Below are 72089 nucleotides of genomic sequence, written 5' to 3'. Positions count from 1 at the left end.
AGAAGGAGGAGATCCGGGAGAAGGGGAAGAACCGAGGCGGGGAATGGATAGGGAAAGCTCTGGGGAGCTTATCCCCATCGTCGCCAGCGCGAACCGGCGGCCAGGCAGGCACGCAGGTACGTGGCCGCGCCGGAGGAGGCGGTGGCCACCTCCTGGTGCCTACTGGCGCGAGGGAGGGGACGAGCGGCGAGATGGGCCGGGCCTGGCTTGGGCGATAGGTAAGACTTTTTTCCATTTTCTCTTTTTTTTGTTTTTCTATTTTTCTATTTATTGCTTTGCTAATTATTTCAGCTCCAAAACAAAAAGTAAAAACTATTTTTGACCTCCTGAAATATTTGTTATAATATCCCCACTCATTTCCAAGACTTTCAACATTTTTGGAAAATTATAGTTTCTGATTTCAAATTTTTAAATTTGAAACCAGTGGATTTTGCAATTATTTAAAATGCTTAAAGTGTCAAGAAATAGTTTTCTCCAATGTTCATTTACTTTCATGATTTATCAGAAAGTTTGAACATTTCTTGAGGCCATTTTGGGTTCATTGATTTTGAACTAGTTGAAATTTCCTTTAATTGAAATGGTGGCTAGGGTTTTGAGTTTTTCCTTTGCCACTTTGTTGTTTTTGTTGAAACTTCTTAGATGCAAATGCAAACTTCTTACATGGGCACAATGCTATCTTCTTTAAGGGTTAGGGATGTGACAACTATCCTATGCTTCTTGTTCATCGTGATCGGAATTTTATCTATAACTTTTCGCCTCGTGGAGGTGAAAGTATCGCTCTAGCTTAGGGGAGGCTTAAGTCAATGTTATATTCATGCTGCAATCATGAGCTAGCGAGAGAAATTATTATTCAAAAAATTTATGCTCGGCTTTCTTGTAATGATCAAACCATGCTCGATACTTCTTGTGCTGGTTCTTTTATGAAGAAGTCTATTGAATTCAGGTGGGATCTTTTGGAAGGAATTAAATGCAAGTCTGAAGATTTGGAACTCGTTGAAGGTAAAGAGTTAGGTATAAAACTTGAGTTTAATTGTGTTAAATCTGCTATGAATATCGATGCTTTCAATGATTTTAGCAATAAATATGGACTTGACTGTGAGATAGTAGCCTCATTTTGTGAAACCTTTTCTACTCATGTTGATCTACCTAAAGAGAAATGGTTTAAATATCATCCACCTATTAACGAAAAGTTAAACAACCAATTAAATTCGAGGATTAAACATCATTTATATTGTTGGCCCAGTTGTTCCCACTACTTATACTGAGAAACCACCTTTCCCTGTTAGGATAAAGGAACATGCTAAAGCTTCAACCATGGTTAACAAAAGTTATGTTAGAACAACCAAATCCTTTGAGAAATCAAGGTAGAGTCTAATATTACATGGTTAAGGATCTGTTGGTCGGTAATATTGATGGGCATGTTATTTATTTCTGTGATGAAGCTTCTAGAATTGCCAAACTTCATACTAAAGATTAAAATAGACCCGTTGTTGGCATGCCTATCATCTCAGTCAAAATAGGGGATCATTGTTATCATGGTTTATGTGAGATGGGTGCTAGTGTTAATGCTATTCCTTTTACCTTATATCAAGAAATTATGCATGAGATAGCACCCACTGAAATAGAAGACATAAATGTTACTATTAAACTTGCTAATAGAGGCACCATCACACCACTTGGGATTGTTAGAGATGTTGAAGTCTTGTGAGGAAAACTAAGATAACGTACATATTTTCTAGTACTTGGCCCACCACAAGATGATTTTTGTCCCATAATATTTGGTAGACCCTTCTTGAGTGCTGTCAATGCTCAAATAGATTGCAAAAAGGGAACTGTCAGTGGTAATTTTGATGGAATGTCTGATGAGTTTATTTCTCTATGTTCAGTAAGCAACCCCGTGATAAAGAATTGCCTAGTAAAGATGAACTAATTAGTCTTGCTTCTATTTCCTTTCCTCCTACTGATCCATTACAACAATATTTTGTTAGACCATGAAAATGATGTGCATATGAGTGAAATAAATGAATTAGATAAAATGTTCTTTGAACAAAAGCCTATCCTTAAACACAACATGCCTATTGAAACTCTAGGGAGTCCTCCTCCACCCAAGGGTGACCCTATGTTTGAATTAAAGCAATTACTCAACACTTTGAAATATGCTTATCTTGATGAAGGGAAGATATATCTTATTATTATCAATGCTAACCTTACAGAGCATGAAGAAGAAAGATTGTTAAAAACTTTAAGGAAGCACCGAATTGCTATTGGATATACTCTTGATGATCTTAAGGGCATTAGTCCCACTATTCTTCAACACAAGATTAATATGGAACCATATGCTAAACCCGTTATGGATCACCAATCGAGAGTGAATCCAAAACTGAAAGATGTGGTAATAATTGAAATATTAATGCTTCTGGAAGCATGTATAATTTATACCATAGCTGATAGTAGATGGGTATGTCTTGTTCATTGTGTTCATAAGAAAGGGGGTATTACTGTTGTTCCTAATGATAAAAACAAACACATTCCACGATGAATTATGACTGGCTATATAATGGTAATTAATTTAAGAAAATTAACCAAATCCACTAGGAAATATCATTATCCTTTAACATTCATAGACCAAATGCTAGAAATTTTATTGAAGCACACTCATTTTTTTCTTTCTAGATGGTTTCTCTCAAATACCCGTGTCACAACCTGATCAAGAGAAAACCACCTTTACTTGCTGTTATGGTTTTGTCACGGTAGATGTCCTCATGAATGGACTTAGTGGTGAGGCCATCGTCGAGGTGTGGCGCCTCAAAGGGGTCGATTGGGAAACGAGAGGCAGATTTACCCAGGTTCGGCCCCTCCGATGGAGGTAAAAGCCTATGTCGTGCTTTGTGTTTGTATTGATGGGAATCTAAATTACAAGGGTGCGGAATCGCTAACCTAGATCTCAAGGGTTTCTTACTTGATCTTTCTGGCTTGAGAGTTCTCCTTTATATATAGGTAGAGGCCCCAAGTTTTCGATGGAGTCCGGGCCGAATAAACACCCGTGTCCTACTACAAATCTACCTTATCTTTCTTCCTAAGTGAGGAAAGCTTCTGATGTCTCTTGCCTTGTACATCTTTGAGCCACCACCTTCTGGTGATGGACCACTTAGTGGCTCGTCGACTAAGTCCCTCGGCCCATCTTCTCATGTCGTCCTTGTGGCTTGACCTGCCCCCATAGGGCGGGTTAAATCCTGGGGTTATATCCCCAACATTAGGCCCCAGATTGATTTGAAATTCTTCATGTCAAGCTATATTGATAGATCAATGAGCCGGCCCAAAATGCTAGGTCATTGTCCCTTCTTCGAGACTTAATGCGCCCTTAGTTTTTTATCAACATGAAATCATCAAATCGACTACTGTCATCTTAGGTTATTATGGAAAATACTTCTAAAAACAACACTAAATCTGGTGTGGCACAAAAATCTAGGCGCAAACTCAGCCTCTTATTTCCTGTGATCAATCCATTTCGGTCCCCCTTCTCCTTATAAATAGATGGGAAACCCACCATGTTATTGTTTACACCTTCTTCTTCCTCGCGTCTTCCTACATTACCATGCGCGTCAGATCTTGATTGCAGCAAACAAATTTGTCTCAGCGGCTCGCCAGCCCACAAACATTTGCTCTCCTTGTCGAACTACCCAAAGCCGTCAATCTTCTCCACCGGTCACATCACGTACACATACTTCTTGCCAAGGGTTTGTAATTTTCCCAACAAGTTCATGACATGTCTTTCGGATCACCGCAGAAGAAATGCTCCTCAGATCCGTAACGTTGTGCATGCATATTGCTATTGCGGCCTTACTCCGACTTGCTTGGTGCACAAATTTGGACCTATCCAAAAATACTGATGTCGGCCTCTCCGCCACAGTAAATCATATATTTTTCTTATTTTCTGTTTGCGTTTAGATTCGTCAAGATAAGAGCCACTTATTTGTAACTTGTTTGTGAGGAAGTTTTCTGCCAAGTCTTTCCCGGACCTTTCCCTCTGAATTCCCTTCTTTGTTTTACTGGCTTAAAACCTAGTTACAACATTGGCCGGCTTAAAATATCCTTGGTGTAAATTTTGGCGACTTCAGCAACCAATAAGTCTCTCAATATCTTGTCCCTTAGTTTACTCCTGCTTGTTTTCTTTTGTAGCTATCTTGAGTCACAAATGACCCCCAAAACTCCAAGGCTTGTAACTGGGCCAGATCTCAAGAATCCAAGCTTACCTTAGTTAATATAGTAAGTCAAGGACTTCTTCCACCCAAGAAAGAGATGAACTCACGAGCTCCCAAAGAAGAGCCATATCCTCAACCTCGGAAAGGGGAAGTCGTCATCTTTACTGATCATTTGTGGAGAGATTTTCATCCTCCCGACTCAAAATTCTTCAGGGATCTTCTACACTGTTTCAACCTCGGGCCTCAAGACATTGCCTCCAATTCAATAATCAATATATGTGAGTTCCAGGTTTTATGTGTAGTCTATCTTGAAATTGCGCCGCCAACAACCTTATTCAGGGAATTCTTCTATGCCAACTACCAGACCGAGGTAAAAAGTTCCATCTTGTGAACTTAGCGGAATTTCTTTTCAGAAAAGGAAGAACAACCTACTTCCTGAATCAAAAATGGCGAGTCGTCCCAAAGGGTGGTACAAAACTTGGTTTTACTATGAGAATATCGCCCGTGCAAATGAAAATACCTTGTCGGGTTATAGGCAAGAGCGGACTGATAGAAACGTGGAGCTGCCTCGCTGGCTGACAGAAAAAGTGAGAGATGAAATGGATCCCATCCGCACAAAGCTACGAGTCTTAATAGATCATGGCTTAGCTTGGATTGATTTGATTTGCTGCTAGTTTCAGTGGCGTATTCAACCTGTTAGTGTGAGACCTGCCTTGATGTGCGATTATTCAGGCTCGTCATCTGATCCTCAACGCTTCTCCTCCAGCAATATAAGCAATGATGTTCTTGTCAAAGATATGAAGAAGTTCTTTTCTGATTCGAAAGAGTGGTGCAGTACCTCTGGTCTGAACCTGTTTTATCTGTTGAATCCTCCTTGTGAGCTATTGATATTTTCTTCTTTATATACACTTTGTTTCTCCATTAGACTTTATCTTTGACCTGCCTTTTGTCATTCTTCTCTGTTCTATAGGAGGGTACTAGCTTTTGGAATGTTACACCTCAAGCCCATGCTCCTTCTATGATTCAAGGAAATTATCCGGCTCTCAATGACTCGGCTCCTAGTTCATCTTCAACAGAATCATCGGAAGTAGAACTTTATTACCTTGGTCACTTATTTATTCAACTTACTGATAAGCCTCCTTAGGACTAATCTAAAGCCAACTAAGTCAGAAATGTTGAGGTAATTGCCATCTCTTTCAGTTCTGCACAGAAGTTTGTTGCGAGAAGGGCAAGACAAGCCGTCTGAAAGGTAAAAAATGTCAAATAAAGCTTATTTAGCTACCAATTTTCTCTTTAAGAAACACAGTTGGTTGGTCAATCCAAAGGCAACACCGGGAGCAATGCGGGTAAGCTAGTTCCAGGCTTGCCTCATGCACCACCGGCTCGCAAACCTCGTGTTGAGGTAATAACTTCATCGGTTGCTTACTTTGGCCGATCTCTGTTCAACACAAACTTTGAAACTTGGATCCCTTTAAATTTTTAGGAATCGTCCCCATCTTCGGGTGCCTCATCAGCGACTTTACTTCCCGCTTTCCAGTTCAATCATGGGTAAGTTTCTCAGCACAACTTGACTGCTTATTTTACTTCCTTTAGAATATTTACTTGACTTCTCACTTTGTGTAGGGCGAAGGCTACTTTATGCAACCGTGTGGCAATGTCATGTTATGGTACCGATAAGGAAGATATCTTGGACCCTCAAGACGAAAAGGCAGCCACCAAAGTTGGCTCTCCTGAAATACATCTCGAACGTCAGGATTGACCCGACGACTGTTGCTCAGGCGCCCCTCCGTAGGATCCAGTTTTAGTGAACAAATCACCAAAACTCGTGGCTTCCCAGACTAAACCAATGAGCCTGGCTCAAGACCCTAGCCTCGCGGCTCATGCTGAGGACCCTACTCCGCCGGCTAACCCAAGTGCCTCCAACGTTGTTTTTATCAAAGAACAGTTTAGAGCTCCCACTTCTTCCACTACTCTTGCCAAGATTATGGAAAAGGAAGAGATAATGAATCTTGCAAAAGGGAAATATCAATTGGAAATACCAAACATAGCTTTTCGAAGTATTGAAGAAATCCACTACCAGTATTTTACCCGGTTATCCGAGAACCGGGATACTAAAGCCTATATGATCCGTGTTTTGAAGGAGAATTTTGAGGTAAAACCCTTTGCTTACTTGTTTCAAATATCACTTCCATCCTTTCTTTTTCTATGTATTGCCTGTAGCCCCCAAGGGTCGGATCATCTTGTTAAGTTGAGTCGGATCTTTGTATTCTAAAAAGCTTTGACTTGTAGCCCCCAAGGGTCGGCTCATCTCATAGAGATGAGTCGGGTCTTTATGTTTGAAGAAATCTTGGCCTTGTAGCCCCTAGGGTGGTCATCTCATTGAGATGATTCGGGTATTTATGTTTTGAAAAATCTTTAACCTGTAGCCCCCAAGGGTCGGCTCATCTCCTTGAGAAGAGTTGGGTCTTTATGGTATCTTCCTTAAACAATTGGCATGCATTAGCCTCCAAGTGCCAAGTACATTGCTTGCAATATGATTAGAACTTGCTTATGCTTTTTGCTATGCAATGTCTTTAGCTTATCAACATATTTCTGTTGTGCATAATAACCCATCTTCTAGGCATTTTCAACATCCATTTTTCCTCATAAAGCTTTGTCCATTTTATCAGAAATTCGTGGGGCATGCTGAATCCGCAGCTTCAGATCTGCAAGTCCTACTTAAAAAGGAAAAAAGGATTCAACTTGAAGCTGAATACGAAGCGGCTCTTACCTAGAGTTCTGTGAATCAAGCTCAGGATTGTCTTTATCAAGTCAAAAAGATTTTGAAGCATAAATAACTATTTTCTTAAACCGTGCTAAAAAGATCGAAGGGAAACTTGGCCCACTTAAAGATAATTATTCCACCCTAGTGAAACAAATCAATGATCTCCTGACCGCCATCTTTGGTGAAGTATTGCAACTTTTATCCATTTGTCTTTATTTCTGATGTTCAAATGGATGACTCAAAAATGTTTCATATATGTTCTTATGTGTGCAGGCCGAATGGATCATTCCCTGGTACAGCCGCCTTTGATGAAGTTGAAAACCAATTTTTCCTATGTGGAAAAGGTATATACCTGGCGTGTGTACTCTATCTTGGCTGCGAAAAATCCAAAATATCCTCCACAAACTGTCAAAGATATGCTAAACAATATCTCCGTTGTGCCGTAGTGTGTTTTTGATACCCGGAAATCAGCACCCCGCGGCGGGGCAAACTTGACCCTCACACGCGCTAAAGCAGATTTACCAGAATTCGACTTGGCATTTTTAAAAGATGGGTATCCTGAATACAAGTTGGATGGCTCAGAATTCACTCGAGAAGACTTTGCTCGTGTCATGAAGAAGACTCGGCCACTAGCGACCATTCTTGCAGAGCAGGTTGACATGTCTCATTATTACCCGACATATACCACCGATAATGAGCGTGTTCCGGTGCCTAAAGATGGGCCCTCCAAGCTCGTCCCACCTCATTATAAAAAACGACTGCTTCTGACACCGAAGCTTCTACTTCAGTCGGGACCGCTTCAAGTTTTGAATCTTTGAGATCAATTCAGTGGATCCAACAAGGCCAGGAGCATATTGATGATGACGATGAGTCTGAAGAATCGGTTGCTCAGCTGGCCGATGGCAAAAACTGATGGCGGGTCATAAATGACATGCCTAGTAGAAAAACTATATCCTCTAGTATTTTTGTATCCAAACATATTTAGGTTTTGATGACTCCTGATGTGAGTCTATAATAGGGTAGCAACATGTTTGAGATGCCTCTGCTCACACCATCGAGCATGTTTATTTTAGGTGATCATCACAATCTTTATGGCCACATCTTTTATGACCCGATTGTCCATAATGATCTGGTAACGCAGCTCCATCTTCTTATGTCATTATTGTAGGAGAAAATATTTTTTAAGAAACTGTATGCAACATGTCATAATCCCGTTTTTATGACAATATTTAGATGGTACTCCCTGCTAAAACATTTCAAAAAAATAACAGATCACGCAGAGTATTAGTCATGACTCACTAGCTGGCTTAGTGAGTGTCGGGACCCCGATGCTAAGTCATAGGAATCCAGCCTGTAACACATCGCATCTCTTTGCGGTCTCACGCACGGTTAACTCCACGGCTGCAGCCTTACCTTAGCCGGGACTCTTTGCGTCTTTTGACTCACGTATGCAATAGTGTCCCTAGCATTCCAATGTCAAAGAACCCGGATCGACAAGTCTAGTCACAAACCAAAGTGGCAGTACCGCACAAGGACAGGCATACATGACCCAACAAAGCAGGTGTCGGTCACCAGCGAGTGTAGACGAGTCGTAGAAAGCTACAAGGACTCCGTTACATCGCGTGACATTTCCCCAAAGGGGACAGACACAGCAGCTAAGAAGGACACATGCCGGTCAACCAATGTGTCCGGAGCAGTAGCAAACTACCAAGGCTCGTTGGATCACAAAGGGGCATTTCCTTGTAAGGAGTGCTACTAAAGTTCACGACTAGGTAATCGAACCCCATACATATCAAGTACAACACATGTACGCATGGATACCGATATGTATAGATACATCGATGGCATCACAACATAACCATAAACATACAAGCTTTATTTAAGAGGCTCAGAAGAGCCACACACATAATATTACACATTAAGGGTCTCACGACCCATAATAGCAGTCATTCAGTTACAAGCCAGCGGAAGAGTTTGAACTGTCTGGGTACAGACAGGGCAACTAGAAGGCACATGGCTTGACTATACTACAGACCCAACGTAGGGCCAGATCGTAGCTGGGACACCAGCTACTCGTCGTCGTCGATGTCTACGAAGAACCCTCCATTAGGGTCATTAGCAACCTCTGCAACATTTATTAAGCAAACATGAGTACAAAGGTACTCAGCAAGACTTTAGGATGATTATCTACTCATACAAAGTATCAATAAGGTATTGTGGGGTTTCATGCGGAAAGCCAGCATTTGACTCGTGGCTAGACAACTTGCATTTTGAAATAATTTTGAGAACTTGATTTCTCGCACACGAGTCCACTAACACCACAACAATACACTATCGTGGAATCATTCCGTCTCCATACGGAAATGCCGTCCACGACACTCACGCTTATCTTGACAATTTTATGAGTAGCCATTGAAGTTATCTATGAACAACATATGTCTCCAAGTAGTCCATATCCGCGGACGCGGCTATTCGAATAGATCATAACCCTGCAGGGGTGTACTTCGTCACACACGCTCTCGCCACTTATCGCCATGTGCACGTCATGCACCTCGGCAATCTTCAAGCGGAAGCCTAGCGAGGGAGTCGGCCACGACCGTTAACCACACTAGTACCTAGTCCAGGTTTATCGCCTATCTGAGAGTAACCCGTACAGAAGTCCGGCCGGGGTTTCCACCACGGCCTCAAACGATGTGCGCAGGGTTCCCAAGCCCACCATCCGGGTGCCACTTGGTACACCATGCCACTGCCTACCGCATCACAGCCCACCTCTCAGGTCAGCGCTATGCACGGCCTCCAGCATGACTATAAACACAAGAAACTACTTGCAACTCCTGGACCGAGTACTAAGCGATTATTAAGTCGAGAGGGTCAATTAAGTATGCCAACGTGTGGTAGTATCTAGTCTTGGATTACATACACGGAACTCAGTTCCTAAGGACGGTTCCAATGAAACAACCCGCCATGTACTCCTACACAGCCTTTCACCGGTACCTTTACCAAATCAGGTTCAACACACAACCTTTGCTTACCGAACACATTCTCACAACTCTGTTCATCTCCCAGATGACAGACCATACACAACTCGAAGCATAGCATGCATAGCAGGATAAGGCACATCATGGCTCAAGAAACTACCAGGTATGCTAGGTTGCAAGGTTCGGCTATTTACTGTGACAAGGATAGGTCATCCAGAGGAAGTGGGTTCAACTAACGTGGCAAAAGCAGTTGAAGCATTTGATCCTAATGCAATAAATAAGTGCAGGAGCAAGAACATGGGATTTATCGGGATGATCAAAATGGTTGCTTGCCTTGTTGCTCAGAGGAGAGAAAATATCCGTCAGACGGATATTCGGTGGAATCCGTGGGAGCGGAGCCTACCGAAGGAAATGACTACAATCAATATCAAGCATATGCAATCAAGATGATGCATGAGCATGTCATGAGAATGCAAGGTGACAAACTAATATAGTTAGCATATATTAGGTTTGAAGTTGATTTGAATCAAATTCAAATATCACTTCAAACGAGGTATTCTCGGATACCATTTTAATTGATTCGACCTGATGCTCAGATCAACTTGATGTTAACATGCATGGAATGACATGTTAAGTTGCTGGTTTGGATTTAGAACAATGTTTGATCATGTCAAACAAAAAGAAATTTAAATACTTTCCATATTCCATTTATAAAGTAATTATAATAATTGACTTATTCATTAATCTACATGTTTGGGTTCTGTAAATTTTTCAAACATGATTGAAAATGGCGTATTCAGATTCCTTGAATTTTTCTGATACTTTTTCATATATAAATTATTTTCATTGGAGTTACAGATTAATTTCTATGAAATTTTGAAGTTTTAAACATTTCTGGAATTATTTCTATACTGGAAAATACTTTTACTGCATCAGCATGACATCAGCAGGTCCAACTGGCCGTTGAAAGTCAAACCTCACCAGTGGGACCCACTGGTCAGTGTCTCTGGTCTGTTTTAGATTAAAATTAAACTTAATTAGCTGGTTAATCTTACTGGACCCACATGTCAGTGACTTATCAAATTAATTAATTTAATTTTATTTAATCCTAAACTCAAAGAGGCTGGCCCCACTCGTCAGTGGCTCAGGCCAGCTGAGATCCACCGGCGGCGAGGTCGTCCTCGCCGGCGGGGAGCCTCCGGCGACCACCAGTACGGTGGAGGGCATCGGGAACTCACCTCCGACGGCCAAACTCACGGCTGAGACCAAGGGAGGAACGACCACTCGATGGCGCGCACGATGGGACAAGCCCGAGGGGCTGGGGTGGCCGGAATCAACGCCGGAACGAGCTTGGCAGCGACCAAGTTCGGCCATCGTCGAAGCCATCGAATACGGGGTCAAAACGCGCGGGGCTGGGCACCTAACGCATCTACATGATGTCCTGAGGCTGTTGGTAGCCTCAGACGGACCAACACTTCACCGGAGGCCTACCAGCGACGAGCTGCAGCGGCGGTCCTCGTCGGGCTCCGATGGAACTAAGCCTAGAGGAGGGGATCGACGGGGAGAGCTTAGGGGAAATGACCGCATGCTCACGGGGAGTGCAGAGCAGGGCTTAGACGGCTCGGGGAAGGGCTGAGGGCGACGAATCGAGCAGAGCTCGCCGGTGGCCGAAGGTTGAAGACGACGGTGCCATGGGTGTTGCAGGGCTCGGGGAGGCTTCGGATTCTGCAGAGAGGACCAGATCGACGAGGCGGAGCTAACGGCATGCTCAGCAAGAGGAACCTATGGCTAGGGGCACGGGCAGCTCGAGCTCGAGCTCTTGTCCATGGTGGCAGAGGGGATCGAGGGAACCGAGAGAAGAGGGGGAAGAATGAGGTGTGGAGTGGATAGCCACGGGCTCGGGGAGCTTATCCCCGTGCTTGCCAGCGCGAGGCGGCGGCCAGGCACGCGCACAGGTGCGTGGCCGCACCGGAGTATGCGACGGCCACCTCCTGCTCCTACTGGCGAGGTGGGAGACGACCGGAGGAGATGGGCTGGGCCGGCTAGGCGACAGGTAAGGATTTTTCATTTCCTTTCTATTTTTGTTTCTGTTTTGCTATTTCATTGATTTTCTATTTATTTCAACTCCCAAATAATTTGTAAAAACTATTTTAAACACACCAGAATATTGGTTGGAATATTTCCAACCATTCCCAAAGTTTTCAACATTTTTGAAAGTTTAAAGTTTCTGATTTCAAATTTAAAAGTTGAAACCAGTAGCTTTTCGCATTTATTTAAAATGTTTAAAGTGTCAAGAAAATGGTTTTCTTCATTGCTCATTTACTTTCATGATTTATCGGAAAGTTTGAACTTTTCTTGAGGCCATTTTGGGTTCATTGATTTTAACTAGTTTGAAATTTTCCCTCATTTTGAGAAGTGGCTAGGGTTTGAGTTTTTCCTTCACCTCTTTCTTTGATCTTGTTGAAAATTTCTTAGATGCAAAGAAAAGAAGACATGAGCACAAGACTAACTTGCTTAAGGTGTCAGGGATGTGACAGTGAGACACGGTTAAAAATTAAAATACTGACTTTTGAGGCCTAGCCTTGCTTCAACGAAGCGGGTATAATAACCATGATTTATCCTAGCTTTCAATATGTCGGCTCTCACATGGCATACCCATGTTTTAACCTTGTTGATTCAAGGTCCATAATGGATTGATCAATCAAGAGTACATGGAGTCACCTTCTTTGGAGTCGCCAAAACATACTGACAGGTTTAATCATTTTGTGGCATCTTTGTCGATCAAGAAGGTAAGAAGCTCAACTCTTTAAGTTAGAAGCCCCCAAGTGACCTATGATCAAAATAGAAAGGTGTGGCATAGGATTGCAGAAGACAATGCTATTACTTCTAAACAACGCAGGGGAGGTAGCCCACAGATAAGCCAGCTTAATTCTAATGACCATGATAATTTATTTGAACTTTGTAGCCCCCAGCTAACATATTGGATGGTCAAAAAAATCATGCTCAATTTTTGGCTAAAATGAGCTTTGTTAGATTCAAATATCATAGAAGTATGTACAGAATTTGGGCATTGGTGCAAAAGATAATGAGCCGGTAGCTCCTAGTATGATAGGGCCGAAAAAATTGGCCGGGTTGGATTAATCAAACTTGCGTCTTACTTGAGAGATGATTTATGAGAATAGTCTGTGAGGGATTTTATCTTTTCAGCAGCACATGCCGACTCAGCATAAGTCGCATCTCCTTCCTTGAATTCTTGAGCTATCTTTCTGCTCCCTCCTACTATTATGGTGCCTTTGGGACCCGACATCTTGAGCTTGAGGTAGATATAACAAGGACGTGCCATAAACCGAGATTAAGCCGGACTTCCAAAGAGAGTGTGATAAGGACTCTTTATTTTCACCACTTCAAACATTAGGGGTTCACATATGGAATTATGTTCATCCCCAAAAGCAACATTAAGCTTGATCCGCCCAACCGGGTATGCTGACTTCCCCAGAACGATTCCATGAAAAATTGTGGATGAAGTTTGCAAGCAGTTGTCGTGCAGGTTCATCCTGTGGAAAGTCTCATAATATAAAATGTTGATGCTGCTCCCTCCATCCATGAGGACTTTTCTGAGGGTGTATCCACCAACCTGAGGTGCTACTACCAAAGCTAGATCTCCCGGGTTATCAACCCGAGGCGGGTGATCCTCGCGGCTCCAAACAATTGGTTGTTCATAGTTGAGATATCTGGGGACTGACGGCTCAATCATGCTGACGGATGTCTGCTTATGCTTTGTGTCCTCTTTCCAGCCATAGGTGGTGAAAATGTGGCATTGACCATTATTCAGTTGTTTAGGATTCCTCTGCAATCCAGACTGATTGCTATTTTGTTGATTTCCTTGGTCAGAACGCTGCCTATTACCAGTATTCCCTTGGTGTTGATAATCTGATCTAGAGCCACATGGTTCGTTAAATCGCCACCCTAAGAAAGCTCCAGAAGAGACGCCTTGCAGGTTGGGCTGTCCATGGTGACCCGAATGTCCACCATTAGCCCCCCGGTGGCCGTGAAAGGCTTGATTTCTAAACTCCTGCATGGCATAGCAATTTTCCCATGAATGATTAGATGGCTTATCCTGAGTGCTTTGCTTTGGGCATGGCGCTTTGAGCGCTTCCTCATAGTTGCACGGCTTATTCTCATTATAAGGTCCTCCGGAACGGCGCTGGTGTTTGAACCGAATGTTGGTATTGGCCACAAACTCTAAACTGTCCTCAGGATGTTTCCATTTATTGTTGTGGTTTCCCTTGTTTCCATTTTGTTGGATACCCTTGGCACCTTCTCCTTTCTTGCCCTTGCCATTCTTGTCCCTGTTTGACCTGGGGTCTTTCGTGCCATCTGACTTGAAATACCTAGTCATAACATCCATTAAGTCGCCCATGTCTTGAGTCTTCTGCTTCAAACGACCCAACTTAAGCACTAGTGGCTGGAAATGAAAATTCTTCTCCATGATCAGAACGACTTGCGAGGACGTTATACTATCCGATGAATGGATTATTTCTGCAAGCCAATGAGTGCAATGATGGGCTGACTCGCCCATGCACTGAACGCGGTGCTGGAGATCCACAATTGTCATCGGGCGCTTGCTGGTTCCTTGAATTTTTTTGTTGAAACGTTCCTTCAACTCCGCCAAAGTGTTGATGGAGTTAGGTGGAATATTTTTAAGCCACGTTCGCACCGGCCCTTCGAACGTCATCGTCAGATACTTTGCACATACCGCATCGCTAACGTCGAGCATGTCCATGGCTAGCTCGTAACTTTCAATCCATGCCACCGGCTCGAGATCTGCTGTATAGGTGATACGTATCCAATGTATCTATATTTTTTGATGGTTTCATGCTATTATCTTGTCAAACTTTGGATGTTTTGTATGCCTTTTATATCTTTTTTGGGACTAAATTATTAACTCAATGCCAAGTGCAAGTTCCTTTTTTTGTCCGTGTTTTTTACCCTTTACAGAGGAGGATTTTAAACGGAGTCCAAACGGAATAAAAGTTCCGAAAAGATTTTTTCTGAAACAGAAGACGGTCGGGAGACTTGAGAACCAAGGCAGAGGGTCACCAGGGACCCCACAAGCCCTCATGGCGCGGCTAGGGGGGTCGCGCCTCCCAGGCTTGTGGGCTCCCTGGGCCTCCCCTGCCCTAGGTCTTTCGCCTATATATTCCCTAAAATCCCCAAAAAAATCAAGAGATCAACGAAAACACTTTTCTGCCGCCGCAAGCTTCTGTCTCTGTAAGACCCCATCTGGGGCACGTTCTGGTGCCCTGTCGGAGGGGGGATTCGGATACGGAGGGCTTCTTCATCAACACCATGACCTCTCCGATGATGCGTGAGTAGTTCACCATAGACCTACGGGTCCGTAGCTAGTAGCTAGATGGCTTCTTCTCTCTCTTGGATCTTCAATACAAAGTTCTCCATGATCTTCATGGAGATCTACCCGATGTAATCTTCTTTTGCGGTGTGTTTGTCGAGATCCGATGAATTGTGGATTTATGATCAGTTTATCTATGAATCTTATTTGAGTTTCTTCTGATCTCTTATATGCATGATTTTATATCCTTGTAATTCTCTTCGAGTTGTGGGTTTTGTTTGGCCAACTTGATCTATGATTCTTGCAATGGGAGAAGTGCTTGGTTTTGGGTTCATACCGTGCGGTGACCTCACCTAGTGACAGAAGGGGTAGCGAGGCCCGCATCATGTTGTTGCCATCAAGGGTAAAAAGATGGGGTTTTCATCATTGGTTTGAGTTTATCCCTCTACATCATGTCATCTTGCTTAAGGCGTTACTCTGTTCGTCATGAACTCAATACACTAGATGCATGCTGGATAGCGGTCGATGTGTGGAGTAATAGTAGTAGATGCAGAAAGTATCAGTCTACTTGTCTCAGACGTTATGCATATATGTATGATCATTGCCTTAGATATCGTCATGAATTTCCGCAGTTCTATCAATTGCTCGAAAGTAATTTGTTCACCCACTGTATTATTTGCTATTTTGAGAGAAGCCTCTAGTGAACACTATGGCCCCCGGGTCTTCTTCACACCATATTTTCAGCCTTACACTTTTACTTCGTTGCACTTTCCGCCTTCAGATCTCACTTTGCAATCAATCTTGAAGGGATTGACAACCCCTTTATAGCGTTGGGTGCAAGCTCTTTTGTGTTTGCGCATGTACTCTGGACTTGACGAGATTCTCCTACTAGATTGATACCTTGGTTCTCAAACTGAGGGAAATACTTACTGCTCTTGTGCTGCACCACCCTTTCCTCTTCAAGGGAAAAACCAACGCAAGCCCAGTCTCCGTCAACGTGCCAATCTCTGGCTCTGTTGTCTATTGCCGTAGCAATAGGCTGGCACCTTGCCAGGTCCTTTGAAGTCATTAGGAATGGGCTTGCTGAAAAGAACCAGAGATAAGCAGGGAACACCAATCGTCCTGGTGCTATTTCTGGCTTCATGTGTTGCTGACCGGGGTTCTGCTACATGCGGTTGAGCCGCCTGCCTCACGGCCGCATTTGCATCCACCTCACGGGCGGCTCTCGTCGCGTCCACCAAGTCTTGGGCATTCTATAATCCTGGCCGGGTCGGGGAAACCCGAGGCTGTTGTCGCTGCACGTTACTGGAAAAAGCCGGCGACTCCCCATGGTGGCTGATATAAGGTGTGGAGTGCATTCGATTTCGACAGTATGATTACCGCACCTGTTGGGCCACTGTTGTCTTTAGCAACTCAACGGCGTTCCTAGCTTCAATTTCCACCAGGATGTGAACGTGTATAGGGAGCACCTCCAAGTGGTGTGTTGCAGCCACCATAGTATCTACGGTGTTGGAAAAATGACCCTATGGTGTGTGAAAATGATGTGGTGATGCCTGAGCCGACTATCCCTGACCATGCGGTGGGTTGTGTGCATCACCTAGAGTGTAGGGACTAGCGAATAGGCACGGCGGTGTAACGTCTAGTGGTAACCGATATTGATGCCTCCTTAGGTGAACCGCCTCATTAGTCTCTTCTCGAAGTCCAAGCTGCTACGCCTCTACTCGTAAACGCTCCGAACTATCATGGATTCAAGCCCGCGTGTCTGCCATTCGAATGTTTCCAGCATCAATCTCTTTGTGAACCTTGATCGTCTTTGTGTAGAGTTTTGCTAGTTCTTCATTACATGCTTCCCGGTTCTCCTCGGTGACTGCATCCTCGAAGAGTTTAGTCATCACGACCACCAGGTCACTCTTGGCCTGAGCCGACGTTTTACTCGACCCGCCAGCCTCATTGGTAGCTCTTGCCCCGGCTGGATCTGGTGCACGCGCGACTCCAGCCATGTAAATAGTGACTTGTCGAGGCGGGTCGTTTGGCTCCCTGGCACCTTCTTCCTCTGGAGCTTCCCCAAGCTCGTTACTCAAGGGAAACATGGATCCAGTGTCTCCCGTGGAGGACTCGTCGTCAAGGTTGCGGTTATCGAGGATGTCCTCATCGCTTGCTAGTTCATCCTCAAGGCTGAGCCCCTAGGTGAATCCGACAAATACGTGATGACTACCTGTTTGGAAATGACCATGTATGTCGCCCCGAGTAGGCTCATTGATGGTGGTGTAGATTTCCGACCCGGATGTTTTTTCATAGATATGTCCGAAGGGAATATGTGAATTAGTTTTTGCTAAGTTGGCCTTAAAGCTCTAACATGTATTGTTGATGTAGAAATTGTTGCAACGTTTCTTGATCATCATGGCCACTGCACGACTCCCAAATCTCAGAAGAGTTCCCTTCGAGAACTCAACTCCACCTTGCAATTTCCCCATGGTGGGCGCCAACTGTCGTGGTTTTGTCACGACAGATGTCCTTGTGAATGGACTTAGTGGTGAGGACATCGTTGCGGTGTGCCGACTCGAAGGGGTTGATTGGGAAACGAGAGGCAGAATTACCCAGGTTCGGCCCCTCCAATGGAGGTAAAAGCCTACTTTCTGCTTTGTGTTTGTATTGATGGGGGTGCGAAATCACTAACCTAGCTCTCAAGGGTTTCTTACTTGATCCTTCTAGCTTGAGGGTTCTCCTTTATATATAGGTAGAGGCCCCAAGTGTACAATGGAGTTCGGGCCGAATAAACACCCGGGTCCTACTACAAATCTACCTTATATTTCTTCCTAAGTCAGGAAAGATTCTGGCATCTCTTTCCTTGTACATCTTTGAGATGCCGCCTTCTCGTGATGGGCCGGTTGGTGCCTCATCGACTAAGAATCCCGCCCAATTTTCTCATGTTGTCCTTGCGCCTTGACCCACCCCCATAGGGCGGGTTAAATCCTGGTGTTATATCCCCAACACTTGCTCTTTTGGAACCTATGATTATAGACGTATGCCTTTTGGATTATGCAATGCACGTGCTACCTTTCAAAGATGCATGGCTGCTACATTCTCTGTCTTTTGTCAAAAGATAGTTGAGATTTTCATGGATGATTTTTTTTGTTTGTGGAACTTCTTTTGATGGTAGCTTAAGCAACCTTGGTTGACTTTCATAGAGATGTGAGCAAACTAACCTTGTCTTGAATTGGGGGAAGTGCCACTTAATGGTAAATGAAGGTATTGTCTTGGGTCACAAAATTTCCTAACAAGTTATTGAGGTGGATAAGGCTAAAGTTGGTGCAATTGAGGAGATGCTATGTCCTAAATATATTAAAGGTATTTGTAGTTTCCTCCGTCATGCTGGTTTCTGTAGGAGGTTTATTAAAGACTTCTCTAAAATTTCTAGGCCTCTTACTAATTTATTACAAAAGTATAATCCTTCTGTTTTTGTGATGATTGTGTAGAAGCCTTTTAAACACTTAAGAAAGTCTTAACTTCTCGACCTATTGTTCGACCACCTTATTGGAACTTGCCTTTTAAAATTATGTGTGATGCTAGTGATTATGTTGTTGGTGTTGTTCTAGGAGAAAGAGTTGATAATAAATTAAATATTATCCATGATGATAGTAAAACTCTAGACAGTGCCCAGAGAAATTATGCTACCACTTAAAAAGAATTTTTAGCGGTTGTCTTTGCTTGTGATAAATTTGGATCTTACATTGTTGATTCTCAAGTAATTCTTCACACTAAACATGCTTCTATTAAATATCTTATGAGAAAGAAAGATGCTAATCCTAGACTTACTAGACGGGTTCTTTTGTTGCAAGAATTTGATCTACATATCATTGATAGGAAAGGAGTTGAGAAACACGTAGCTGATAACTTGTCTAGGTCACAAAATGTTCTTGATGACCCACTGACTATTGATGATACCTTCCCTGATGAACAATTAGAAGTGGTGAGTGTGTCCTATAACACACCATGGTTTAGTGATTATGCTAATTACATTGTTGCTAAATACTTACCACCTAATTTGACCTATCAACAAAAGAAAAAAATATTCTTTGATTTAAGGCATTACTTTTGGGATGACCCACATCTTTATAAAGAGGGAGTAGATGGTATTATTAGACGTTATATACCTGAGCATTAACATGAACAAATCCTTCAAAAGTGTCACTCCGAGGCTTATGGAGGACACCGAGCGGGAGATAGAACTGCACACAAGGTATTACAATATGGATTTATTGGCCTACTCTTTTCAAAGATGCTCGTAAGTTTGTCCTCTCTTGTGATGAATGTCGAAGAATTGGTAATATTAGTAGATGTCAAGAAATGACTATGAATTATTCACTTGTTATTGAACCACTAGATGTTTGGGGATTTGATTATATGGGACCTTTTCCTTCCTCTAATGGGTATACACATATTTTGGTTGTTGTTGATTATGTCACTAAGTTGGTAGAAGCTATTCCAACCAGTAGTGTTGAACATAACAACTCTATTAAAATGATTAAGGAAGTTATTTTCCGATGTTTTGGAGTCCCTATATACATAATGACTGATGGTGGTTCTCATTTTATTCATGGTGCTTTTCGTAAGTTGCTTGCTAGATATAATGTTAACCGTACAATTGCATCTCCCTATCACCCTCCATCTTGTGGTCAGGTAGAATTAACCAATAGAGAAATAAAATCAGTATTGCGAAAGACCATCAATAGGTCTCAAAAGACTTGGTCCAAGAAATTAGATGATGCATTGTGGGCCTATAGAACAGCTTATAAAAAACCTATCGGTATCTCTCCTTATAAAATATTTTATGGAAAATCATGTAATTTACCTCTTGAGTTAGAACATAAAGCTTATTAGGAAATTTAAGAACTCAACTATGACTTCAAACTTGCTCGTGAAAAGAGGTTATTTTATATTAACTCATTAGATGAATGGAGAACCCAAGCTTATGAAAATGCCAAACTATTCAAAGAAAAAGTTAAAAGATGGCATGAAAAAAGAATCCAAAAGTGAGAATTAAAAGTTGGTGAATATGTTCTGTTGTTCAATTCTCGTCTTAGATTTTTTGTAGGAAAACTTCTTTCCAAATGGGAAGGACCATATATCATCGAATAAGTTAATCGCTCTCGAGCTATTAAGATCAATAATCCTAAAGGCACTAACCCGAAGGTGGTCAATGGACAGAGAATAAAGCACTATATTTCAGGTACACCTATTAATGTTGAAACCAATATTATTCAAACCGTGACACCAGAGGAACATATAAAGGAGACCTTCCAGGGCACTCCATAACCCTTAAAAGGAAGAGGTAAGTGATACACTAACTAAACAGACTCCGAAAAATCCACGAAAATATTTTCTATTAGTTTTGGAATATTGGAAAAATTAGGAAATTGGTAAACACACGGGAAGGCAACCAAGGTGCCCACTAGGCACACGACGTGTTGCCCCCCTAGTGTGGCCTCATGGGTAGTGGGCCCCTCAGGCACCTTTCTGGCTCCGTTTTGTTGTAGGATAAGTATTTCCCTGTATAAAATTTCTTTATATATATCTCCCGATGATTTGACACTGGTACCATGGAGAAATCCTATGTTCTTTTGTCGTGTTGTTTGTCTAACGGATCTTGATCACCATGGCATCATCAATCTCTTCCAAGAACAAGTTCTTTGAGAGGGTCATCAACCCCTACTTGCGATATGTAATGAAGCACCCTCAAACCATTGAGATGCGTGAGGGGGTGCTCCACATCCGGGATGTTCATGGGCCCAAGAAGACAGGAAACATGGAGGCCAGGCTCGAGGCGCTGGAGGAGGAGATCTTCAGGTGCTAAGGCATGGTGGAGCATGGACTCAGTGCTAATCACCTCATGATCATGGAATTCATCCATGATCAAAAGGTGGGTGGTAGGTCCTTGAAGGATATCGTCTTCACCCTCAACGAGAAAATCAATTTTCTGCAAGGCCGAATCTTTGAGTATGAAGCAAGGTTTAACGGTATGAGTTTAGCTGCTAGTTACAGGACTCCGGATACTCATGCCTCCTCTTATAATGGTGAGCCACTGCCATGGAAACCAGAAGACAATTTTTCTTCTACTTCATCATCTACACCACCACCACCTTCATCTCCATCACCAAAGAAGGAGACTTGAGCACAAGGGTATGTGCACTCCCCTTGGTTTGGTCCAAGGTTGAGGAAGGTGCCCCGATGTCATATCACCATCACTATAATTATCTTTATCCATCTTAGTTCGATCTTTAGTTATTTTGTGATTTAGTCAAATACAAGTTTAGTCCGATCAATCTTTTTGAGTGCTAGTTTTGTGATCTATCTATCTACCTACGTAATCGAGTGAGAGTTATATAATAAAGTTTTTTTGAGTTTTCGCTTCTTCACTTTCTTGCTACAATCAAAATAAAGGAAAGTAATGAAAGGGATCATATGCTAATCTTATAGTAAGTAGTGACATCACCTAAGGGAAATTATAAGAGGTAAATTTTGTTGAAGGTTGAAAAACATAGCATTGGTCGGTAATGCAACACATGAAAGAATTACTAAGGGAAGAGAAGATTTACATACAAATACACTATCCTTGACATCTTTTATGAACGTGAGCCCCTGTTAATTATAATATGCCAAACCTGTTGACGTTGGCTAAGGAAGACAACATAATGATTTATGTTTGTTCACGTTCACATAGAAGTTATATTGTTATAGATCCTCTAACATATGGTGCTTGCCCAATATCTTTGCTAGCCAAAACATCGCACTAAGTAGAGATACTACTTGTGCATCCAAAATCTAAAACCCAAATCCATGTTTATGAGTCCACCATACCTACCTATGGATTGAGTAAGATCCTTCAAGTAAGTTGTGATTGGTGCACAAGGCAATAAAAAGTGGTTCTAAACATGTTCGATCATTTAGTGTAAGGGAAATTAAACATTGTACTAACTTTTGATGGCAATAATAAAAGCGATAAACCGCATATTTAAGGATGCCATCATAAGGGGCAATATAACGTAATGTTCCATTACACTAAGGGATTTGGCATACAACCAAAAAGCGCATGACAACCTCTGCTCCCCTCTGCGAAGGGCCTATCTTGTACCTTTATGAATTTAAATTTATGCAAGAGCCAAAGTATTCTTCTCTATTCCTCTTTATTTTTGCTTTGGCCAGCATCATGTGGTGGGAAAGATCTAGACATATATATCTAGTTGAATGTGGGTTGTCATCAGTAATTTTTGTTGACATCACCCTTGAGTCGAATATGTTGGGAGGCGACACTTTAAGCCCCCATCTTTCTATGTGTATGGTTAAAACCTTTTGCTGATATATAAGCGGTGAGTGTTAGTAATCATAGAATATTAAATGATGGTTGAGTACGTAGACTTGCTTACAAGCTTCGATATGTGTCCTGCTGCTGGCTACGCCTATAGGGATTTCCTTGGCAAATATGCAAAGGATTCCCCCGCAGCCTTGGAGGCTTGCGTTGGTGTTCGCTTGAAGAGGAAAGGGTGATGTAGCACAGCGGTAGTAAGTATTTCCCTCAGTTTGAGAACCAAGGTATCAATCCAGTAGGAGAATCGCGTCAAGCCACAAGTACCTGCACAAACACAAAGAGCTTGCACCCAATGCTATGAAGGGGTTGTCAATCCCTTATAGATTGTTTGCAAAGTGAGAACTGAAAGCAAAAAACCAAAGAAAAGCGAAGTAAAAGTAAAAGCGAAGATGATAGTTGTCAATAGACCCGGGGGCCATAGTGTTCACTAGTGGCTTCTCTCATGAAAGCAAGTAGATGGTGGGTGAACGAATTACTGTCGAGCAACTGATAGAACCGCGCAAAGTCATGATGTTATCTATGGCAATGATCATACATATAGGCATCACGTCCAAAACAAGTAGACCGATACTTTCTGCGTCTACTACTATTACTCCACACGTCGACCGCTATCCAGCATGCATCTAGTGTATTGAGTTCATAAGAATAGAGTAACGCCTTAAGCAAGATGACATGATGTAGATGGACAATCTCAAATCTACGATGAAAGCCCATCTTGTTACCCTTGATGGCAACAACATGATGCGTGCCTTGATGCCCCTTCTATCACTGGGAAACGTCACCGCACGGTATGAACCCAAAACCAAGCACTTCTCCCATTGCAAGAATCATAGATCTAGTTGGCCAAACAGTAACCAAGACTCGGAGAGACTTACAAGGATATCAAATCATGCATATAAGAAATCAACAAAGACTCAAATATAATTCATAGATAATCTGAGCACAAATCCACAATTCATTGGATCTCGACAAACACATCGCCAAAGAGGATTACATCGGATAGATCTCCATGAAGATCATGGAGAACATTGTATTGAAGATCCAAGAGAGAGAATAAGCCATCTAGCTACTAACTACGGACCCGTAGGTCTGAAGTAGACTACTCAGGAGTCATTGGAGAGGCAATCATGTTGATGTAGAAGCCCTCCAGCTCCAAAGTCCCCTTCGGCAGGGCACCGGGAAGGGTCTCCAGATGAGATCTCACGAAAACAGAAGCTTGCGGCGGCGGAAAAGTGGTTTCGTGGACGCCCTTATTTTTCCTAGGATTTTAGGGAATATATAAGCCAAAGAGCTAGGGCAGGGGAGCTCCAGGGGGGCCACAAGCCTGGTAGCCGCGGGCCCCCTTGGCCGCGGCTACAGGGCTTGTGGGCTCCCTGTGGGCCTCCTGCCTTGGCCCTCAAGTCCCCCGATCTTCTTCTGTTTTGGAAAAATTCATTTCGGGGATTTTATTCTGTTTGGACTCTGTTCCAAAATCACATCTGAAAAGACTCAAAAACACAGAGAAACAGGAACTCGCACTTGGCACCCAATTAATAAGTTAGTCCCAAAAAAGATACAAAAGGTAAATAAAACATCCAAAGTTGACAAGATAACAACATGAAACCATCAAAAATTATAGATACGTTTGAGACGTATCATGTCCCTTCGTGAAAATGTGATGAATTGTGTTGCAAAGTTGACTGAAAACATAGTTTGTTAGTCTTCAATAGAGTTTATGCTTCATACTTCGATGTTTTGATGAATTGTTACTTGTTTATAAGAAGTCTTTATGATGAAAATGCTATGACAAAGCATTTTATAAAGTTTATTTGTTGTTATAATAATGAGCATGATGCTACTATGTCCGTATTTTGTTTTTATCGACACCTCTCTCTCAAAGCATGTGGTCATGATTTTCGTTATCGAGTGTCGCTTGAGGACAACGAGAGCTTAGGGGAGTTGATACGTCCATTTTGCATCATGTGTTGTTATTATTATTTATTGTTTTTTATGCATTATACCAGTTTATGGAGTAACTATAATTCCTTTTCTCTCATAATATGCAAGGTTTACACCAAGAGAGAGAATGCCGGCACATGGAATTCTGGAGCTAAAAAGCTATGTCAGAGATACCTATTCTGCATATCTCCAAATGGGATGAAACTTTATGAGGATTTTTATGGAATAAATAAGAAATATTGGAGGAAAGATGTACCAGAGGGGGGGTGCCACATGGCCACTAGGCACGAGGGCACGCCAATCCCCCTAGCGCGTCCTGGTGGGTTGTGGGACACCTAGCCCACTTCTGACTACCATCTTCTGGTATATATTTTCTTATGACTTGGAAAAAAATCAAGAGAGGACTTTCGGGAGGAAGCGCCACCATCTCGAGGCAGAACCTGGGCACGAGCACTTTTGCCCTTCATGAAGCGATTTCATCAAAGGAACTTGCCTCCCGGAGAGGGAAATCGAGGACATCATCATCACCGACTACCCTGTAATCTTGGGGAGTAGAATTTTCATCAACATCTTCAACAACATCATCTCCTCTCAAGACCCTAGTTCATCTCTTGTTCTCAATCCTGTACCGGAACCACATATTGGTACCTGGGGGTGACTAGTAGTGTTGAATATATCTTGTAGTTAATGCTTTATGCTTTATTTGGTTGAATACCATATCTTCAGGTCCAATATTATATTTAATACCTATTTGGTCATGATCATGTTTATCACTTCTGAGTAGTTAATTTTGTTCTTGAGGCCACGGGAGAAGTCATGTTGCAAGGAGTCATGTGAAGTTGATACTCGTCCGGTATTTTGATGGTATGAATGTTCTGATTCCCTTAGTGGTGTTTGTGAACATCGACTACATAAAACTTCACCATCTTTGGGCCTAAGTGAATGAATTGTGGAGTATTTATTATAAGGTGGGTTGCGAGAGTGACAAAAACTTAAACCCCAGTTTATACGCTATTCCGCAAGAGGCTGATTTGGATCCCTATGTTTAATGCTATGGTTACAATTTTATTCTTAATACTTTTCTCGTAGTTGCGGATACTTACAAGAGTGTTAATAATAAGTGGGAGACTTGTTCAAGTAAGAACAGCACCCAAGCACCGGTCCACCCACATATCAAATTATCAAAGTACCGAACGCGAATTAAGCCGACATGACAAAAGTGACTAGATCAAATATGGTGTACCCTCAAGAACGCTTTGCCTGTTATAAGAAACTGTTCCGGCCTGTCCCTTGCCAGAAAAGGATTGGGATAACTTGCTGCACTTATTTTTACTATTTCTACTCGTTACTTGTTATAATTATCTTGCTATCAAACGCCTTGTTACCGCTATTGTAGTGCTTGTAGAAATTATCTTGCTGAAAACCGCTTATCATTTGCTTGTGCTCCTCGTTGGGTTCGACACTCTTACTTATCAAAAGGACTATGATTGATCCCTATACTTGTGGGTCATCAAGACTCTTTTTTGGCGTCTTTGCCGGGGAGTGAAGCTCCTTTGGTAAGTGGAATTTGGTAATGGAAAAATTATATTACGTGCTGAAATTTACTGTCACTTGTCACAATGGAAAGTAATCCTTTGAGGGGTTTGTTTGGGGTATCTTCACTTAGAATAGGAACACCAAGAGTTTTCACTCAACCTACCGAACCTACTAAAAATATTTATTATGAATTTCCTTTGGGTATGATACAGAAACTGCTAACAAATCCTTATGCAGGAGATGGAACAAAACATCCCGATATGCACCTACTCTATGTGGATGAAGTGTGTGGATTATTTAAGCTTGTAGGGTTATCCGGAGATTAAGTCAAGAAGAAGGTTTTCCCTATATCTTTCGGGGGAAAGCATTTACATGGTATAACTATGTCATGATACAGGATCTTGCAACTGGAACCGAGTGCACTTGGAGTTTCACCAAAACAATTATCCTATTCATCATGTCATCATGATCGGAATTTTATCTACAATTTCTGACCTTGTGAAGGAGAAAGTACCGCCCTAGCTTGAGAGAGTCTTAAGTCAATGCTATATTCATGCCCCAATCATGAGCTCCCGAGAGAAATTATTATTTAGAATTTTTATGCTCGGTTTTCTCGTAATGATCAAACCATGCTCGATACTTATTGTTCAAGTTCTTTTATGAAGAAGACTAGTGAATTCAGGTGGGATCTTTTGGAAAGAATTAAACGCAAGTCTGGAGATTGGGAGCTCGATGAAGTTAAAGAGTCAGGTATAAAACTTGAGTTTGATTGTGTTAAATCTTTTATGAATACGGATGCTTTCAATGATTTTAGCACTAAATATGGACTTGACTCTAAGATAGTAGCCTCATTTTGTGAAACCTTTTCTACTCATGTTGATCTCCCTAAAGAGAAATGATTTAAATATCATCCACCTATTAAAAAAAGTAGAAGAACAAATTAAAGTTGAGGATGAAACTATCATTTACAATGTTGACCCAGTTTTGCCCACTCCTTATATTGAGAAACCACCTTTCCGTGTTAGGATAAAGGAACATGATAAAGCTTCAACCATGGTCAAGAAAAGTTATGTTAGAACAACCAAACCCTCCGAGAAAATCAAGGTCGAATCTAATATTGCTATGGTTAAAGATCTCTTGGTCAATAATATTGATGGGGATGTTATTTATTTCTGTGATGAAGCTGCTAGAATTGACAAAACTACTACTAAAGATAAAAAAGAGACTCGTTGTTAGCATGCATGTCATGTCCTTTCACTCCTCATTGGGTTCGGCACTCTTACCTATTGAAAGGACTACGATTGGTCCCCTATAATTGTAGGTTATCACACCACTCCCATTGAAGATAAATCAATCTAGTTGGTCAAATCAAACTAATAGGTCGGAGATAAATATGAAGCTACAATAATCATGCATATAAGAATTGAGAGAAGACTGAACGATTATTCACGAAGTGAGTGATCATAAACCCACAATACATCAGATCCCAACAAACACGCCGCAAATTAGATTACATCGCATAGATCACCATGAGAATCATGGTGAACTTTGTATTGATCATAGAGAGAGAATAAGCCATCTAGGTACTATTCATGGACCCATAGGTCAATGGTGGGCTACTTACACAACATAATGGAGGCTGCAAGGTTGATGTAGATGGCCTCCATGATTGATTCCCCTCCAGCAGGGCACCAAAAAGGGTCTTCAGGTGGCCCCCCATTGAACCAAAAGTTTGCGGCGGAGAAAAAAGTGTTTCGGGTGGCTCTTTGATGTTTTCCCAATATTTTGTAATTTATAAGCGTGGAATTTGGTGAGACGGAGCCACGAGCGGCCCACAATACAAGAGGGCACGCCTACCCCCTTGGGCGTGCCCTGTTGCCTTCCCATCTCCTCGTGTGTCATCCGGTCTCCCTCCGAAGCTTCCCGGTCTTATTTAGGTCTAGATAAAATCATCAAAAAGTTTCATAGCGTTTAAACTCCGTTTGGTACTCCTTTCCTGAAAATCCAAAAACAGGTAGAAATTAGCAATTGACCCTTGGCAATGTGTTAATAGGTTAGTTCCCAAAAATGATATGAGACATCATACAAATGCACATAAAGCATCCAAGATTGATAATATAATATCATGGCACAAGCAAAAGTTAGAGAAAAGTTGGAGACGTGTAGTAGATCATATTGGATGGCCACTTCCAAGTTTAACAATTACATAGTACTATTTCTATATTCTATCCATTTAGTTGACTTTTAGCAAATTATCAAAAATTCCCAAATTTGAACTACAAGTGTGATGTAGTTTGGTTGTGAAAATTGCAAAAAACTATTTTACGCTCCAATGGGCTTGCGACAAGGAAATTAAGAATTCCAAAGCTTTTTTTATAAATGGTTAACACTTCAATTTTCCATTTTAAAAAAACACAGAAAATGAAAAAGGCTCAAAAAATGCACTAGTTTGTGGGAAAAATATTAAAATTGCAATATGTAAGTGCATGCAATGCCCCTTAGTGATTTTGGTGTATTGAAGACTTATAGGTTAAGAGACTAATATGCTTGTGAGTCTACACAAGCTCTATAATTCGCTGAGGAGTTTGAGTTATTCGAAGAATATCGACCCCTAAAAATGTATGTCTTCGGTTGAAGACTTTACTATTTCCTATGAAGACTTTGAAAGTGAGGAAATAGCTGTGTTCGTGAAGAAATCGATGTGAAGACTTTGAAGCGTGAAGAGTACTTTTCTGTTTCATTTTTTATTTCTTGAGTCATAGGAACATCATACTGTTAAAGGGGGTCGAGGTAATACTAAGGAAAACTTTGCTCATGATGCTCATCTCAAAGCCTACAAATACTTAATGTTTCAAGTGAAGTATTTGAAAAGCTCCCATAGTTTAGTCAAAGTCTTCAGTGATACAGACGAAGTTCTTCTGGTTTCTGAAGAAATTGCACCGACTAAGGAGTTCGGATTTCTCGAGTGCGAATTGCCTACCAGTGAGGAACATGAGTCACACGAGGACTTTCACAGTTGAAAGGTTCCGACCATTGCTGTGTTGCACGCCAGCTGTACCCAACCTTATCCACCTAACGGTCATATCATTGGGGCATTAATGTCAATTCATGTCAGGATTGCTCCCAGCTATAAATAGCCACCCCACATAACCACTAGTTGGTTGGCTGCTCCACGAGAGAAACTGACACTTGTCATTTGAGAGAAACTCAATCCTCTGAAGACTTTCAGAGAAAATCATCATTTAGGAAAAAACCCAAACACCCAAACCAAACCAGAAAAACCCCAAAGTGATTGATCATCTCTGAAGAGATTGTTCCTGTGTAAAACCGACGCTTACCTTTGAGGATTGTGCATCCTCGAGACGGTTAGGCGTCATGGTCTAGAGCATCCAGAAGTGAATTGTGGATCGCCGGGTGACCGAGTTTGTGAGGATTTGAAAGTATGACCTCAATGTAGGGGAAGGTTGCATGGGAAACAAAAAAATTCCTACCCACATGAAGACCTATCATGGTGATGATCATCTACGAGAGGGAAATCGAATCTACAAACCCTTGTTGATCGCTAAGAGAAAAGCATTACGAAACGCGTTTTATGTAGTGGAACGTCTTCGCGATCCAAATCACCGTCGTCCCACGATCCATCCTGATCTAGTATCGAACGGATGGCACCTCCGCGTTCAGCACACGTACAACTCGATTTCCATCTCCGCCTTCTTGATCCAGCAAGAGAGACGGGGAAGTAGATGAGTTCTCCGGCAGCGTGACGGCGTGCCGGTGGTGGTGGTGATCAATTCCTGCAGGGCTTCGCCTAATCACTGCAGAAATCCGATCTAGAGAAAGAACTACGAGCTAGAGGAGAGGGTTGCACGTGGTAGAAATTGTGTCTCAAAAACCCTTAAACCTCTAGTATATATAGGAGGAAGGACGGGCTAGCCTTGAGTACCAAGGAGAGCCTCCTTGATCTCGGCCGAAGCTAGGGAGGAGGAGTCCTCCTCCGATCCTACTTGGAGTAGGACTCCTCCCCAAGTTGTCCACCTCTTTTTCGTTTTTTTCCATTTTTACCTCATGGGCTTTCTTTGGTTGACTAGACAGCCCACTAAGAGCTATTGGGCCACCATCAAGTCCATGTGGTTGTAATGCCCCAAATGGAACCCTTGCCATATTTGGATCCTTTCCTATTTTGGAACCATGTTTTCAATGTTAATAGAGTTATCATTTCATGTGGCTTTGTATTGTGTCTCCATCTTGCATCATGGCATTCATTTGCATGCATGACATTCCGTTGTGATGTTGTTGTTGCTTGATCCATTAAGAGTGCTAGTGTTATGGTGTTGATGATTTCAAACTATGTTGTTTTCAAACAAGGTGTCAAAACCCCTTCTCCATTATATTTGAACTCATGAATTCACTTGGTTTAAACTTGTTTTAAAAATGTTGATCACTTTGTCTTTTATCTTGTGTTTGAGGGGGTATTGTCTTGGGGTTTTAAAACTTAAGTCATATCGGGTTTTTATCAACAAAACAACACATTTAATTCTGTTTTGAATATTATTTAATTACTCCAAAAATCTGGTTTTTATTTTTGTTAAATACGACATAATTCCCTTAGGCCCTAGGTATTTTCAATTTTTCCTTCTAACCCCTGTGTGGCTGTGTGCATTTTTTTTATTTGAGGGTTGCTATTTTTAAATAGGAAGCCTTTTGTTTTATTCAGTGAGGCCCAGGTGGGTTGGCTCCCTCCTTCTTCCTGGGCCGCGTCCCTGTTCTGTCGCCAGCGCAGCCCGCAGCGTGACCCTCTTCCTCCTCGCGACGTTAGCACTGTACGACATAGCTGAAGCCATCGATTCTCCTCTCCTCTCCGATCCAGTGGTCGAGGCGCACACCCCAAGGCCATATAAACAGTCGGAGTCTCCCCCTACATCCTAGGATTCCATTTTCCCCTCCTCTCTCTCCCTGGTGCCGTCGGGGGCGATCCCGAGCAAATCCATCTCCATGGTCGGAACCAGGTGAGCTCGACGCCGGCGGATCAACGCCATCTCTGCTACCCCGGCAGGACCAGGAGCACGTGGTGGGCTCGGGAGTTCCATTCCCGAGGAGATCGCGCGACGGGAGCTGCTACGTCGACGTCCTCGACGACCTCCTCTTCTTCCTCTTCGGCGGCTTCTGCAGCACTCCGTCGACGAGCCCTTCTGCCTCTCCATCCGCGAACCCCTCTCCTCTCAACCTAGGTGAGAAAACTCTGCTCTCCTCCGCTTCCCCTCTCCGTTAGCCGCGTCCGAGCCATGAGCTCGAGCCCTGCCGGAGTTGCACCGGCAGGTTGATGCAACTGCGGCCGCTGCTTTGTGTTGCTTGTGCATGCATGCACGCGTGCATGGGCGTAGCCCCTCTGCATCATGGTTGTGGTTCCCTGTGCCCCATCGTAGCGTAGCTAGGGTAGTCTCCCCGTGAAGCCGTGCTGCTGTCGTGTGATGAATGCCTGCGCACCAGTGAGCAACATCGACGGCGCCTCTCTGCCAAAGCGGAGCAAGTGCGCCCTGTTATGTGTTTACCTAGAGTGGCTTCCCCCTCTGGGACAGTAGCACCGCACTAGCTCAGCTGGCTTTGACCCCTGTGCGGCGACCCTGAGATCATGGGTTCGACACCTCGCGGCGCCCTTTTTATTCTTTTTCTCCGTTACCTCCTTCGGCATCGGGTCAAGTGGAGTCAACTCGCTTGTTGCCCGTAGTAGTGCAGACGCCCGCACGTAGCCTAGTGGCCAGGGCACGACGCGTGCTAGGGGCAGGTTGTGGGCTCGAGTCCCACATCTCCCATAATTCTTCTCTGTGCATTGTTTAGTTGTGCCACAGACATGTGGCCCCCCTGGTCCCACATGTCATTCAGTGAGGGGACACTGCGTGGTGGGACCCCCTCCTCGTTATTGTTTTTCGCTGGATATTGTTATTTTGTTGGTGAAATTCCTGGTGCCAAAATGGGCATATTTCCATTCATGGAAATGTCCAAATCTGGACTTGCCATTTTGGGCACTCTCAAGAACAACCTCTGTTTAAGATGAAGGTGTAGTTGATCCCATGTCAGATTCTTTTCTATGTTTGTGGTGTTGTTCTTGATGGAAAGGTGGAAGTGTGATATATGGATTTGCGGTAGAATCATCCGAAGAATCCATTGGTGCAATCAGATTTCACTTTAGAGCAACTTCATAAAACTGTCATTTTCTATCATGATGCCATGTTTAGTGCTTTGTATTAGAAGGTGCCTTGACCCTTTGAGGATGAATCCTTGATGTAGTGGTAGTGGGTGAACCCCTCCACAGCATGGGGTATTTTTTTGTTCTTAGGAATTTGTATGCACCTTTTGTGCCTTGTCAAATTGGACACTTGGCTGAAACTCACAGATTTGTGAAACCTTGTGATTTTCTTCCCCTGTTGTCTTGGTTGCATTAGCTCCTGTGTTTGGAATCAGCCCATGCAACAAACTAAAGTTTGTGAGATTTTGTTTTTGTCTAGCTCCCTATTAAATTTCATGCTTATTCCCTTCCTGTAGATATCATTTTGGAGGCTGCCAAAATGCTTCAGAGCATAAGCAGCTGGTGAAAATCTGTGATTTTCACGAAGTCCCAGAATCTATGATATTTTGTCCAAGTATGTGTCCACAGATCTGCTCATGGGTGACTCCTTTGTATTAACTTCTTGTTCACGGTTGTAGAGATTTTGGATGGCCTCTGCCTCATATCTTGTTTGACTCATTTGGATGGCTGTAGCTACGTTAAATATTGTAGACAAACTGCTATGATGCTGTTAAAAACAGATTGCATGTTTTTGTTGAGTTGAAGCTTGTGTGGGCAGTTTTGATGGTGTGGTGTGTTTCCATGCACCACCCCACTTATATTTTGTTGCTTGATCATGTGGCAACCTGCTAACACCAGGGGAGTGCCATTGGAGTGTGTTTGTGGCTGATTTGAACCGTAGGTCTCCATATCTTGTTTTGTAGTTTCCGGTTGATCCATAACTCCATTCTCTGTGTTCTTGATATGCTTATGCATCGTTTTCTTGTGATGCACATGTTCATGCCATCTTCATGCATCTCAACATAACATAACATGAGGTTCTGTACATAATTCAACTAACTCAACTAATGCATATGAAAGTGACTAGAATAGTGATGCATGCTTCCTTCTTTACACTTGCATCATGTTGCTTGTTACATAATGTTTTGTTGGTGTTCATTGGCTGTTATTTTATCTTGGGTATCATCAGGATCGAAGAGCGAGTATGTGGATTCTGGAGGGTACGTGCAGGAAGATCAAGAGCAGTTCCAAGCTGAAGACATCACAGGCAAGATAACCGTGACCTTGATACAATATCTAGCTTTTTTATGCTTAAAATCACATTTCCTTAGATACATGCTCACTGCCTACCACTTGATATAAATGCCACTTGTCATTGCCATGAAACCCAAACACCTCCCTCTCCTAGCAAATGTTGTTTGGCTAAGTAGGCTTGCTCCACCTCTAGTGAGTAGTTTTGCTAGTTGCAGGTGCCAGCTGTCTCATGTGATAACATGAGTATTTTGATATCATTATGTTTAAACTCCTATTTAATTAATGCACCCATATACTTGGTAAATGACGAAAGGCCTAGCCTTTTGTCGGGTGATTTGTTCCGTTGTTGACGCCTTAGTTTCGGCTACCGGTGTTTGATTCCATAACTAATCGCTCCTAACACGTTCGGGGTTGTTATGGGGACCCCCTTGATAAATCGTGTAGTGTTAAGGCTTGTCCGGCAGGACCCAACATGGGTTTTAATCTGCTAATCACCTAATAATAATTTGCATAGGGAATAGCTACCCCGAGGATTTAATCAACAAACCGGGTCAGTGCTCGTCATGAGTGTTGGTCCGACCAGAGCAATGTCCAGGGCCCCCTAGTCACCCAGGGGTTAGCCAACCCAACGTCTAGCTCATCTGTCATATCCTAAGACTGAGATACGCGGCTCTTATCAGGGTCGTCGACACGACGGGAGGTCCTGCTAGATTTGTCTTACCTTAGTGATATATCTTGCGTATAGGAATCTCGGTGAAACTTTGGGTCTCCTCAAAGTTGAGGTTTTCCTCTAAGGAATCCGACGAGATCACGAGTTTCGTGATAGAGGATGACTTTGCGGCCCGTGGCAGTTTGTGATGGACTAGTTGGAGCACCCCTGCAGGGTTTAATCTTTCAGAAAGCCGTGCCCGCGGTTATGTGTCAAACATGGATATGTTGTTAACATCCGGTTCTAGACAACTTAAAGTAACTCTAAGAAAACTGCCAACTGAGTGCGTAACCGTGGCTGTCTCCTTCAAAGACCACTCTTCGATCAGGAACATGGTAGGGTTATGTTTGACGTAAGTAGGTGTTCAGGATCACTTAGCGATCATCTAGTCTACGTTCGCTCGCGTAGACCACCATATGATTACTCTGATCATCGTAAGTTTGCTACCATATATGCTTAGGTTGCTGCAAACCCATACACTAAACCTTCCTCACCTAATAACTTGACTAGATTCAGTACCAAGGTCATTAGATTGTTGACTCCCCGTGGCTCACAGATTACTACAAACCCCAACTGGTACAGGTACGTCCGACGCGGGAGATCCTGATGACAACTAGTTGAAGTGGGAGTTCGATGAGGACTCTGGCCGTCTGTATGTGAACTATCCGGAAGAGTGAGGCCGTGTTCGTGATCGTGGGCTAGCATACGGGATGTGTTAGATCATCTATTTTCGTCTGTTTAATTCCATAGCTAGACTTGCTGCTACTCTGAATAATGTGTGTATGTAAGCTATATGATATATTCTTAACAGATGGCAAGTGTATGCCCTACTTGTTAATCTTTAATTATGAGTTGCGATGATTATCCCGTTTGTGAAACGCATAGATGCGCCCCTTTTCCCTTTTGAGGCCTCGCCCCCAAATAAGGAAAGAGTCGCATCTTAGTTGTTACAAGTTGGTAATCAGAGCCGTACGACCATAGGAGCCTTTGTGTGATCGAACTTGGCCGAGTCGAGTCTACAAAAATGTTTTGAGTCTTAGTTATATGGGAGAGTAGGTTTCTTTTTTCTCCTCTACTATGCTCTGGTGAGGTTGTCGACTTAGGAAATCTTAATTCTACTCCTCTTCTCGCTCAATTTTTTTAGGATCACACGGGTATTTTGAAATCTATATGATATCGATGTGACGGTGTTCTGTCTTGGTGCCTCCTGTCTGACTTGATTTCTTCCGGGAAGTTGAGCTCCAGGGGATTCTTGTGCACATCGCCATCATTCAGATTTCTTAGTATCTCAGGACAGAGGATGTTCGTAATTGCTTCAATACTAGTTGTGACGAGAGGAGTCCGGCTTCCCCAGTACTGGTGCACAGAGTTCCGGATGTATCACCACACTTTGTATCGTTGTGATTACAAGGGTCTGTATTAGATGAAGGTACGAGATTCTGGTTATGTGTTGACGGATGTGATACACTGGTAGGGTTAGTATAGGAGTTGCGTGACATATTACTCCTTGTATCCGTGTACCAGATTGCATGACCAGATATTTTGGGAATTCATAGGTGGGATATCAAGTAGTGACTTATAGGACAATCTTCCTACAGATCCATGATGTGAGGTTGGGATTCGACATTCAGTTGGTAGGTTTGTTCACGGTCGTCTTACAACGGTTCTCGTTGTGTCTTAAAGAGTCCATGTAGCTTGCTACGACTCGGGGATGCTTCGTAAGTCGTGTGCACTGCCTTGCACAGGATGGCTACTGTAAATACGAGCTTGTGCGGTCGTATCCACGAAGATATCGGATGGAATCTCTATCATACGTCTGTTCCGAGCAGTTCTAGCTCATACTTGGTTTACAAGTGGTCTTTAATCAGATTTTGTTGACAGTCACTTTGAGGAAGCATTCTTACTATTTTGTTCGAGTGCAATTGCTAAATATTCTTGTTCAGATATTCCTCCCTTTTGATTCAGCTTTACCTTCAATGTTTTTCTCTGGTCTAATGTGTTGTCCGTCTTCAAGATGGCTCCACCAACTCGTCAGATTCCGGGTCGCAAGGGTACTGATGTTCCGCCACCACCCCTCCGCCACCTCCGCCTGCAGAGGCTTGGCAAGCGGTGATGGCTGCAACAAATGCTAACACCCAGATGTTAATCCAGCTTTCGCAAGAGAGGACCAATCAACAACAGGGCAATTTCAACCATGGTGGTAATAAGTTTGCATCTCTGAGTCAATTCCTGGTAAATCAACAGAAGACCTTCATGTCGTTTGATCAGCCGTTTGATGCTGAGGACCGGATTCGAGACATGAACAAACACTTAGAGTGCAGCAATGTCCGTCCAGAGGACTTCGTCAAGTTTGCAACGTTTCAGGTCAAGGGGCAGGTAGCAGTTTGGTGGCAGCAGTTGAAGGACTCCAGGGGTGGCAGATTGATCAGTTGGGATGAGTTCTGCAGAGATTTCAGGTCCCACTATATCCTGCCTAGCTTTGTGAAAGAGATGCGTGAGAAGTTCAGACGCTTGAAGCAAGGTGGTTCCTCTGTGTACTAGTACAACGTCGAGTTCCATGAGCTGGCTTGATATGCCTTGTCGGACATTCCAGATCAGAAGAGCAAGATCTATCAGTTCAGGGGTGGTCTTAGAGAGGACTTGCAGCTGGCCCTCGCCTTGCACGATCCCGATGAGTTTGATAAGTTCTATAACTTGGCTCTGAGGGCTGAGGCAGCGTTGCTCAGGGTGGAGAATTCAAAGAAGCGTTTCAGGGAGTCCAGTTCGTCGCCCTCAACTCAGGTGGTTCCAAAGCAGCAGAAATATTGGGTGTCTCCTCCTCCCCCTTGGTAGACTCAGCAGTTCAAGCAATCAGGTGGCCGTGGTTCTTCCAACCCACCCAACCCAACTTTCCAGCAGAGGTTTCAGCAGCAGAAGCAAGGGAATCATCAGACACAGTTCCGTCAACCGGCAGATGTTACTTGTCACAAGTGTGGGCAGAAGGGTCACTATGCCAACAAGTGCACCTCTCAGCTACGTCTTCCGTCCCCTCCTCCAGGGAAGCCTCCAAGCAATGCTATAGTGAAGTTCAACCCCAGGTCTGCGAGAGTCAATATGGTGAATGCAGTTGAAGCAGACAACTCCTCAGACATGATTTTGGGTAATCTCTTGGTTAATGACATTCCTGCTAAGGTTTTGTTTGATTCTGGTGCTTCGTATATGTACCTCTCCATTCCATTTGCATCCAAGCATAATTTTCATTTAGAGAAGCTTCCTAGACCGTTGTCAGTAGTATCTCCAGGCAAGTTCATGCATGCTAGACTCGAGCCCCACATATCTCTATCAAGATGGGTAATTATGCTTTTCTGGCTTCTCCTATTGTCCTTGGCAAGTTTGATATCGATTTGATCCTTGGTATGGATTGGTTGGCTATGAATAAGGCGTCCATTGATTACGAAGCTAAAGAAGTGAAGCTAACTCATTCTTCGGAGGACGTGATTATCTTCACAGCGCGTGATGACACAGACCGTCTGTTTTCCTTGAATGAGAAGGATGAGATCTCTCCAATTTCACAAGTCCCAGTGGTGTGCGAATATGAAGATCTTTTTCCGGAAGAACTGCCAGGAATGCCTCCGCACCGAGCAGTTGAGTTCGTAATTGAGCTTGAACCTGGTACTGAGCCTGTGTGTAAACGGCCGTACAAACTGGGTCCAGAAGAGCTGAAGGACCTGAAGAAACAACTTGATGAGCAAGAGCGTCTGGGTCTGATAAGACCAAGCTCATCTCCTTGGGGCTGTGGATTTCTTTTCGTCAAGAAGAAGGATGGTACGGAATGATTCTGTGTCGATTACCGTCAATTGAATAAGAAGACGATCAAAAACAAGTATCCACTTCCTAACATCAATGAGTTGTTTGAGAAATTGAAAGGGGCTAAGATCTTCTCGAAGCTTGATCTTAGGATGGGTTATCATTAGATTCGCATTCGCGAAGAGGACATTCCAAAGACTGCTTTCAGAACAAGCTTTGGTTCGTATGAGTACATAGTGATGTCTTTCGGTCTCGCCGATGCTCCACCGACCTTCTGTCGGATGATGAATTATATCTTCTCCCCTTCAAGAATGAATTCGTCTTGTTGTGTCTTTATGATATTCTGGTCTTTTCGTAAACTGAGGAAGAGCATGAAAAACATCTCAGGCTTGTGCTTGATAAGCTAAGAGAACATAAGTTCAATGCTAAGGTTTCCAAATGTGAGTTCTGGTTGGAAGAAGTTGTCTACCTTGGATACATCATCTCTGCCGAGGGCATCAAAGTTGATCCGTCGAAGGTGCAGGGCATTGTTGAGTGGGAGCCTCCGCAAAATGTGAAGCGGCTTCGAAGCTTTCTCGGGTTTGGAAGTTATTGTAGAAGATTCGTTGAGAATTTCTCCAAGATTGCTAAGCCTCTCTCAAGTCTTCTTCAGAAGGGTGTGAAGTATGTCTGGTCTCTCGAGTGTTAGTTGGCTTTCGACACACTCAAAGAGAAGCTCGCTTCTACTCCAGTCTTGGTTCCTCTTGATGACTATAAACCTTATCAAGTGTTCTGCGATGCCTCTCTTCAAGGTCTTGGTGCAGTGTTGATGCAATACAAGAAAGTGGTAGCTTATACCTCGAGGTAGTTGAAGCCAAGTGAGAAGAATTACCCACTCATGATCTTGAGTTGGCGATAGTGGTACATGCTCTGATGACTTGGAGACACCTCTTGTTGGAGAGAAAGATTGAAGTGTTCATCGATCACAAGAGTCTCAAGTACATCTTCACCCAGCCTAACCTCAATCTTCGGCAAACTCGTTGGGTGGAAATGCTCCAAGACTTTAATCCGAGCGTTGAGTATACTCCAGGCAAAGCTCATGTCGTTGCAGATGCTTTGAGCAGGAAGGCTTACGGCAACAATCTCATTGTGAAGCCTCTCCAGCCTGACCTTTGTGATTCTTTCAGAAAGCTCAACCTTCAGTTAGTACCTCATGGATTTCTTGATCATCTTCAGATTTCTCCTACCTTGGAAGACCAGGTCCGAAAAGCTCAACTTCTTGATGCAATGGTGAAGAAAGTTAAGATTGGCTTGGCAAAGGGAGTTCCCAAATATTAGTGCTTCAGTGTTGATACTAGAGATACATTATTCTTTGAGGATCGTCTTGTCGTTCCGAAAGGGGATCTCAGAAAGTTATCATGGAAGAAGCTCATAACTCTCTTCTCTCGATACATCCAGGAAGTTCCAAGATGTATCAGGATTTGAAACAGACCTTCTGGTGCACTCGCATGATGCGTGAAATTGCTCAGTTCGTAAATGAAAGTGATGTATGTTGAAGGGTGAAAGCAGAGCATCAACGTCCAACGGGTCTTTTGCATCCATGTCCCATTCTCGAGTGGAAGTTCGACCATATTGAGATGGATTTTGTCACCGGGTCTACGAAGGCAAGGAAGGGTAACGATGCCATCTTCGTCGTCATCGACAAGTTGAGCAAAGTCGTTCATTTCCTTCCAGTCAAGGAGTTTATCTCGGCAGCTCAGGTTGCAGAGTTGTACACTTCGAGGATAGTCTCATTGCACGGTGTCCCAATGCTGATTTCTTCGGATCGTGGAAGCATCTTTACTTCCAAGTTATGGGACTCATTTCAGTCTATGATGGGTACTAAGATTTGATTCAACACAGCCTTTCATCCTCAGACTAGTGGGCAAGTTGAGAGAGTCAATTAGGTCCTCGAGGATATGCTAAGAGCCTGTGTCATTTGCTTTGGCATGAAGTGGGAAGACTGCCTACCTTTTGCTGAGTTTTCATATAACAACAGCTATCAGGCAAGTTTAGGCAAAGCTCTGTTTGAGATTCTCTATGGCAGGAAGTGTCGTACCCCGCTCAACTGGTTAGAGACTAGCGAGCATCTGATTCTTGGGAATGACATGATTGAAGAAGCTGAGGAGATGTGTCGTGTCATTCGGGATAATCTGAAAGCAGCGCAATCCCGTCAGAAGAGCTACTACGATAGCAAGCATCGTGACATGGCTTATCAGCTCGATGACTTTGTCTATCTTAAAGTGTCTCCTATGAAGGGCACTCAGCGTTTTGGCATCAAAGGGAAGCTTGCTCCTTGTTTTGTTGGGCCTTTCAGAATTGTTGGCAAGATAGGCGACCTTGCATATCACTTAGAGCTCCCTTCAAACTTCGCAAATGTGCATGACGTGTTCCATGTCTCTCAGCTCCGGAGATGCTTCAAGACTCCCGAGCGCACAGTTGATCTTCAGGATATCAACCTTCAACCCGACATATCCTACCGTGAGCATCCAGTTGCAATTCTTGAGACGACTGAGCGCAAGACCCACAATAAGTCAATCAAGTTCCTTAAGGAGCAATGGTCACATTATTCCGATAAAGAGGCCACTTGGGAGCGCGAGGATCACCTCCGTTCCAAATTTCCAGAGTTCTTGCAGTCCTAGATCTCGAGTCGAGATCTTGTTGTAGTGTGGGAGAGTTTGTAATGCCCCAGATGTAACCCTTGCCATATTTGGATCCTTTCCTATTTTGGAACCATGTTTTCAATGCTATAAGAGTTATCATTTCATGTGGCTTTGTATTGTGTCTCCATCTTGCATCATGGCATTCATTTGCATGCATGGCATTCAATTGTGATGTTGTTGTTGCTTGATCCATTAAGAGTGCTAGTGTGATGGTGTTGATGATTTCAAACTATGTTGTTTTCAAACAAGGTGTCAAAACCCCTTCTCCATTATATATGAACTCATGAATTCACTTGGTTTAAACCTCTTTTAAAAATGTTGATCATTTAGTGTTTTATCTTGTGTTTGAGGGGGTCTTGTCTTGGGTTTTAAAACTTAAGTCATATAGGGTTTTTATCAACTAAACAACACATTTAATTCTGTTTTGAATATTATTTAATTACTCAAAAAATCTGGTTTTTATTTTTGTTAAATAGGGCATAATTCCCTTAGGCCCTAGGTATTTTTAATTTTTCCTTCTAACCACTTTGTGGGTGTGTGCATTTTTTTGTTTGTTTGAGGGTTGTTATTTGAAAATAGGAAGCCTTTTGTTTTATTCAATGAGGCCCAGGTGGCCTCGCTCCCTCCTTCTTCCTGGGCCACGTCGCTGTTCTGTCGCCAGCGCGGCCCACAGCGCGACCCTCTTCCTCTTCGCGACGTCAGCACTATACGACATAGCTGCAGCCGCCGATTCTCCTCTCCTCTCTGATCAAGTGGACGAGGCACGCACCCCAATGCCATATAAATAGCCGGAGTCTCCCCCTGCACCCTAGGGTTCCATTTTCCCCCTCCTCTTTCTCCCTGGCGCCATCGGGGGCGATCCCGAGAAACTCCATCTCCATGGTTGGAACCTGCTGAGTTCGACGTTGGCGGATTGACGCCATCTGTGCTTCCCCGACAGGACGAGGACCACGCCGTGGCCGCGGGAGTTCCATTCCCGAGGAGATCGCGCGACGGGAGCTGTACGTCGACGTCCTCGACGACCTCCTCTTCTTCCACTCCGGCGGCTTGTGCAGCACCCCGTCGACGAGCCCTTCTGCCTCTCCATCCGCGAGCCCCTCTCCTCTCTACCTCGGTGAGGCAACTCTATTCTCCTCTTCTTCTCCTCTCTGTTAACCACATCCGAGTCGTGAGCTTGAGGCCTTCCGGAGTTGCACTGGCAGGTTGATGCAGTTGCGGCCGCTGCTTTCTATTGCTTGCGCATGCATGCACGCGTGCATGGGCGTAGCCCCTCTGCATCGTGGTCGTGGTTCCCTGTGCCGCATCGTAGCGTAGCTAGGGTAGTCTCCCCGCGAAGTCGTGCTGCCGTCGTCTGATGTACGCATGCGCACCGGTGAGCAACGTCGATGCCTCCTCTCTGCCAAAGCAGAGCAAGTGTGCCTTGTTATGTGTTTACCTAGAGTGGCTTCCCCCTCTGGGACAGTAGCACCGCACCAGCTCAGCTGGCTTTGACCCCGCACGGCGACCCTGAGGTCGTGGGTTCGACACCCAGCGCGCCCCTTTTTATTCTTTTTCGCTGTTAGCTCCTTCGACATCGGGTCAAGTGGAGTCAACTGGCTTGTTGCCCGTAGTAGTGCAGACACCCGCGTGTAGCCCAGTGGCCAGGGCACCACGCGAGCTAGGGGCAGGTTGTGGGTTACAGTCCCACATCTCCCATATTTTTTTCTGTACATTGTATAGTTGTGCCACTCACAAGTGGCCCCCCTAGTCCCACATGTCATTCAGTGAGGGGACATTGCTTGGTGGGACCCCCTCCTCATTATTGTTTTTCTCTGTATATTTTTTATTTTGTTGGTGGAATTCCTGGTGCCAAAAGGGGCATATTTCCATTCCTGGAAATGTCCAAATCTGGACTTGCCATTTTCGGCAGTCTCAAGAACAGTCTCTGTTTTGAGATGAAGCTGTAGTTAATCCCATGAAAGATTCTTTTCTATGTTTGTGGTGTTGTTCTTGATGCAAAGGTGGCAGTAAATATGGATTTGGGGTAGAATCATCCTAGGAATCCATTGGTGCAATCAGATTTCACTTTAGAGAAACTTCATAAAACTGTCATTTTCTATCATGATACCATGTTTAGTGCTTTGTATTAGATGGTGCCTTGACCCTTTGAGGATGAATCCTTGATGTAGTGGTAGTGGGTGAACCCAACTACAGCATGGGGTCTTTGTTTTGTTCTCAGGAATTTGTATGCATCTTTTGTGCCTTGTCAAAGTTGACACTTGGCTGAAACTGACAAATTTGTGAAACCTTGTGATTTTCACTAAGTCTGAGAATCTAATGTTATTTTCTTCCCCTGTTGTCTTGGTTGCATTAGCTCCTGTGTTGGGAATCAGCCCATGCAATGAACTAAAGTTTGTGAGATTTTGTGTTTGTCTAGCTCCCTGTTAAATTTCATGCTTATTCACTTCCTGTAGATATCATTTTGGAGGCTGCCAAAATGCTTCACAGCATAAGCAGCTGGTGAAAATCTTTGATTTTCAGTAAGTCCAAGAATCTGTGATATTTTGTCCAAGTTTGTGTCCATAGATCTCCTCATGGGTGACTCCTTTGTATTAACTTCTTGTTCAGGGTTGTAGAGCTTTTGGATGACTTCTACCTCATATCTTGTTTGACTCATTTGGATGGCTGTAACTACGTTAAATATTGTAGACAAACTACTATGATACTTTTAAAAACAGATTGGATGTTTTTGTTGATTTGAAGCTTGTGTGGGCATTATAGATGGTGTGGTGTGTTTTCATGCAACACCCCACTTATATTTTGTTGCTTGATCATGTGGCAACCTGGTAACACCAGGGGAGTGCCATTGGAGTGTGTTTGTGGCTGATTTGAACCGTAGGTCTCCATATGTTGTTTTGTAGTTTCCGGTTGATCCGTAACTCCATTCTTTGTGTTCTTTATATTCTTATGAATCGTTTTCTCGTGATGCACATGTTCATGCCATATTCATGCATGTCAAGATAACTTAACATGAGGTTCTGTCTAGAATTCAACTAACTCAACTAATGGATATGAAAGTGACTAGAATAGTGATCCATGCTTCCTTCTTCACACATGCATCATGTTTCTTGTTGCATAATGTTTTGTTGGTGTTCATTGGCCGTTATTTCATCTTGGGTAGCATCAGGATCGGAGAGCGAGTATGTGGATTCTAGAGAGTACCTGCAGGAAGATCAAGAGAAGTTCCAAGCTGAAGACATCACAGGCAAGATGACATCTAGCTTTGTTATGCTTAGAATCACGTTTCCTTAGATACATGCTCGCTGCCTACCACTTGATATAAATGCCACCTGTCATTGCCATGAAACCCAAACACCTCCCTCCCCTAGCAAATGTTGTTTGGCTAAGTAGGCTTGCTCAACCTCTAATGAGTAGCTTTGCTAGCTGCAGGTGCCAGCTGTCTCATGTGATAAGATGAATATTTTGATATCATTATGTTTAAACTACTATTTAATTAATGAACCTATATACTTGGTAAATGACGGAAGGCCCAGCCTTTTTCCGGGTGATTTATTCCGTTGTTGCCGCCTTAGTTTCGGCTACCGGTGTTTGATTCCATAACTGATCGCTCCTAACACGTTCGGGGTTGTTCGGACACACCATTACGCTGTGGTGTTCTAGGCGGTGTTAACTGTGAAAAAATTCCACATTGTCTTAAGTGAGCGCCAAACTCGAAACTTAGATACTCTCCTGCTCGATCAGATCATATGAACTTGATCTTCTTGCTATGATGATTTTCAACTTCACTCCGAAATTGCTTAAACTTTTCAAACGTTTCAGACTTGTGCTTCATTAAGTAGATATAGCCATACCTACTCAAATCGTTAGTGAAGGTGAGAAAATAATGATATCCACCGTGTGCCTCTATGCTCATTGGTCCGCACACATCAGTATGTATAATCGCCAATAAGTCACTTGCACGCTCCATTGTTCTAGAGAACAGAGTCTTAGTCATCTTGCCCATGAGGCATGGTTCGCACGTGTCAAGTGATTCAAAATCAAGTGACTCCAAAAGTCCATCAGCATGGAGTTTCTTCATGCGCTTAACACCAATATAACCTAAGCGGCAGTGCCACAAGAAAGTGGCGTTATCATTGTTAACTCTACATCTTTTGGTCTCAATGTTATGGATATGAGTGTCATCACAATCGAGATTCAATATGAACAAACCCCTAACATTGGGTGCATGACCATAAAAGATATTACTCATATAAATAGAACAACCATTATTCTCAGACTTAAATGAGTAACCATCTCGCAATAAACAAGATCCAGATATAATGTTCATGCTCAACGCATGCACTAAATAACAATTATTTAAGTTCATAACTAATCCAGATGGTAACTGAAGTAAGGCCGTGCCGACGGTGATCGCATGAACCTTGGAACCATTTCCCACGCACATCGTCACTTCATCCTTTGTTTATTTCGCAGTTCCTTTTTCGACTTGCAAATGTGAGCAACAGAACCGGTATCAAATACCCACGCACTACTATGAGAGTTGGTGAGGTACACATCAATAACATGTATATCAAATATACCTTGTTTGGCGTTGGCCGCCTTCTTATCGGCGATATACTTGGGGCAGTTGCGCTTCCACGGACTAGTTCCCTTGCAATAATAGCACTCAGTTTCCGGCTTAGGCCCAGCCTTGGGTTTCTTCGTCGGAGGGGCAACATTTTTTCAACATGTTCTTTCTGGATTTCTAACTCAGCGACTTTCAGCATCACAAATAACTTGTCGGGGACTTATTCATCCCTTGCATGTTATAGTTCAATACGAAGCACTTGTAGCAAGGTGGAAATGATTGAAGAATTATGTCAGTGATAGCTTCTTGCGGGAGAGCGATCCCCAGCTCAGCTAGACGGTTTGAGTACCCAGACATTTTGAGCACATGTTCACAGAGAGACGATTCTCCTCCATTTTGCAAGCATAGAATTTATCAGAGGTCGCATACCTCTCGATCCGGGCATTCTTCTCAAAGATAAACTTCAACTCCTGGAACATCTCATATGCTCCATGACATTCAAAACGTCGATGAAGTCCCGGTTCTAAGCCATACAAAACTGCACATTGAACTAGTGAGTAGTTATCCTTACAAACTTGCCAAGCGTTCAAAAAATCTTGGTCAGCCGTAGCGGGTGGTTCATCTCCGAGCGCTGCATCAAGAACATAAGTACTTTGTCCAGCTTGACGGATAAGCCTCACATTTCTAGCCCAGTCTACAAAGTTTCTACCATCATCTTTCAGCTTAGCTTTCTCTACAAACGTACTGAAATTCAGGGTTGCGACGGCGCGAGCCATTGATATACAACATAAAATTTTGCAAAGACTACTTAGACTATGTTCAAGACAATTGAGTTTAGCTAATCATATTACTAATGAACTCCCACTCAAATAGACATCCCTCTAGTTATTCGAGTGTCGCATGATCCAAATTCACTAACTAAAGTCCAATCATCACGTGAGTTGAGTATAGTTTCAGTGGTGAACATCTCCATGTTGATCATATCTACTCGATGATTCATGCTCGACCTTTCGGTCTCTTGTGTTCTGAGGCCATGTCTATACATGCTAGGCTCGTCAAGTTTAACCCGAGTGTTCCGCCTGTCCAACTGTTTTGCACCCGTTGTATGTGAACTTTGAGTCTATCACACCCGATCATCACGTGGTGTCTCAAAACGACGAACTGTCGCAACGGTGTAGAGTCGGGGAGAACACAATTATATCATGAAATTTTTGTGAGGGATCACCTTATAATGCTACCGTCATTCTAAGAAAAATACGGTGCATAAAAGGATTCACATCACATGCAATTCATAAGTGACATGATATGGCCATGATCTTGTGCTTCTTGATCTCCATCACCAAAGCACCGACATGATTTTCATCGTCACCAGCGCCACACCATGATCTCCATCATTGTGCCGCCATCAAGGTTGTCATGCTAACTATGCTATTACTACTAAAGCTACCACCTAGCAATATAGTAAACGCATCTGCAAGCACAAACGTTAGTTTAAACACAACCTTATGGCTCATGCCAGTTGTCGTAGCATCGACGTGCAAGTCGATATTTAGCTATTATAACATGATCATCTCATACATCCAATATATCACATCATGTCTTTGGCCATATCACATGACATGCATACCCTGCAAAAACAAGTTAGACATCCTCTAATTTGGTGTTGCATGTTTTCCGTGGCTCTTATGGGTATCTAGTATGATCGCGTCTTACTTACGCAAAGCCACAACGGTGATATGGAAATTGCTATTTAACCTTCTCCAAAGGACCGCCTCGATCAAATCCGATTCAACTAAAGTTGAAGAAACAGACACCCACCAGTCATATTTATGCAACAAGTTGCATGTTAGTTGATGAAACTTGTCTCTCATAAGCATACGAGTAAGGTTGGTCTCGGCCGCCTCAATCCAACAATATCGCCAAATTGAGAAAAAACTAAGGAGGGCAGCAAATCGAACATCAACGCCCACAAAAACATTTGTGTTCTACTCTAGATTTCATCTACGCATTAACCTAGCTCTCATACCACTGTTGGGGAACGTTGCATGGGAAACAAAAAAATCCTACACACACAAAGACCTATAATGGTGATGATCATCTACGAGAGGGAGATTGGATCTACATACCCTTGTAGATCGCTAAGCGGGGAGCGTTAGGAAACGTGGTTGATGTACTGGAACGTCTTCGCGATCCAAATCACCGTCGTCCCACGATCCGTCCCGATCTAGTACCGAACGGACGACACCTCCATGTTCAGCACACGTACAACTCAATCACGATCTCCGCTTTCTTGATCCAGCAAGAGAGACGGGGAAGTAGATGAGTTCTCCGACAGCGTGACGGCGCGCCGGTGGTGGTGATCTATTCCTGCAGGGTTTCGCCTAAGAACCGCAGAAATCTGATCTAGTGGAAGAACTACGAACTAGAGGAGAGGGTTGCACATGGATGAAATTGTGTCTCAAAAACCCTAAAACCTCTAGTATATATAGGAGGAAGGAGGGGCTGACCTTGAGCACCATGGAGAGCCTCCTTGGGATCGACCGAAGCCAGGGAGGAGGAGTCCTCCTCCAATCCTACTTGGAGTAGGACTCCTCCCCGAGTTGTCCACCTCTTTTTGGTTTTTTCCACTTTTACCTCATGGGCTTTATTTGGTTGACTAGACAGCCCAATAAGAGCTATTGCTCCACCATCAACTCCATGTCGCCCTCTAGGGGAGTGGTGTGCCCACCTCGTGGGCCCTCGGTACCCATTCGTCACTCCCGGTACACTGCCGGCAATGCTCGAAATTCTTCCAGAATCCAAATACCAACTTCCTATATATCAATCTTCGTTTCCGGGCCATTCCGGAAACCCTCGTGATGTCCAGGATCTTATCCGGTACTCTGAACAAAAATTTGGTCACCAACACCTATAACTCAACTATACCGAAACGTCACCGAACCTTAAGTGTCCACACCCTGCGGGTTCAAGAACTATACAGACATGACCTGAGACACTCCGCGGTCAATATCCAATAGCAGGACCTGGATGTCCATACTAGATCCTACATATTCTACGAAGATCTTATCGGTTGAAGCTTTATGCAAAGGATTTATATAATCCCGTGTATCATTCCATTTGTCCTTCGGTATGTTACTTGCCCGAGATTTGATCGGAGGTATCTCTATACCGATTTCAATCTCGTTACCGGTAAGTCTCTTTACTCGTTCCGTAATACAAGATCCCTTGACTAACTCTTTACTCACATTGCTTGCAAATCTTATAGTGATGTTGTATTACCGAGTGGGCCCCGAGATACCTCTCTGTCACACGGAGTGACAAATCCCAGTCTTGATCCATCCTAACTCAACGGACACCTTCGGAGATGCCTGTACAGTGCCTTTATAGTCACCCAGTAACGTTGCGACGTTTGACACACACAAGGCCACTACTAGGAAAAGGCCTGCTAGTGGCGCACCTGTTTTGGCTACTAATGGTGCACTACAGGTGCGCCACTAGCATCACGCCGTTAGAATTTTTTAACTAATGGCGCACCACAGGTGCGCCATTAGTATGTGGTATACTAATGGCGCACCAGGCAGTGTGCCATTAGTATAGCCCATGGTGCTCCATTAGTATGCCTCCTAGGGGTCCATATTTACCCATGTGTTGCTGCTTACTAATGGCGCACTAGTTGACGATGCGCCACTAGTGTGCTTTTTGCAGTGCGCCACTAAAGTGCTGAGTGGTGCGCCACTAGTATGAATATTAGGTATTATTTTTTTCTTTTCTTTTATTTGCACAGGTTACAAAACATATTACTGCACAGAATATAGAGAGCACACACTACAAGAAAAAACTTATAAGCTGGGTGCCAATGCCTGGGACACACGGCTTACAGCCCCAGATACCGTGTAAACTAGGTGCCGATGCCTGGGACACACAGCTTATAGCGCGCAATAATTTTTTTTTCAATGAGCAGCAACAACAATATATTACATATCTAATATATCACAACAACAATATAGATCACAACAATATATTACATATCCAATAGATCACAACAACAACAACAATATATTACATATCCAATAGATCACAACAACAACAACAATATATTACATATCCAATAGATCACAACAACAATATAGTTTCACAAAAGCATGCGTACATATGCAACAAGAATTCACAAATGAAATGGTCATGCATACATATCCAATTTATTACAAGTCACAACAATAACAAACTGATGATGAGTTCGAAGTCCACACACGCATACATATCCAACATAGTTTCACAAAAACACACATACATATTCCAGGAGGGTTCACAACATGTGTACATATGCAACAAGAGTTAACAAGAGTTAACAATGAGGGTTCACAACATCTTTACATATGCAACAAGAGTTAACATATGCAACAAGAGCTAACACCCTCACCTTCAATCCAGGGGTAAGCTCATTTAATGTGATCGCAAAGCTAGTGAAACTGTATCGAGTGGGAAACTTTGGTGGTTTACTCCTTTTCCACAACAAATAGGACTTTGAAAAATTCTCAGATCCCTTTCCTTTTCCAAAGCAATCACCCATCACGTAGTGCATGCTTTCATCCCATTTACCAAAGAGTGTAGCAATAGTTCGACCACTTCGGTCCTGAATAACACCTTGGACCTACACATACATCAGTACAGCTATGCTAAGTTAGACTAAGATGTTTGCACTATGAAAAGTTAAGGTACTCACACAAATAAAGAGAGAAAATATACATAGTTTGGAGAATGGATAAAGAAATTCAAGACGACCTATAACTGGTCTTCTAAATAGCCACGTGATAAGAGTGTTTTTTTCACCTGAAGCAACTAACTTGTCATGTTCACATTATTCATTCTCCACTTGATGGATGTGTGTGTATACTGTTTCGTCAGAAAACATATTGTTCAGCTGATGAACCTTGTTCTGAAGCAACAGAACCATAGTTCAATGAAAGAAAATACCTACGTGAGAAAAGTAATCAAACGTTGAAGGCTTCAAGAGGAGGGGTACTGGGGGATAAAGATACACAGAGTTGTGGTACTTTTAGAAGTTCATTCATGCTTGAATCATGGACACAGCTTTCCCTATTTTAGGGATGTCATCTTAAATAAAAGGAAACTTATTTCAAACAAATTAAATTACGAATAAGGGAAAACAAACTACAAAATGATCAATGAATGGTAATGCGCTTCGGTATCCCTGATACAAGCCACACACCTCTTAGGCTGCACGACTCAACAAAACTAACAGCAGTTCTGCAGGAGTATTCTTCCTTCATTTGGTGTTTGGCAGGTCAAATTCAGGATGGAAATGACGAGAGGAAATGAAGTGTCCTACATTTGGCTGGTACGATGACTCCGAACATTTCATTTCCTCTCGCCATATTCTTCCTAGACTTCTAGAAGGACTTGACATCAAACTATTCAGAGGACTATAGGGTCAAAATGCTCCTTTAAATTCAATAATTCATTTCTGAGCCAAAATACTATTTAATTTATTTGTGCGCAATATTGCCTTTTTCAAAATAATAGCATAAGTCTCAAGACTTCTCTCATATCATTTTCAAGTTAGATTCTAAAATTCCTGGACGCCCCAAATTTTGAGATACATCACATTAAACACCCACTACTTTTCAAAGGAAATCAATACACATTGTTAAAAGGTGAACCCATTATGTTCTCACATGAATCTATATAAATTGTTAAAAATATGTCTTGCCAAAAGGCACAGATGCATCACTTTATTTAACTAATATGCACGGAAGAGCATCATCTTAGTAACAAACAAACTGTAAAGTTAGGAACTAAAAGGAGAAATCAGAAGAAAAGCATACAAAATACATCTAGTCTAGTATACAGGCAATTTATTAAATACCCAATAAGGGTTGCGATCAATAATTGACTGCACCTTGAACTTCAGCTTACATGAATATTCACGATTACCTTGAATGCGCATAGTACCATAGTGATCACAATACAGTTTACCCAATATGAGATTATAAATGGAAGTGGTCATGTGTGATAGCATATTTTTAATTAATCATTTTACAGAGTTAACCATTTCTTGGGAACTAGGTAATAATACCTTGCTCCACTGGAAAACTTCGCCATCATCAAACTCTAGTGTTAACACACCAACATGATCAAGTTGAACGGAGCGCTCCCAGAACTTGCTCTTTAGGTTGCTATATGCCCAAAATCTCCAGCCATTTCCCTCACAGTGGCATGCAACAACCATTGGATGATGACTGACCTCGCAAGTGGTATTGAATATTTTTATATAAACCAACATGCAGAAGCAAATAAACCAAACTTGAAGAAAATCGGTGGGCCTCAAGTATCTGTTAAGTCTACAAAAGAAAGGCTATTTGATGATTCAGTAGGTACTGAGTAGAAAAATCGAAAGTAACGACTACTTGGAGCAGTGCAGCAGTATTGCAGTACTGTGTTTTGTAAGCAGTATGCAAACTAGCAGAATGTAAGGAATAAGTTAGGAGAATGAACAGTGGGCTATGCTAACCAGCAGTATGCAAACTAGCAGAATGTAAGAAATAAGTTAGGAGAATGAAAGTGGGCTATGCTAAATAACAGTAAGAATTTGTTCTTCATATTACTCGATTTCTAAAGGATTATAAACATACCTTTTCTGAGAAAAAACGAAGACCTTTGTCTGGATAATCTGCTTCATAGGTCTCCCCAAGAAGGGGGTTGAAGGGCTGACAACTGCAAACTTTCTTCTACTAAGCCCGTACAAGCACTAATTAGTGGGCTGCGTTCGGAAGTAAAGCAGAATATAGGCATAGTAAATGAGCTACGAACAAAGAGCTCAAACCCATGCCTAGTCCCAATGATTAAAGGAAAATTACGTATGTCAAAAGGAAATAAGGAACGCAATCCTGAAATACATCCACACTCAACTAATTCTAATAAACACTTACTAAAAACAGTAAAAAACAGTAAAAAAAACACTTACTAAAAGAAGCGTGGTAGTATTGTGCGGGGGCAGGATCGGAGGTGGCCGGGGCGACATCGGAGGTGGCTGGTGGCGACGTCGGAGGTGTCCGGTGGTGACGCCGGAGGTGGCGGGAGGCGGCGGCACTAACCCTAGGAGAATGACATAAATAGAAATATCACATTTGTGAAAACGAGAGTTGATACCAGCGGGGCAAACTATGAGAAAACATCAAACTTGCGCGCATATATTCTCACCAGGAAAGCAACAAGAGTAGTAGTATCACTCTTAAACAACAAATTTCAAAAAATACTCACCATATTTAAAAAGGAAAATTTAAAACTAGATAACTCTATGGGATTCGATGGGAAGCAATAGGGGTTAGAGGTTCCTTGGGACTGTGGCATACAATAAAATGAAATGTAGAGCATAGCCCTAATTACAAAATATGCAGAAGGTCACAACAACAAAATGAAATGATTGTGGGAGCAGAGTTTCTACTGTCACAATTATTTATTTAAGCAAGCAATAAATAAGACAACAAAATCTGTCCTTCTAACCACCAGAGGAAGATCGTCCATTAGTGAAAACTTTCCTTTGAATACAACCTTCATTTGTTGAATAGAACCTTGCATGATGCATGAGACAACAAAATCATATAACTTTGTATATAGTCAACAGTAGAATCTGGAGGAGGGACATGCACAATATCATTACGTAAGGATACCTATGGAACATTAAGTATGGTTAATACTCAAGTCGGCAAGCAGCTTCTTTCAGAAAAGATGTTACATATCGCATTGCCCTGGCATTTTGGGACATTATATGGTTGGTAGCCGAAAAATACTAAACTTTTGCAAGACAATATTCGGCACCTTGCTTTTGCCATTTGTTCTTTGTTGCATTGCGGTGTTGCTGCTGAGAACTCGGGAAGATGGTTCTGGTAGATTAAGATGTTTACATAGTATTTTTTCTATGAAACAAAGTGGTTTAGAACTTACTCTCTAGAGGTCAAAATGTATGTGTAATGCTGCAGGAGCTGATGGAAAATTGAATCTTAGATAACTGATGGAGTTCATCAATTTATTCAGTTAGCATGTCAATTTTTTTCTTCCTAAAATATGTCTATTGGCTTGGTAGACGATTAATGGTTCATTAGGGATGAAGCGTAGAACTTCCAATACCAACTCGAGTTTCAATTCCAAGGCATGACGCATATAGTCTTATTTTTCACCTCTGAAACTCCTTTTCTTTTTGATGGATATATTTGAAACTGTGAATTCATTTTTTTTCTGCAGTTTCTCTCTTCTATGCTGCTGCTGCCTGCCCCAAGATTGTTGCGGCCCTTTCTTTGGACACCCGAGCCAAGGCGGATCGCCCACTTTGTGATGATAATTTGCGGAGATTTCGGACATATCCAGCATAATAAACAACAGACTTGACCATAAGTCCTGGACTAAGTATCCAAACGCTACTGAAAATCACACTTATGGTCTTAGTAGTATGTTGTATGTATCCTGGAGATGATTGATTCAGTCCTACAGAGTTTACTAGTGTCATTTGAGTAACCCTAGCGGGAACAAGGGAACAAAAAAAACTAGAGAAAGGGGAACGAGGGGGGGGAGGAGGAGGGGATGGCTCACCTGAGTGGGGGAGTGGGGGAGGGGAGGACCGGGCCGGTGGCGAGGGAGGAACCCTAGCGGCGGGGGAGGACCGGGCGGCGGCGTCAGAGGAGGCCCTCGCTCGTCGGAGGGAGGAGGCGAGGACCAGGCGGCGGGGGAGGAGAGGGAGCGCCGGGCGAGGAGGAGCTTCGCAAGGTGGGACGAGGAGGAGCTTCGCGAGGCGCGCGGCGAGGCGGGACGAGCCGTTGGCGGTGGTGGCCAGAGACGAGAGTGAGGGGGGAGGGAAAGGGGAAGGAGATCGATACCTCTGGTCAATCTAGTGCCGGCGCATTGTTAGTAGTGGCGCACCTTCTAGGGGTGCGCCATTGGTAACGGTTACTACTAGTGGCGCACGTGGTTAGACTGGGCAATTACTAGTTTTGAAAAAAACTGAAAAAAATGTTAGTAGTGGCGCACCGTGTGTGCGGTGCGCCATTACTAGTTTTAACTAATAATGGCGCACTACCCCTGGTGCGCCACTGCTAAGTCTGGTCAGGGTGGGGGCTAGGACAAAAAATAGCAATGGCACACCACACACACGGTGCGCCATTACTAATATGGACACAAATGGCACACTAGTGTGTGGTGCGCCACTGCTATAGCAGTGGCGCACCACATACATGGTGCCCCATTAGAGTCCATATTAGCTATAGCCCTTTTTCTAGTAGTGGGCATTCCTCCGGTAGCAGTGAGTTACATGATCTCATGGTCATAGTAATGAATACTTGACATGCAGAAAACAATAACAACAAAATGACACGATCACATGCTACGTTCATAGTTTGGGTCTTGTCCATCACATCATTCTCCTAATGATGTGATCCCGTCATCAAGTGGCGACACTTGTTTATGCCTAGGAAACCTTAACCATCCTTGATCAACAGGCTAGTCAACTAGAGACTCACTAGGGACAGAGTTTTGTCTATATATCCACACATGCATTTATGTTTCCATTCAATACAGTTATAGCATGGATAATAAACGATTATCTTGAAACAGGAAATATAATAATAACTATTTTATTATTGCCTTTAGGGCATATTTTCAACACTCAACACTTACCACGAGTGTGGGCGAGGACTGTGTGTCCTTAGCTCAAGGAGAATAGGGTAGGGACTATGTGTCCCGGGACTGTGTGTCCTTTGGTTTAAAGACCAAGCCGCTCGAAACTAGATGTACGACTATGAGAGCAGTTGGTGTTGGGTCATCAAATCATTGTCTTCATCGAGCAATGGGTTCTAATTCCTCAACTCTTTCATTTCCTCAATTGCATGTTGAGGACTTTGATCTTTACAATTTGAAGAATTTGACTAAATACTTTCTTTGATTCCTCACCTCAAATTCTTCACGTAAGTTATTCATCACCTCCTTATCCTGATCATGTGACATGTGCAACTTGAACATTTCACTTCACTCTGACGACTAAGCTATAGCTATTTTTGCACATATGTTTGAGTACTTATTCCGCTGCACTATGTTCGCTTCTTAGGAATTTCCTCAGGGACGAAAATATAAAAATTGCCTATTCACCGCCCTCTAGTCGATAGGATGCACTCTCAATTGGTATCAGAGCAAGGTACTCCCTTGTTCTGTGTGATTTTGGTTTAACCACCTGGAGTTTTAGCTATGTCGACTGTAGGTACAATCAAGGTTACTGCGGGTTGTCCTACCTTTGAAGGAAAGGATTTCCCCTACTAGAAGAACAAGGTGCGCATGCACCTTGAAGCAATTGACAACGATCTCTGGTATGTTATGGAAAAAGATGTTCCCTCTTTCACTTCAACTATCACTTTCGCTGATGTGAAGAGGTTCAAGCAACTTGACTCTCAAGAAAAGAATATCATCTTTGGCCATTTGAGCAAAGGAAAGTATGGCTGTTTGAGTGCTTTGGCCTCTGCAATGCTTATCTTGGAAAGGTTGTTCAAATTTAATGAAGGAGTGTCCACCCAACCTGAATCTCGTGTTGATGTTCTTCTCAATCTCTTCAACCGCTTCAAGAGAGTTGATAATGAAAGCTGCCAAGATACATTTGATCGGCTCACTAACACCTCCGATGTGTTTCAGGCTCTTGGAGCCAGGCACATCACTGACCATGAAGTTGTGAGGAAGCACCTACGATCCCTTGATCCTTCATTTGACACAGTGGTACTAATGATTCAAGAACAAAGAGACTACAAACTACTTGATCCTGGTCATATTCTTGAGAGACTCAACACTCATGAATTCCAACAAGAAGAGAAGAGAGACCTTTATGGACCAAGCTATACAATACCTCGTGCGCTGAAGGCAAAGGCTGTTTCCTCATCTGAAGAAGAAGACTCTGATTTATAGTCTTGGTGATCCTGAAGAACTTGGTCAGGAACTTGCTATGCTTGTGAGGAAATTCCAGAAGTTCTCAAGGCGTGGCCAGTTTGGAAAGTCTTCAAGGACAGATGTGAGGAAATGAGAATCTTCATCTCGGGACTACAAGAAAAGAACCTGCTATAAAGAAACTTGGTCACTACATTGCCGATTGTCCTCGTTGGGTGAAGGAATCAAACAAGAAGAAATACAAGGATGATAGTTCTCGTGACTCGAAGAAAAAGAAGAAATCTTCAAAGTCCTCATCCTCAAAGTCCTCATCGCACAAGAAGACCAGCTTCAGAAACGTTCGTGCACTTATTAGCAAAGAAATGGATTCTGAAGAAATCTGAAGAATGTGATGAAGAGGTAGGTTCTGAAGTGGAGTCAGAGTCAAGTGCGGCAAGCCTACCCCTTGCTACCACGTTTGTAAACAAGTCCATCTTCCACCTTGAAGAAAATGACAATGTCAACAACACTAATGACTGTGATGACGACATTACTACCACCTATTGCTTCATGGAAAAAGGTTCAGAGGTACCAAGCCACACATCTTCTTCAGACCCTAGTGACTGCAAACCTGATGACTATCAAAAACCCAATTACTATAAACTAGCTAATATTGCCACTAAACAACAAACTGCTATTGAAAATCTTCAGAAACTACTAGACAAAAGCATTGACATGTTGAGTTAGGAAATGAATCGTAATCAAATCCTCACTAATGATGTTCAAAGTCTTCAGGCTAGGTTTGATAGTCTTCAAGAACGTTATGGCACACTCTTGGATGATCATGAGAAGATTTCTTATGAATTTATTCAAAGAAAGAAAGATCTTGAGAAGCTCAGAATGTCTCATGATTATCTTTGAATCGAAAATGATTCTTTGTTTGCTCAACGGATAACTACCGCTCACGAAGAATTCATTCCACCATGTTTGAAATGCATCAAACGTGAAACTGCTAAATCTTCACCTGAAACTTCAAATGCTTCTATCGCTACAAATTCTTCAACACTATCTGTGGTAACCAATTCCTCACCTGAGGAAACCAAAATGTCAGTGACGAAAATGAAGGCTTGAAGGAATTGTATGTGACAGACATATACAAACGCCTCAAAGGGAATCAAACCCTTTGCGATGTGCTCAGAAAGCAGATTCTGAACAGGAACCCTAGGAAAGAGGTTATTGCTTTTGAGAGAAAACTGAATGTTGATGGGTCATACTAGAAACCTGAGTAGTATCCCAAAACCTCATGGGTTACTGCAAAAGGACCTCATGTTGATCCATCTACTCCAGCAGGCTTTGCATGTGAAATGTCTTATTCCTCTGATGAGTCATTTGACTCAAACTATAAAATTTTCAAAAATCAGGGTGGTGAAGTATTTGCTAGATATGTTGGAACTAACTGCATGAATCGACCGCCCTTGAGGAAAATCTGGGTTCCCAAAAGAAGGTTGGAAAGTCTTCACGTGAATGTCCTCATGACACCACCAGTGAAGAACAGGGACCCCAGATCAAATTCCTCAAGTGGACTAAAGTATTCACATGGATCAAATTCCTCATATGGTAAAAACTATGCTCATACTCATACTAATGCTTCTGATGTACACGGAAACTACAAGAGACATGAATATGTGCATTATTCCTCAAATCACTATGTTCATAAGTCCTCAAAAAATTTATCTGCCTAGTCATTTGAGTACTCTAACCCCCCTCATGTGAAATAAAGTGCATTAGCTTCAATGCCTAAATTCTCATATGGTGCTCACAGGATGATAAACTCTTTACCACCCCTCCAGATGTGGGTGGTGAAGAAATAGAACTAACCACTTCTACAGATCATCTAAAGAATTTGCTGGAGACCCGAGGAAATTGCTTGACAGGACGCAAGCTAATCCTGATGAAATGATATGTCATATCACTCGTACTTATTATATCTAAAATATTGTTTATGTGATGAAATTCAAGTCTGATGAATTTGATATCATATTCTTCACTCTGAAGTATATGAGTTGGTAAGCACCAATAGTTCATCTGCAGGATGACTAACCCAAAACCACAGAGTGGATTCTTGATAGTGGGTGTACAAATCACATGGCTCGTGACAAAAGCCTATTGATGAATATCCCACTAACACCATCACCACTGAAGCATATCACCTACACTGACAAAGGTAAAGCAAGGTATTGGGACTTGGTAAGTTGTATGTTTCTAAGGACCGACACATGGACAAAGTCATGCTTGTCGAATCCCTTGGGTTTAACCTCATGTCAGTCTCAATGCTTTGTGATCTTGACATGATTGATATCTTTGGAAAATATCGATGCGTAGTCATCATGGAATTTGAAAGATTCAAAGTCTTCGAAGGCTTTAGGAGAGGAGACTTGTACATTGTTGATTTATGTGCAGGTCCTCAACCAACCACGTGTGATCTTGCAAAAGCCTCAGAAGGCTAGCTATGGAATTGATGACTTGGTCATGTGGGCATGAGAAATTGGCACACACTAGGGAATAAGAAGGAGGTCATTGGCATCGAAACCGTCAAATTCCTCAAGGACCATCTCTGCGGGGCTTGTGAGTCTCGGAAGATGACCAAATCCAAGCACCCCTCGAAGACTATCATGACTACTACTCATTCTTTCGAATTGCTTCACATGGATCTATTTGGAACTAATTATTATGATACTCTAACCAATGCAACATATCTATATGGCTTTGTCATCGTTGACGAATATTCTCGTTATACTTGGGTGCATATCATTCTTTACAAAACTAAAGTGCAGGAAGTCTTCAAACATTTTTTCTCAAGGGACTCGACGAACTTCGGCGTCAAAATAGAACACATCACGAGTGACAATGGGACAGAATTCAAGAATACATGCCTTTATGACTATCTTGATGAACTTGGTATTACTCATGAATTGTATGCTCCTTATACTCCTCAACAGAATGGCATCGTCGAGCGCAAGAACATGTCTCTGGTTGAAATGGCATGGACTATGCTTGAAGAATATCAGACTCCTTGTCGCTTCTGGCCTGAGGCAATCAACAGTGCCTACCACATGATCAACATGGTATATCTTCACAAATTCCTCAGGAAGACTTCATACGAACTCCTCACTAACAAGAAACGCAATGTAAGTTATTTCAAAGTCTTCGGTGCAAGATGCTGGATTAGAGATCCTCAACATAGTTCAAAATTTGCACCGAAAGCACCTAAGGGTTTTATGCTCGGTTGTGGAAAGGACTCGGACACCTACAGAGTCTTCAACAACTATCCCAACAAGGTTGTTGAAACTATAGATGTGCGGTTCGATGAAACTAATGGCTCGCAAAGAGAGCAACTTCCTCCTGTGCCGGCTAAATTGACTCTTGAGAAAGATATTAAGCTCAAGTCTACCGACAATATCATTCCTACTGAGGAACAACCTCCAGTTGAAGAAGTTGTCCCCAACAATGACCAAATTCAAGAAGGTGCACCTGAGGAAATTGCTCCAGATCAAATTCCTCAACCCAACCAAACTCTTCGACCCACGCATCCGAGGATTGCAAATGAAGTGGAAATCGACAAAATCCCCGATGACATCAATGCGCCAGGTACCCTCACTCACTCAACATCTTCACATCTGATTAAATTTTGTGGGCATTCTTATTTTGTATCTATCACAAAACCCTCAAAAGTTGACGAAGCCTTCATGTAACCTGAGTGGGTTCAAGCCATGCAAGATGATCTTCATCAATTCAAGCTGAACAATGCCTGGGAACTCGTCAAACGGGCTAATCCTCGCAAGCATAATGTCATCGGCACCAAGTGGATCTATCGAAATAAGCAAGATGAGGATGGTCCGGTAGTGAGGAACAAATGGTGACTTGTAGCCCAAGGCTACACACAGGTTGAAGGAATTTACTTTGATGAAACTTTTGCACATGTTGCTAGACTTGAAGCTATTTGTATATTGCTTGCTTATGCTAATCAACACAATATAACTCTGTATCAAAGGGATGTGAAAAGTGCATTCCTCAATGGTAAGTTGAGGACGAAGTATATGTTGCTCAACCCCCAGGTTTTGAAGAACCGAAGCAATCTAATAAAGTCTTCAGACTCAACAAAGCACTCTATGGCCTCAAGCAAGCCCCTCGGGCGTGGTATGATACATTGAAGGAATTCCTAGTGAAGAAAGGCTTCAAACCTGGTTCACTTGATCCCACTCTTTTCAGAAAATCCTATGATAATGAACTGTTTGTATGTCAAATAATGTGGACGATATCATCTTTGGTTGTACTAACAAACGTTAGAGTGACGAATTTGCCTACATGATGGATGAAGACTATCAAATGTCCATGATAGGGGAGCTGAAATTCTTCCTAGGGCTTCAAATTCGTCAACAACGTAACGACATCTTCATCTCTCAAGAGAAATACCTCAAGGATGTCCTGAACAAATTCGACATGAATGAATGCAAAAGGTGTCAAAATTCCCATAACTACCAACAACCACCTCTACACTGATGAAAATGGTAAAGATTTCGATCAGCAGTTATATCGCTCTATGATTGGGCCTTTATTGTAGCTATGTGCATCTAGGCTAGACATTATGCTTACTGTTTCCATGTGTGCTCGTTTCCAAGGAAAACTGAAGGAATCACACCATAAGGTTGTGAAACATATTCTTCAATATCTAGCTCACACTCCAACACTTGGATTATGATACCCCAAGGGCTGAAATCTTCACCTCGTTGGCTATTCTGATTTTGATTATGCTGGTGACCATGTGGGTCATAAATCAACATCAGGCACCTACCATTTCCTCGGACTGTCCTTAGTCTTTTGGTCCTCAAAATAGCAGAACTGCATGTCACTTTCCATTGGAGAAGCTGAGTACATTGCTGCTGGTTCTTTGTGTGCTCAACTGTTGTGGATGAAGCAAACCCTCAAGGACCACGGTATCAAGATGAAGAATGTGCCACTCTACTGTGACAAAGAGATTGCAATCAAGATTGCATACAACCCAGTACAACACTCGAAGACCAAGCACATCCAGATTCGTCATCATTTTCTTCGTGAGCATGTACTCAAGGGCAACATCATCATTGACCACGTGAAGACCGAAGACTAGCTAGCGGATATCTTCACTAAGCCCTTGGATGTGAAGAGATTTTGCAAGTTGCGGTGTGAGCTAAATATCTTAGAATCTTCGAATGTTCTGTGAAAAGGCACACATCCTAACACTTATGCCACATTGACGACTTAAATGTGCAACACACGAAGTAGTGTTTTTCTTCAATCAATGAAGAATAACACTTAAGTGTGAAGAAATTAGTGAAGAATCTGATTCTCGGGACCCTATGACAATTGTACATGGTGCCTAAAGTCATCATTCTTATACGGTGGGTTACGCCACCACCAAATTTGCGATTCTTCAAGTTGAAATTCTTCAAAGTTGAGGCTTCTGCAAATTCTTCAAAACTTCAAAGTCTTCAAATTTTCAAAATTCTCAAGATTGCAAATTCCTCAAAAGTTCAAATTCTTCAAACTTTTGTTATGATCTTCATTGACTAAGTTATGAGATTTTAAAGTCCTCAAAAACATTCACTTATAGCTAAGTCTTCATGCGTGTTTTTCCTCTGAGTGAATGTGATCGGACCCTATCCCCCTCTATGCTAATATCAACCCAGTCTATTCTCAAATTCTTCATATGCGTTATGTTTCAAACTCATTCAAAGTCTTCACTAAGTCCTTGTCAGCTGGAGAATTTGCGAACAAAGTCCTCAAAAATTTAATTCAAAATTTTTAGTCGTTACCACTTAAACCGCACTCACTACCCATGATTGGATAAGCACTACCTCCACTAACTCCACCGCTTAATACGTGGGTGACACCTGTCACACGGAGAGGAAGGGCCAGGAGCATTCTGGTTCGAAATTTTCCGACCGAACCGTTTCTCACTTGGGCTATAAATACCCCCATTCTTACCCCGGAGGTCATTTCTTCCTCTCGCTCTCATATCTTACCACTCGAAGCCACCTCCAGCACCGCCGCTACCTCGACCTCATCAACATCGTACTCACACCGTCCGTAGATCTTCTTCCTAGGCCGTTGCCATAGTTGTCTTCAGCCGCCAAGTTAGGGTGCTGAAGATCTGCACCGACGAGCTTCCTTTTTCACCATCTACAGTTTGTCGTGTTCTTTGTTTTCTTCGTCCCGGGTAATTAAAATCTAATTATACTGCCCCAGTTGATCTTATATTTCCATTAGATCTGTGAAAACTGTTATTCCTCAGCAAATTTATCACATGAACACATCCATGCCTTAGTACACCTAAAAAATTTCACTATGTCACTCATTTCCTCAAGAGATTCCTCAATTGTGTAAATTTTCGGATTTGCACAACTCTGGAACCCAAGTCAAGGTCACTTAGCAAAATTCCTCAGTATTTGTCAATTTCTTCAACTTGAGTCATTTTTGAAAATCTTTTGAGAACGCATATGACCTCTTCAAATTCTTCGCACATATACTCTGTTCACAGCTACAAAATGTCAGCTGATGAATCACTAGGTTCTCATCAACTCAACCCATTTGTAGTGATTCTTGAAGAAAATTTGCATACCTCATCAAAGTCCTCAAAAGTTCATATTTCTCAAGTGAAGAAAATGGCCGATGACAAGAAACGGAAGGGTGCAAAGAAGGCAGAGCAGAACATTGCTTTTGAGATTCTTGATGATATCTATGATGAATATTGCACACGTGATGAAAATGCCTATGGAAAGGAAACAAAGGAGAAGCGCAAAATGTGCTTACAGAAAATTGAGAGGAGATGGGCAAAAGAATGGAGGTAGTACATGTATGTAACTCCCAAGTACATGAAGAAATTCGCCCTGAAGGCTCGATGCAAAATGGCTCCTTTGGGTGATGACAGGTTGCGGATCCAACAAGCCTTGCAATCATTCATGACTTTCCTCATGAACATGCTAAATACAAGGCCAAACTGGAGGAAGTCACACACAAGGTTGTGAAGAAATTCAATGAGGATTCTGCTGTTGTAGCTTCTGTTGCCGAGGCCTCTGGCACTAAGACTGCTCCGAAACGAAGCATTCTAAAGAAATTAGTGTCAAGCCGAAGTCCTCAGCTACTGAACCACATGTTGCAAATCCTCTTACAGTTGTAGTTGTGGCTAAAATTCCTCAAGGTGATGAAAATCTTCAGCAAAATCCTCAACCAAAGCCTCGATAGCCTTACTCCAAAAGGACAAAGTTTCAGAAGGAAAAATTCTAAGATGAACATCACTTCTTCATTGGTGCAAATCCATATGAAAAACTTCATATCAGGCACAAGAGGTTTCGGACTAGCACGCAACTCAAATACTATAGTGATATGCTTGTTGACAAGAACAAGTTTTTCCACCATCGACATATTCCTCATAGAGACATGGAAAACAATCCCTGCTTTACCCCAGCTCCGAATGTTCTTCATGATGCATGGTTACTTCCATTTTGTGCTGACATGTATGACTAGAATAAAGAAATAATTCTTCAGTTCTATGCCATCTTGCACCTTTCAGATGATGTCACGGATTTCAACACTGGGGTTTTGTACTGGATGACTCAAGATACACACTTCAAAGACCCTCCAACTGAATTGCTTTGGGCTCTTCTAGTCCCAATTCCCTCAGAAGGAGCCAGATGCGTCTATGAGGAAGCTGGATTACCAAATCATCTGATGCCAGTCCTCATGAAGCCTTTGGCACCTGGTCAGCCACCAAGAACCAAATTCCTCACAAAGGAATCGATCTATGTGCCCATGATAGTGTACCGCATTCTAGCCAAAACCTTCTGTCCAATCAAGGGCCATGACTCAAATGATGAAGAAATTGTGGGCATCATGAAGAATTTACTCATTGACATCATACATGGAATCCCCATAAACCTTCATGATTTCTTCATGAGGACTTTGTCCCACTATGCTCTCTCACCATTTGACCTGAAGCCTTATGCGCCATGGATCATGAGATTCTTCAGCATAAGGTCTGGAATTGCTTGCAAGGCTGACATTCCGAATCACCACACATACTTGCCTCCAATTGAAGGCAAAGGCAAATATGTGATCAATGAAGGAACTTGGCCCCTTGATGGACAATTTCGCAAAGTAGCATATTACTCCACCAATGACGACACTTCATCACAGAAACCTCCAAGCCCAACTATATCGCATGTGATGACTGACCGTGAGCTCCTGCTATGTCTTCGTCAAAAGGTTGATTGCAACCAGAAATGGGTTAAGCATAAGTTTGGTGCCATTGTCAAATACCTCAATGCGACTCGGATTGCAGTAAAGAAGAATCACTATTATCTTCATGAGATCTTTGATCGCACATGGGCCATTTAGTCTCACCTTAAGACTTCTGAGGAACTTACTGAAATGGAGTTCCAAAAAGACTTCGACTCATCCGGGCCTCCAAAGAAGAAATTCAAAAAGATTCATGTTCCTCAACTCGTGGCGAGTTCATTTTCTTCAACGCGCTCAACTAATGAAGCTGAAGACCTTGATGATACTGTTGCGACGAATGACCCCAACGCTCCTCCTGCAATATAGGAGTGATATTCTTCATGGGCGTTAGTCCTCAGTTTCGTTCCTTTTCGTCACTTGATGACAAAGGGGAGAAATCTGATTTAGTCTTCAAGCGGGTCTATTTTATTTTTATGGGATTTTGAATTATATTTACCTTAAGTTACAACTCTTGTTATTCTGAAGTGTTTGCTTGTATGAGTTGTAAACTTATGCCTGGGGGTTGTTTGACTCTTTTGAACCGTTTTACTTTATGCTTATTCCTCATATTGATTAATGCATGCATGCTAAAATTCGTTAGACACCACTTTTCATCATGCATTTCATTTTCCTCAAATTATACATCAAATGCCTGCATGGATTACAAGATATAGGGGGAGATCTCCATGGTATAAATCTTCAATGTGCATTTGTAGTCCAAAGCAAATTCCTCAGATATGCACATCTTCGCGGGGAGTCTCTCTATATCTTGAATTCAAATTCCTCAAACTATATACTTATACTTCATATTATTATCCCCATTGAAAACTTAACCTATTTGTCATCAATGACCAAAAAGGGGGAGATTGTAAGTGCATCTAGTGCCCCTTAGTGATTTTTGTGTATTGAAGACTTATATGTTAAGAGACTGATATGTTTGTGAGTGTACACACGCTCTATAAGTCGCTGAGGAGTTTGAGTTATTCGAAGAATATTGACCCCTAAAAATGTATGTCTTCGGTTGAAGACTTTGCTATTTCCTCTAAAGACTTGGAAAGTAAGGAAATTTCCAACCGAGCTTTTTCTCTGTTCTACCTTGAAGTATTAACCTCTTCATATCCAGGTTATCATCAGAACTGCACCCCCTCTTATGAATTCCTGCTAAAGTGATACTTCTCGCCATCATTATTAATTTCTTGGTGTCGGTGTTGGCTTTAACCGGAATGCCAACAAGTTTATCATAATATGTGAAATCAATACTCTTGGCAACCCTGTTGCCTTGGAAGTTAATAGCCAATAAGTTCATTCTTTGTTTGTTGGTTATTAAATCATCATTCCAAAGATTGATCGTGCTACCTAGTCCATCTTTCCTGGTGCACTCATCGATCAATGGGTTAGGATTGCGTTAATCCTTCGCTACTTTGGTCATATCATCTTTCCTAGAAAAGCAAGATTGTTCCCGAGCTTAATAACATATCGGTGGCTCGTTGGTTTTTGAATATCTTCTCAAAAATATTACTAGGTTACCCTTGACTGTTATGTTGAGTTTGTGGTCAAGTTGGTTTTCCTATAAACCAACCTTTTCTCCAACGATTCGTGTTGGGTACCCTAGAACTAGTGGGGTAAGCTAAACAACAACTTGGAGAGGTTGAAGACTACAACTTTGTCTGACCTAGTTCATTCCAAAGGGATATCTTCGTATGTGTCTATGTGTAGAAGAGAGATGTTAACTTCATTAATTGATCTTTGCGATCAATTGTTGCACCTATCGTCTTGTCCAATCTTTGATTTGAGTGTGGGCTATCGTCAAATCAAAGTCAGAACCAAAGATCTTCTTAATGTTGTTTTACTCGTGGATATTTCCTAGAGCATACACAATTATATCTTCTCGTTTGACCAATGCTACCACATTGTTCACATAGTAGTGGAATTTCCTTTATATATGGAAACCTTGAGGAAGTGTTGTTGAGCCCACTGGTAACATTGTTTATCCTCTCTATTATTTTTTGAACATCAATCTAGTGCTAGAAACTTTTGTAGACAATATCTTCGTGTTCCGTACATGAAGTATATGTTAAGTGTAAGAACTAACTTCCTCCAATTCATGCGCATTTGATGCAAGTTTCCGCCATGAATTCGAATAAAGTTATTTTGCTTCCTCTAGAATCATGCCAAGTCAGTCACGCACGTGCAAAGTATTCTTTGGTTTGAAAGACTGATCATCTCCATTCCATATGTATTTCCTAGCACACCAAGCCACTGATTGATTTTTTTCAAGGAAAAGAAGTTAAGTGTTATTCCCGAAGAGCCCAGACGGACGTGCACGTGGCTTCGTTTTCCACAATGATGGTTCCCACCTAGAACTCGGTAGTGTTTTGCTGTAAGACTTCTACATGATCATGCTTGTCTTGGGCAGTGTGTTCACATGTGCCTTGCAATCCAGCTCATGGTTTTGAGTTGTCTTCCATGGTTCATTTCCTGAGAATTCCGCAACATTATCTCGTCGATTTGTGCTGCAAACCTTCCTTTTTAGACATGCTGAGTCTGAAATATCTTGTCACCAATCAGATCTGAATCTCGGCAGATATGGTGGTTGGAATGATTCTCGAGAATTATAATGTTGATATGTTTGTAACCCGGTAAAGTGATGTTGTGGCTAACACACCTAGCCGGAAGACCTGGTATTATAATATGTTTTATCAGTAACCTTAGCCTTTGCATTATGAGGACTTCGTATGACTTGTTTTGGAAGTTGTTTCTCATGGCCCCCTTTTAGACCCCAAAGTCCGACCATTATTTGATGTTCTAGGTACCAAACGTTACATATAATTGGGTTACGCTAGTACATCAAGGAGAAAATTAGAAGCGGGGTGCTAAATGTCTCTCAGTCGATCATCGACGTTTCGATCCCTTGGCATAGCTAAGGTGAAATCTGAGGAAGTGATGTCTTCCTTTGCATCAGCATCCCCCATCATTATCCATCATGGTACTATGATGTGTCACCAAGATCTTGGCATGGATGTTGGTAAAACTCTGATGAATATGGAAATGCTCAAGTTCTTGAGAGCACGCTCACACACTAGGTTATATCCTTGGTATTTTTTGGAATATGCCTTCCATTTGCCGAGTTGCTCTATAACTCTAGAATTCTTTTCAAACTGAGTACGCCATCCTTCAGATTTTTCAATGATCGTTTTTCCATTTCCTTAATCTGGTATGAAGATCTTTGATGATATCGGGATCAAAAGTAAATCTATTTGCTACTCAAGGGAATAACTCTACGAGTCACCTTCCTAAGGTGCCCCGTCATGGTATGAAGGGCAATTAACACCTTACTACTTTGAAACCTCGTCACCATCTGTTCTAGCGTGGAATTGTTGTCTACCAAATTGAACCTTCATCACATGCCTCATTTCCATATTCATGACATGTGTTTTGTGTCTCAGCTCAAGGGACGTTCCTACGTCTCATTCTATGAGTTGATCATGAGTTGTTCGATCTTCATGAAGATCGATTTCCATAGAGATTTATGTTTCCTTTTGTCGAGATACTCAGGTGAAGACGTGAATGGAAAACATGTCAAGATCAACATGATGCAATAAATCAACATCGTCGAGAAGGGCAAGTGGATCATGAAGATTGTGTTAGTTTTGTGTTTCCTCATGTCCTCTTACCCTACGCCTGAATCTCGGGACGAGATTCTTGTTAAGTGGGGGTGATTCGTCACAACCCTAAAATTATTGTAGTTAAGTGCATCATTATTCATGCATCATGTTAAATTCAATCAAATTAAATTGAGGAATTAACAAGCCTCGGAAATATATTTTGTAAAATATCCAAGATAACAATTGCTTCAAAGAAGCCCAAGAAAATGTTCCACATATTCTGATAAATTATTGGCAAAAGTTAAAATGCAAACCAATATTTTAGAATTATATAAATATTTAAATTGATATTTTGATAAAATACAAAAATTAATTCCTTTGGATTTATATTTCTATTAAACAGAATATGCATTCAATATTTCTCAAACTCCATGTGTGACTTGGGTTTTGTCCATTATATCCACATGCCAATTTTCAGGATTTTATAATAGGTTTTGGTATTTTAAACAAACTACAACAAATTAAAGAAAAAAATAGAAATAAAGAGAGAGGGGGGGTTTACCTGGCTTACCTCCCAGCCTAGACGAACCGGCCCAACCCACCGAGGGCAATACTTTCTTCTTCCTCCTGCAGGAGGAGAAGCAGGTGTGTGCCGCCGTGCAACCGAGCGTGGCCACATCCCGGCCACCTCGTCCTTGCCCCGAGCCACATAGACGACGGGGATAGACTCCTCGATGTCCTCCTGATCGAGTGCACCTCGCCATTTCCCCCTTTGCCCCTCCCTCGCCTCTGCTCGCTGTGGCTGAGCGCCATTATCAACGCCGCTAGCAGCCACCGGCCACCTCGAGCCTAGCTAACGCATCCCAGAGCCCCGCCGTGCTCCTCACCATCTTCACGTCAAAGAAATCAAGACCGGAGGACCCCTACCATCGCTGACACCATAGTCTTCTCCGCCTCCGGCTGCTAGAGCCGATGTTGATTTTCACCGCCAGGGCCACCCCGAGCAAGCTGAGCCATTCATTGTATTCCCAGTGAGCTCCTCTTCCTATTCCCTCACCCCTCGCATCTAATTTCGAACCATAGCTAGCATCCCCACCATGTCGAAGCTCCGGCCACCGTGGACATTGTCGTCACCATCGATATAGCGCACCCTAGCTGTTGCTACTTCCTTGATTGGATGCGTGTGAGCGCGTGCTTCCTGTAGGATCAAATGGCACCCGAAATGGTGGCATGTAGTTCAAACCCGAGCCACTCACGCGCTCTACCGCCGCGAATCTAGTCACCCGCATTTAAACGCCACCGACGCTGACGTGGCCATGTTGATAGGCCACTGACCCCAGCCACTGACACCGGACCCCCACATGCTAATTAATTAACGAGTTTGACTTAAACCCTATTAATTAGAGTCTCAGACACTAACGTGTGGGCCCTGGTCGTCAAGTTTTACCAAACGATTTAGTTGACCTGATGACATCACGCTGACCTCATGGTGATGCAGTAAAACCATTTTTGGTATTTAAAATATTTTGTAAATTCCAAAAAATAACAAAAACTTCTAAAACTCATAGAAATTCAACTATAACTCCAATGAAAATCATTTATATAAGGAAAATTATCAGAAAAATACAAGGAATTTGTTTATGGCATTTTCATGCATGTTAGAACAACACGTGTCCTCTGTTTTGGAAAAATCAAATAAATGCCATTTAAATAACCACATATGATGTTTGAATTCGAACCTTGGTTCAAACCAACTTCATTTAATGTTATTGCTAGATGCATTAGCTCAATCAACAACATATTGCCATGTCATGATCATGCATCATATTATTGCATTTCTGTAAAGTAAATGTTATTATTTTTCTCTTTGTCGGTGTTGTTCCCTCTCGGTAGACGATGGTTCCAACTTTGTGATCGTTGACACTAATGAAGACCCATGGCTATGTTCAGAACTGTCAGGAAAGCAAACCCCCCTTGAGCATACTGATATAAACCCACTCTCTCGCTCCTGCTCTCTTTTACTGCATTAGGACAACAAGGATTCAATTGCTACATATTTTGGTAGTTAAACCTATTTCTATGCATGACCTAGTTTTTCCACGGTAAATAGTGAAACTACTTAGCGTGAGTAGCAACGGTTTGAACCTTGATGTGCCTACTCATTCACGCTTGATTACTGTGGCTGCTATGCTTAGAGTCGTGTTGGGTCTGATCCATCTGGACGATGAATCGAATGGTTGTGTTCATGTCCTACTTTGTGAGAGCAAAGTGTGTGAATCCGATTTGGTAAAGGTAGTGATGAGAGGCCATGTAGGAGTACATGGCGGGTTGTCTCATGGGGACCATCCTTAAGAACTGAGTTATGTGTATGTTATCCAAGACAAGCTACTACCACACATTGGGCCGTGAAATATGACCCCTCTCTCCACATTGCTAGTTTGGTAGGAGTTGGACCTCCTTATAAGGGAGATATTTCCCAACATGTATGAGCATGAGAAAAGGAGAGCCATACACACGCGCTCCTGCTCCGTCGCCCGCCATGCCACGCCACGCCACGTAACGACGCGCTGCGGGTTGCGGGAATGAGTTGAGCCGATATCTAAATTTTTACCACACATGACTAGTATACGAAAGGTCACTTGGGAGCACATCCTTCGATAGATGCATGTTCATTTCATCGCCCTCTTTTGCTTTGCCTCCCGTCGCTGCTTTTTTGCCTGCTTCTCATGTGCCTGTAAAAGAGAGGTCGCTCCTCTCCAAAGAAACACATGAGAACATCATCTTCGTCATGCCATCGAGTTCCAATCTTTGAGCTGCTGCTAGGTTCTTCCCCATCTTGGCTAGTGGCATGCACCTCAGGTCGGGATAGTAGGCCTCTGAAACCATGCCTCTTTGAGTCATGTACAAGAGAACAGTGATAAGGTTTTTGGGGAGTGCTCTGCGCAACTACCGACTTCTTCATCACGGACACCACGGACACCAACGACTGCTTCCCGTACGACGACTTCTTCCCCAACGTCAACAACCTCTTCGACAACATGGATGGTGACGATGTCAAATCCAATCCCACTATTGGTGCTACTACTCCAACTCAGTACGTGTTTGTGTTCTTGTTTGAGTTCCTACCACAACTTCTTGTTCTAGTTTATGTTCTAGATATGTTTCGTTCCTACTCACCAGTTTAGATGCTACTTGCATACTATTTGTATGATCATGTGACTTTTCTTATAATTTCTATGGTAGTCATGATTTATCTACTATTTCAGATAGTAAAATCACATGGTAAACTGCTCATATTTCCAACAATCCAAAAACCTTATTATAGGCAATTTATCCCGAGTGGACTTGATGCTTCCATGAGGCCTCCTACGTTTGAGGGTGTGGACTATAATAGGTGGCGTGTGAGGGATATTCTATAATTTGAAACCATGATGTGGTATGATGCCACTCATGGCCAACCTAAAGGAATTCTTGATCCTCAGCAGGAACTAGCCCTTCAGAAAACTAATACCTTGTTTAAGGCTGCTCTCTTGAGTGTTCTTGGCGACAACATAGTTGATGCTTATGCGTCAATTGACAAAGGAAAATATATGTGGACCACACTCGAGGCCAGGATGGGAGTCTCGGACGCCGGCACTGAGTTGTATATCATGTAACAACTATATGATTACAGGATGAATGATGAGCGTTCTGTGGTTGAGCAAGCTCACGAGATACAGTCGTTTGCTAGAGAACTTGAGCACTTCAATTGTATGTTACCGGAGAAGTTTGTTACCGGAGGTATCATCACTAAGCTTCCTCCCGAGTGGAGGAACTCTGCTACCTCTCTGAAGCATAAGAGGCAGGAGTTTTCCATTCTGGGTCTCATTGCTACTCCTGATGAGGAAGAAAAGGCAAGAGCAGAAGTCATACGTGCTCGGGGTATTGAGGGAGGTTCCAGTGCCAATCTGGTACAGAGCAAAAACTTCCAACGCCACAAGTTCAAGAACAAGGGCAAGTTTGATGGTAAGGGAAAGTTTGATGGGAAGAACAACGCCTCGCAGCACACCAACTTCAAGAAGA

This window comes from Hordeum vulgare, chromosome 3H (assembly GCF_904849725.1).
Source record: "Hordeum vulgare subsp. vulgare chromosome 3H, MorexV3_pseudomolecules_assembly, whole genome shotgun sequence".
NCBI classification, from domain to species: domain Eukaryota; kingdom Viridiplantae; phylum Streptophyta; class Magnoliopsida; order Poales; family Poaceae; genus Hordeum; species Hordeum vulgare.
This window is presented reverse-complemented; position numbering follows the sequence as displayed.